This window comes from Balaenoptera physalus, assembly GCF_965194825.1.
Source record: "Balaenoptera physalus genome assembly, chromosome: 15".
Taxonomy (NCBI): Eukaryota; Metazoa; Chordata; class Mammalia; order Artiodactyla; family Balaenopteridae; genus Balaenoptera; species Balaenoptera physalus.
In genome coordinates, this window is record NC_138894.1 from 88,536,593 (window position 1) to 88,608,681 (window position 72,089).

At 35.2% G+C, this 72,089-nt stretch overlaps 1 long non-coding RNA gene across 1 annotated transcript; it reads left to right on the top strand.

Annotated features, from left to right (window-relative positions):
* Positions 1–9,136: 9,136 nt before the first annotated feature.
* Positions 9,137–22,439, top strand: LOC309644140. Its single transcript, XR_014254267.1, has 2 exons — positions 9,137–13,290; positions 13,598–22,439. It is a non-coding gene; the product is annotated as an uncharacterized lncRNA (long non-coding RNA).
* Positions 22,440–72,089: the final 49,650 nt, after the last annotated feature.

Consider the following 72,089-nt stretch of genomic DNA (forward strand, 5'->3'; position numbering starts at 1 on the left):
CTCTCAATCCTGCTGAGATTTTGCTGCAAAGGCAGAGAGCTGTTAAGGGTCACTAAGTTTCTTGTACATACTCAGCTTTTCTTGACATTTGATGAGAAGAAATGAAAAGTTTGCTGATTCCTAGGTTTCAGGATCTTTGTCAATCCTCTGCCATCCAGTAGAAGAAGAAATAAAGAATAATTCTAGAAAAAGTCAGTTTGGGCTTTTTTTTAATTTATGAAGTTTATATTTTTTGAAATAGTCCAAATAATGAATACATCATATTTTAATTAGAAAATAAGAAAAATATTACAAAGCAAGCAAATAAAAAAAGCACTATGAAGCAAAACTTCATAATGTTTTGATACTTTCATATCCAAAGTGTTTTTAGCATGAAATATGTAATTATCTCATAGAAATCAATCTATACATGCACTTTTATCTTTTTTTTAACTTTACATAAAATCATGAGTGTTTCCTATGTATTCAAAAGTTCATTTTAGTTGTTTTTTTTTTAACATCTTTATTGGAGTATAATTGCTTTACAATGGTGTGTTAGTTTCTGCTTTATAACAAAGTGAATCAGTTATACATATACATATGTTCCCATATCTCTTGCATCTCCCTCCCTCCCACCCTCCCTATTCATTTTAGTTTTTAATGTTTGTGTGCTTGTGCCATCATTTATTAATTTCTTTATATCTGGGTGTTTGTAATTATCGCTGTGTGGTAATTATTGCTAGCTTTTTGTTGTTATCACAAACTCTAAGGCGGTCTCCATAAACACCGTCTCCTGGTGTTCACAACTTTCAATATTCCCTCCTCTTAGCGTGGGCAGGACCTGTGTGTGACTCACTTCTAACTAATAGCATACAGCCTAGAAAACAGCATGTGATTATGCTACATAAGATTGTAATATTTACCTTGCTAGAAAATTCTGTGGCTGCCTCGGAAGCAGCAGGCTGCCGTACTAGGAGTTGCCCTACAGAGAGGGCCACATGGCAAGGAACTGAGGTACCTCTGGCTGACAACCAGCAGGAAATCAGGGCTCACAGACTGGCAGCCTGCAAGGAGCTGAATGCTCCCAAATGTGTGAGCTTAGAGGCAGATCTTCCCCAGTTGAGCCTCAGAGGAGAGCCCAGCCCTGGCCTAAACCTCAGCTGCAGCTTTACAAGAGGCCTTGCTAAGTCATCTGCAGACTCCTGAACCATAGAAGCTGTGAGATAATAAATGCATGCTAAGTTTTTGATAGTATTGCTATGCCACAGTAGAAAACTTGTAAAAATGTTATAAATAATGTGGAGATGAACCACATTATACAAAAATCACTGTTCTGCTCTAAGTATATTTCTGAGGACATACTTTTAGAATAGATTATTAATGGCCTAAAAGATATTAAACATTTTAATAGTGCTGACTTTAAAAACGTATCTACCATACTATCCCCAAAGAAAAAACTTTCTATTGTAAAAGTAATTTTACCCTGGAAAATTTAGGAAATATGATTACATCAGCAAATTTCGTAAGAAAAACATGAATAATCTTAAATGTCCGTTGTTACTGTATGCCAGACACTGTTCTAAGCACTTTACATGCCTTAACTTACATTGGATTTGCTCACAATCATGTGAGAACTATACTGTTGTCATACCCAATTTACAGATGAGAAATTTGAGATGAAAGGGGGGGTTTGCTAACTTGTCTAGCATAACAAAGCTCCTAAAATGTTGAGCTGGGATTCTGAGCCAGGTAAGTAGTCTCTAAAAATGTCCTCTTAAATACTTTGCTCAAATGCTTGCTAAGTAAATGGACAATGTATACCTACAAAATGCTATAAATATGTTAAAATATGAAAATATCACCAAGATAACCCTTCAGAATCACTTATTACTACTGGATCTTGTTGAAGTTCTATTGAGCTAGGGCATTTATTGACTGTGCCTCACCGTTTGTTCATTTATTCATGTGGCAAATATGAATGGGTCATCTGCTAAGTCCTGGACATGATAGTAATAAACAAATATGGGTTCAGAGCATGCTTCTAGCATGGAAGGATGGATATGATAAACTAAATTCCACAATTGTGAAGCGCTCTGAAACAAAACACATGGCTATTTAAGAGGATATAATGAGATCTGGGGAGTAAGGTCAGGCTTCTTTGAGGAAGGAGTGACATCTGAAGGATGAATAGTAATTAATTACATAGAAAAAAAGAGGTTGACATTCCACACAGAGAGGACACCATGTGTACTGGCCCTATCCATAAGGAACACGGTTATTTCATAACCTTGAAAGATGACCCATGTTGTTAAACAACACAAAGGGAGACAGAGAGTGGCATAAAATATAGCTGGTGAGATATGCAAGTGTAGAGCGTGAAAAGCTATATAGATCTACTAAATATTTTTGTCTCTATCATAAAAGCAATAGACAATAATTGAATAGATTTAAACAAGGAGGCCTCATGTTCATATTTGCATTTAACATAAGACACTTCAGGATAACTCAGCTTACAGAATTGACAGGGCACATGATATGGATCTATCCTAATAAACTGCTCAATCAGAAAAAAAGGTTGGACAAAATTCAAACTCTATCTGCTTGTGGGCTGAAGAGCTAATAACAGTGTTAAGAATTACTGGGATAAAATTCTGCAAGGACAGTCCCAGGGTGTGTCTTAATCTGCTCAGGCAGCTGTAACAAAGTACCATCGACTGCAAGGCTTATTATAACAGAAATTCCTTTCTTATGGTTCTGGAGACTGGAAGTATGAGATCAGGCTGCCAGCAGAGTCAAGTTCTGGTGAGAACCTGCTTTTTGGTTCATTGACAGCCATCTATTCCCTGTGTCCTTACAGGATAGAAGGAATGAGGGAGCTCAATGGAGTCCCTTGTATAAGGGCACTAATCCCATTCATGAAGGCTTTACCCTCATGACCTAATCACCTCCCAAAGGCCCACCTCCTAATACCATCATATTGGAGGTTAGGACTGCAATGAATGAATTTTGGGGGAAGAAAAATATTCAGTTTACAGCAGGGTGGAATCAAGTATGGGGATCTGCTTTTATCTCTGAGGCCAAGTCTAGCATGGAAACCTAAGAGTTTAGAGGCTAAGACTTGTTAAAGCCTCTCCAGGTTAAGCGCTAAGGGATCAGGGTTCAGCTCCCCCTCAAGTTTAGGAAATAGCCCTACAGAGCCTTCTTCCCATGAGAGTGAAACAGCCAAGGTTTCTTTACAAAAGGAATAATGAACCAGAAGTGGAAACATGCACAGACTTCTATGCAACTTTAAACTACCTATCTCTGAAACTGGATTAAGAAGATCCTTGAATATTAATGTCAGGCACCTGGCAACAGCATATGCAATTCCTCATTAGAATGTTATCCTAGCCTTCAAGTTACTTCTACGAAAGTTTTGCAAATTCAGTGCCTGACACATTAAAAAAAAAAAAAAAAAAGACATTATATGAGAAGAACACATGGCTAAAAACCAACAGAAACAGTAAACAACTCCAGATGTTTAGGTTGTCAGAACCAGCTTTTAAGGTAACTATAATTACTATGTTCAAAAGAATTTTTAAAATCTGACTGTGGTGGTGCAGAAGGTATTAGATTAACTCTCCCATGATTAACGACTCTGAATCTGGACAGGACACAGTAGAAAATGCATGGCTTGTTCTTAAAGGAACGTACAAGATAAATTCAACACGCACCCTAGATTTCTGCCTGGATGCATGTTCCAAACCATGGCACAGGGAAGGAGAGCCAAAACACAAAGCAGGCATCTTCTGGGTCAGAGCCATAGAGCTCAGCATTTGTGGCTACTGAGCTGGAGGGAATTTGTGGAGGCAAAGTTGAGCAAAGGAGGGAACTGAGAATCTTCAAAACTTTGCCTAGGAATTCCTTAGAGTCTTTGAACAAATACTAAGCAGTGCAAGGCCCGCCATGGTGATGTATAGTTTATTGTTATCATATCTTAAATGAGAAATATGAAGAAAACCCCTGTACTTTAAGCAAAAGGCAAGGTGCAATGAATTAATGCCCACCACAAACCCTGTTTTAACATCTTTATTGAAGTCTAATGTATAAGTAGATTACAGCATTCATTCTGCAAATTTCATGAAAAAGCCTGCAATTTCTGCTCCAAATTCCTAAAGCCAGTATTATCCGGTGAATATGACTGAAAAACAAGAACTGAAGTCAGAAGGTTGCAGCATGTTCAATTTACAGAGAATATTTGAGCTTTCTGGATATTTAAGTTCATTCACCATCCCCTAGGGGTAAGCTACATATCATGAAATTTCCTGTTACTCTCAGGACTAACTGTTAATGGCTTCCCGTAACTTATAGATATAATTTCTTAGATTTCTACTCTCCTTTGGATCTGACCCTAACCTCCTATTCAGGCCTCGGTCTCTGATGCCCTGTACCTCACACCCGATAACATTGTTGCAAAATAATTAATTCTTATATATGACTGGCCTTGCATACCTTAAATTCGAAGTGCCCTTTCTCCCCTTGCCTTCCTACAAAACGAAAAAATTACTTATCCTTCAAAGCTCATTTTGTGATAATTTCTCCAAGGTTTTTAGCTAGAATCTCCATAATATTCTATGAAATTCCTCTTCCTAAAATTACCCTCATAACATTTTAAAAAATTTCCCCATCCTTGAAATGAATAAGAGGTTTAAGGACTTTCAAAACTCATATATATATATATATATATATATATATATATATATATATACACACACACACGTATATATATATATATACACACGTATATATATATATATATATACACACACGTATATATATACATATATATATATATACACACACATATATATATCCTTTGAAAATTGCATTTTAATCTATCTCACAACTCATTTGAGATCTGATATTTATCGTATCTTGGCATCTCAGTCAAAACTCTCCACTTAACATTCTGTCACAATAATTATCTCAGAGAGAATAATCAATCGTCCTGCATGCCTGTCTTTCCCACTAGACCATAGTCTGGGACTATGTCTCAATCACCTTTTTCATTTTATACAGATTATCACTCACATACCACTGTTCCAGAAAGCCCTTTCTGAGTCATTTGCCATTCTACCCTTTTCAATACTAGATAGAGATGAAAATAGTATCTCGTTGTGGACTATACAAATCATAAAGCAGAGCTATTTTCTTTTTGTTCCTTTTGGTATTTCTAATCTCTCAAAGTTCCTAGCATAAATTACTAAATCAATAAATATGTGTTGAAAGAAAGAAGATATAGTTAGATGAATGGTTATATAAACAGAAAATAAGATGAAAGGATATATACATAAGTTTTGGTTAATATTTAATAAATGTTTGTTGAATGAATATTTTAGAATGCCCTGAGCTGCCTGCCTTTATAAGCAACAGTGTAAGAAAATGTATTATTAGAAAACAAAGAGGTAAAATTTTAAGCAGAAAAAATTAAAATTTCCAGCCTGCAATACTCTTTATTGAAACACTTCTGACCCTTACTAGTATCATAAAAATTGATTTATTTTACCAGAGTTTTACTACATACCCAATAATGTATGCTTCTCTGTTTTTCACACAACAGGATTACAAGGTAGGTGTTTAAAATGTCTTGATGGATACTAATAGTTATAATAAATATAGATAACTTTATTGATTAGTTAGCTGTATGTCAGGCTCTCTTCTCATTTTATCTTCATAGCCATCTGATGAACTAGATACAATGTCACATTTTACAGGTGCATAAACTGGAGCGCAAAGAAATTATACAACTTGATTAAATTCTAAAGATAGCAAATTCCCATTTCCCAATTTTCTCTCCTAACTACAAAGTCTCTATTCTTTCTACTATAATAGGTTGTATTTCAACCTATTATAGTAGAATAGTTGAAGTTGTACATTTGTGGGAAAAAAATGTTCCTCTGAACTTCTGAGGCTACCTCATATTCTTTCCATGCTATTTGACAAATGATTTTACTTGAAAAGGCTGAGTCAATGTAACTTGGTTAACTTGTATAGTGCTTACTCATTTCATTTGAAGTTGCCACTTAATACACATTCCCATTAGAAGTATCAAGAAACTTACCAAAATCCTAAAATAGTCAAGCATAGAAGCTTCCCATTTCACTCATAACCTTGCCATGTTCCCTGTATTCGAGCAAAGGACAGTTCCATTGATTAAAGAAAATGTGAACGTGAGAATAAGAAGCAGTGTAATACAAACAAAATGCATGACAAACTTAATCTTAAATATGTGAGAGTAGAGAGAAAGTATACAAGTTAATAAAAGTTATATAGGTTGTAAAAATAAGTTATAAAAATACTTCTCTCATCTCTTGAATTGTTGCAATGTGGGAATACTGTGTAACAGATATGAATAAAATATTCTTTTTTAAACACTCCTGAAAGGTTTTTATTCTTTAGTCTCTATCATTATGCTGTAGAGCAGGAAATAATTGGAAGAAAATATACTGCCTATTTAAATAAGTTTCTTTACATTTTAAATATGATAATATCATGAATAATATTCTCTCTACTGTACTAGTCTGAGTGAAACAAGGCCTTTTCATTTCCTGGCTTATTCCTAGTCAAAAGTCAAAATAACAGCTTTTTAAAAAATTATTTTGTACATCAACAGAAAAGTTCTGACACAACTCTTGCTCCCACCATAGACAGATTTTTATATTAAGGTGCTTTATGCATCCATAATATTATATTTTTATAATAAAATGTATTATTTATGTATTCATGTATTCACTAAGTATGAATTTAGTTCCTACTATGCACCAGGAACTCATCTAAGTGCTGATAATTCATTGATTCATAAAATAAATCAAATCTCAACACTTGAGGGATTCTTATTCTTGTTGGAGAAAAGAGAAAATAAATGCACAAATGAACATAAAAGGAAGCATTGATAACTGCAGTTAAAATAGTGAAGATAGAAGTGGTATTGCTACAGAAAGCAGCAGGTATGGGTTCTTTTAATTTCTATATGTGTATAGATATGCACACATATATATGTGCATATATATGTATGTAATACATACACACATACACATATACATATACATACACATAAATTGTCCCCTAAATGTTGTCATGCTAAAATCCAGCAGAAGTTTTGAAGAAGATGAAGAGTGAGTGTGGAGTCCCTGAGATGGGAGCAAACTTATGTGTTCAAGAGACAGAAAGTAATCCAGTGTGGCTTGATCTTAGTGAATGGGTGTATAAAAGGAACAGAATTAGGTGATCAGAGAGGACTTTATAAACCATGATAAAAAGATTTTAATTCACTGTATTTTACAAAGAGGGCTTTAAGGAAGGAAATGACGTTATCTGATTAATTTTGTTGGCTTGAACTAAGTCAATAGAAATGAAAATGGTAAAATGGCAAAAAGAAATACATATTTTGGAGACAGAGGCTTCAGTGTTTATTGATGGATTGACTCTGAGGGTTAAAGAAAGAAAGAAATAAAGGATGACTCTTAGGTTTTTGGCCTTAATATCTGTGTGGATGGTGGTTCAATTAACTGCAGGCCAAAGAATCAATAGCTTTGTTATGGTCAGAATAATCCTGAGAGGGCTAAGAGATGAGATGTCAAGTAGAGAGTTGAATATAATGGGGAAGAGAGAAAAGTCTGGGCTCTGGAGTACACTTGAGCCATAAGTATATAAATAGTACTTAAAATAAGTGAGCTGCATAAGATCATTTAGGAGAAAGAGTGTAAAAAGAAAATAAAAAGAGGAGGCGACTAAGTGCATAGCTCTAGAGCACTCCAACATTTACAGACCCGGTAGGAAGATTTCCTCTTCTGCCCATGAAGGAGTAACTGTTACAGCAATTGCCACCCACCTCACTTAACTAGAAAACTGTATAAAATATACAAAACAACTATTTTCAGACATTGCATAATAGATATTGTCTAATTGCAAGAATGTGATCCCTAAGAAAAGAGAAACCAGTGACCTGAACCCTAAAATTTCCCTAGCTTACAACCTAGAGGCAGTTTCCAGCCTCCTGAATAGGGAAGGCCACTCAAACAGAGCCCAGGAGTCCTGCTAAATTGAGGAGACAGAGATTGGATTTCAGGGAGACAGACAGCTAGAATTTGTGGAGCTGAGTACTGGAGAATGTTTCCAAAAGAGGACTCTAGAAGTCCTGGGAAGGGTCTCCTGGGTGAATGTCATGAACTGCATATGCATGAAGTGAAACTCCCTGAAAGTGGAGAAAGAACTGCCAGAATGTTAGTGAGCCACAAATTCCTAGAGCTCACAGTGGGCTGTAAATATTCATGTTCCCACCAACCAGCAGGGAAGACTTTGCCATCCACAGACATGGGAAGGCATCTCATCAGCCGTTGTCCTACCAAATCTTAAAAGAAAATCTGAAAATGATCCAACTAATTACAAATTACTTAACTACGTGACAGGTAAAGCCTTACACTATTTAAAGGAATAAACAAAATCCAGCACCCAGCAACAAAAAGTCACAATGTTTGGCATCCCATCAAAAATTACCAGCCATGCAAAGAGGTAGGGGAATATAATACACAACCCAAAAAAACCTGATCAATAGAAATAGATTCAGAAATGACAGAAATAATAAAATTAAACCACAAAACACCTGTTATAAATGAAGTGCCACATCAAGAAAGTGGAGAAAACATGAACATAATGAGAAAAGAACTGGACAGTATACAAAGATTGAAATTTAACTTATAGAGAAGAAAAATGCAATATCTGAAATTCAAAATACCCCAAATGGCATTAATGTTGAATTCGACTCTGAGGAAGAAATATTAGTGAACTTGAAAACATTACTGTAGAGCCATTCAAAATAAGGTACAAAAATAAAGGGTAAAATACTGAAAAACAAAATAAGAGGGCATAGAATACCTATGAGAAAATATAAAGTAATATGATATACATAAAATTGGAGTCTCAAACAATAGAAGCAGAAAATTATTTGAAGAAATAATGGACAGATTTTTTCCAAATGTGATGAAAAATAAACCCCCAAGTTCTAAGAAACTAAACTCTAAGAGAAGATATTTTTAAAAAATCACAACAAAGTTCACAATAATAAAATTTCTGAAAACTAGTGATTATATATATATTATATATACATATATAATATATATGTAGATATATTCCACAGAATAATATATATATAAAAAAATATAAATATATTTATAAATAAATATAAATATATTTATATTTTATTATATATATAATAAAATATATTCCACAGAATAAAAGATATGTTAAGTACAAAGGAATAAATATAAGGCTTTTTCAGAATTCTTTCAGCAGACTATTTTCATAAACAAGCAAGCCATAAGAAAATGGAGAGATACCTTTAAATACTTAAAAATAAAAACTTTCAAACTACATTCTTAGAGAAAATGTCTTCCCAAATTGAAGGAACAAATTAAATTTTTTCAGACCACTAAAAGTTAAGATAATTAATTGCCAATAGATTTCATCTACACTGAAAGTTAAAAAGGAAATTCTTTAAAAAAGAGAAAAAATTATGCCAAAGGGAAATGTGAAAATACACCAACCAAAATGAAGATTATCAGCAATGGTAAATAAATGAGTAAATGTCAAGGTGTTATTTTTCATTTTGAAGTTCTATAAAAGATAAGTGATCCTTTTAAACAAAAATTAGAAAAATGAATTGACTGTTTATAACACTTAACAAGATGGGGTCAAAATTGAAGGATACTTTTGTAAGGTTTCAATATAGGACATGAGCTATATAATATTATTCAAAAACAGATTTTCCAATTGTACATAAGTTAAATATGTATATTGGAAAGGTGTAATAGGAAAGAAGGAGCCTGCAAAAGATAAAATAAAGGACAAGACAATAAATATAAAGAAGGAAGCATACAAAAAAGTATAGGACCAAAGAAACCTTAGAGGGCTTCCCTGGTGGCGCAGTGGTTAAGAACCCGCCTGCCAATGCAGGGGACATGGGTTCGAGCTCTGGTCTGGGAAGATCCCTCATGCCACAGAGCAACTAAGCCCACGCGCCACAGCTACTGAGCTCGTGTGGCACAACTACTGAAGCCCGCGTGCCTACAGCCCGTGCTCTGCAACAAGAGAAGCCACCGCAATGAGAAGCCCGCGCACCACAACGAAGAGTAGCCCCCGCTCACCGCAACTAGAGAAAGCCCTGCATGGAGCAACGAAAACCCAACGCAGCCAAAAATAAATAAATAAATAAAATAAATTTAAAAAAAAAGAAAAAAGAAACCTTAGAAATTAAGGAAAAAGAGAATGGTCATTTATGTCCAATGTTGCTGATAACCCCTTTAACTCATTGATTAAAAAAGAAACGAAGGCTTATGATGTGACAGTCATCTCAATAAAAATTGAAAAAAACCCCACAAAATATCCTACCTTCAAGGATGTTTTATTTTATTGTAATGATGAGTAAATAGTTTGAGCAACATAACAATAGAGAATTAACCATTATGCTTTAGCATGCTGTATATAATTGGTAACTTAATCAGAGCTGCTTTTGTGGAGTGATGAGAATTGAAGGCTGATTAGACTATGTGGTAAATTAAGTTGGTTGAGGAAAAATATTCCAGACATCTAAGCACAGTTCCCTTTCTGTGTCTCTGATCAGAATTGCAGCAAATGTCAGAGTAAAATCCAACATTTGCATGAGAAATGGAAATAACAATTTGCTTGAGCTAAATGAGATTTATATGCTAGAGCTGGTGGGAAGCTTAGCCCCACCCCAGCTAGGATGAAAGCACAGTAAAAATAAACATCTTTCAAGAAAAAATTTCTGGGAAGATAACAGAAGTAAACAGCAAGAGTTCGAGGTCAAGCAAGGGAGTGTTTTAGTTTCGTTAATACTGTTTGGTTTTGTGTCTTATAGAAGATATTAAGCTTTTTTTCCCTTAAATTTATAATAAATCTAGATGCAGGGAGGTTTATAATGCAAGAAAACACAATAGACTTTTGGAGGGGATAGGGTTTCTATAGTGCAAATGGAAGGTTTGTCTTTGATCAAAGTAGAGATAGATGTCCTCTTGCAGCAAGAGGAAATGAAGGTCATGCATGTGCAGATGTGAGTAGGGCAGTGGAATTGCTGGTGGTGACAAGAGGTATTTTAAGGTGATCATGACTACTTTCTCTACAAATTAGAAGGCAAAGTCATCGACTGACTCTGAGAGTTGGGGAGTGCTTCTGAACGTTAGAGGAAAGTGGACTAAGTAAAAGGATATCTTGGGAAGTGGAATAGAAATTGTCCTAGGGAAGTACAGGAGGTTTGTCTTGTGAATGATGGTATGAAATCTTTGGTTATAAATATGAGGTGAGATTCAAACAAATGCAGCAGATAGTTTTAAGCAGAGTTGCAGGTTTTGTAGGTGAGAAAAGGCAAGAAAGTTGAGACTGTTTGAAAGGGATTGATTATAATGCTGAGCTATGGAATCCAAATCAGGAGAGGAGACGAGTGATGACATGAGAAGGGTGTGATACGTTTTTTAAAACAATGAAATAAAACTACAATAGGTAAATAAATGACTATCATAATTAAGTCAGAAACTGATAGATTAGTATAACTAGAGTAAGTGGGCTATCGATGCTGATATTCATAGTGTGATGTTTGAAACCAAGAGTTTAGAGTGTATATAGCTCTGGTTCCAAGATATGACAATGGAGGTATATGGCTGAGATGAGCTATAAGGAAAAGATAACTGGAGTTAACAGATGAAGCAACTGACATATAGGAGGTTGAATGGGTCACCCACAAAAATGACTCAATCATATCAGATCCAATGCTGTTCTTCTCATAACATTTTTTAAATTTAAAATTAAATGACAAACTGGAAGAAAATGTTTACAACCTATATCACAGATATACCCCTAATATAAAAGCACTTTTAAAAAGGAAGAGAAAGTAGATCTTGTTCTTGTTTTTGTATTGTTTTTTGGAGGAATTATTAGGAAAAGACCTAGGCATAAGCTACCATTGTCTTGAGCCTGGAAGTCCCAAATATGATTTCAGTTACATCATAATATTGAGGCTATGAGTCAGCACAAGTACTGTTGCCTAACCCCATGCTGTATAAACCAAAGTAAGATTAAATAACTTTAACATCTTAAATCACCTTAAAAACAAGTATAATTATATCATATAAAGCATAAATTGACATATTATAGGCCTACCTTCTGCTAATATGTCATAGTAGCTTTTTGATTCAAGTATATTTTTCATGGCCCACTATAAAAATGATCTTTGATAGATAAAATATCTGATGTGAAACATAGGCATTGGTCATACAAAAGTTAATATCCACGTTAAAACACCTTCATGCTTATCACAATTACAGACCTCCAAATCCAATAACGTACATCTTCCCATGAGCCTCTGCAAAGGGTAACACTACAAAAGCTGCATTATTTACAATCAAGTGTGATACACAGTAGACTCAGTGTGTTTAAACCACTATTTAGCAAAGATAGAGAATACTGGACAAGATTGTTTAGGTTGGCTTTTTGAGTATTTATTATGTAGATTCCACTGAATAAATTAATATGTGGGAAAGGTAACCTAGATGCTTTAACAATTACTCTCCAGTTAAAGTAATATTTTAAATTTGAAAGAGCTCATTATTTTAAAAACACCATCCTTCACTGAATAACGTCAGCAATCACCAAACTGAAAAATGTCAAGTTAGTTTTGAAAATTATCGAATAAATCAAGATATTATTCGCATTGTCAAAGAAATTAAAAATCACAATGAAACTCTCTGAAAAAGAAAAACTGTGAGTCATATTAAAGCACAGATTCCTTTCAACACTTAAGACTAGAGGCCGTATAAAGTCAAGGTTGCTGTAAACTTTTTTGAAAAAGGAAAGCCAGGCCAGATTAGAAGTGAGAAAAATGTAGTAAAAGTTCACAGAAAAGAGGAGACCCCAGAGATATGGGAGGGGAATATCAGCCTTTGATTTGGTAATTTAATCAAAACTGAGTGTTAATTAAATTTATTCTCTTTGGGTTTCCTGAAATATACCTGATATCCTCTTATTTTGCTGCCCAACCTTGTATAAAATATCCATTAAAGTAAATATATGTTCTACAATCACAACATTTTAAAAGGGGCTCAATCTAAGGGATATTAGCATATGTAAAATTCCAAAATTAGAATTGTTTCCTTCAAATTAATAAATGATGTGCTAGAAATAAAATAATATAGATGAACTGTTGCTGGACAGGAGTATCCTTCTCCACAAAATCCTCCTCATCTTCTTTCTTACTCTTTTTTTGTTTGTTTGTTTGTTTATTTATTTATTTATGGCTGTGTTGGGTCTTCGTTTCTGTGCGAGGGCTTTCTCTAGTTGTGGCAAGCGGGGGCCACTCTTCATCGCGGCGCGCGGGCCTCTCACTATCGTGGCCTCTCCCGTTGCGGAGCACAGGCTCCAGATGCGCAGGCTCAGTAATTGTGGCTCACGGGCCCAGTTGCTCCGCGGCATGTGGGATCTTCCCAGACCAGGGCTCGAACCCGTGTCCCCTGCATTGGCAGGCGGATTCTCAACCACTGCGCCACCAGGGAAGCCCTCTTACTCTTTAAAGGAAGATTTTTTTAAAATTTCTGATGATTACTTCCATAAATATAAATAATAAGAATTTATCTCTGTTGTATGTTGAAGATGGTGGCTCATCTATAGTTCCTGCTAATTTTAAACTCAACATTTCTCCAACAAGATAGATTTATTCTAGTTTTGTTTTCACTCACGTTGTACTCAGGTTATTTATAATACCATTCTTTTCTAATTCAATAACTGCTGTTTTTATTAGTTGTTTTCCTGTAATGTATAAGTGATAATTATTTTTAACTGGTTATTTGGAAATAATCTGAAATTTATGGAGTTTATAAGAATGAGAATATTACAAAGAGCATCCATATACCCCGTCTTAGTCCATTTGGGCTGCTATAATAAAAATGTCATAGGCAGGTTAGCTTATAAGCAACAAAATTTAATTCTCACAGTTCTGGGATGTCCAAGGTCAAGGCACCAGCATGGCTACATAGTGGGGTCAGGGCCCTTTTCCTGGTTCTTAGCCAGAGCCTTTTTGCTGTGTCCTTAGTGGTGGAAGGGGCTAAGGATCTGTGGGGATTCTCTTGTAAGAATACTAATCCCATTTATGAAGGCTCCACTCTCATGACCTAAGCACCTCCCAAAGTCCCCACCTCCACATACTATCATCTTTGGGGTTAAAATTTCAACATGTGAATTTGAGGAGGACACAAACATTCAGATAACAGCACACTCTATATCCAGAATCACATATTGATAACATTTTACCCTGTTTCCTTTACCACTTGCTATCAATCTCTCTCTCTCTCTCAACTTTCATTTATCACTTAACATTTTTTTTTCTGGACCATGTGAGAGTAACATGCATACATCAAACCCTTTACCCCTAAACACTTCAGTGTTTATTAGCTAACAACAGGGATATTTTGTATATAACAACAGTATTTTTTAATAATAACAAATTTAACATCTAAACAATACTTTCATCAAATATTCCATCTATATTCCAGTTGTAACGATTACTCTTTATTTTCATTTTCTACAAACTTAAGTGAAATATTTAATTCAATCTCTTTAAAATATTAATACAAGTGCTGGCAATGTGTGAAGAGAAGTAGATGTGTTACATTGGAAATTTGAATTGTGGTAACATTTTTGGATGTATTTTAAAACATGTCCAAAAATCTTTAAATAGGCATGCCCATGAATTCTATTTCTATTAATTTCTAAGGAAATAATAATAAATGTCTCCATGCTTTTAAGTTAGAGAAGTGCCTATCCCAATAATATTTATAAACATTTAAATTATAGAAAATATTTAAATATTCATCAGAGAAACAACCTGAAAGAACAAAGTAATAGCAATTATTATCTCTATTTGGTAAGAATACAGCAAATTTTCTTCTTTTTTAGATCTATGTTTGCCAGATTTTATATCATGAAAAAATATAACAAAAAAGTATTTATTGAGTGTTTTAAAACACGTATGCAAATTTTAAGCCCTTACATGTATTACACCATGTAATTATCAAATAAATCTATAAATTAGGGATTATTATTATTTGTTTGTTTAAATGAGGAACATTGTGCCCAGAGTTATTGAGGAAAATAGGAGGAAGTTGTAGAGCAAGGATTTTTACAAGGAAATCTAGCTCTAGACCTTGTGCTCTTAAAGCTTATTCCATAATGAATGTGCTACCTTTGCAATAGGGAAAAAAGAACATAAAAATGACTTCGAAAAATTGTAATATATTATCAGAACAGTGATTTAGAATAATTTCAATGTTACTAAACATAAACATAAAACAGTTTATTATTTAGAATGTGATTGTTACACATAACTCTGATTTATGAGCAGCAATCACATTCACTAAAACCTAATTAAAGTCAATAACTTAATTTTTCCATCTGATGGGATAGATCAATTTCAAATACATTCCAGGAATATAGGGTTTAAATGCTAACAGTCTGTTGTTTAAAAGAAAGACAAAAGAAATTAAAGTCTGTTGATCATCCAATGTAAAATGTACTAAGATACATTTGAAAAATAAGATATACTACTGAAATAGAATTAACTTTCAATTTCCCACTTCCTCTTAATGTAATATTTCAGTAGATTAACTATTATTAAGAAATTTAAATGCAGTGAAAAATTATGATCCAGAGAGAGGAAGAACCTTTTGCTGAGAAAGCAGTGCAGTGTACCACCTCCATCCAAGCATAAACATACTAGAATGACCTTAACGCCTACCTTATTTTTTATGTCTGCCTAAAGCTGTGAAGTATGCCTGCAATTAGGATGATGGAGTAAGGAGAAAATAATAAAAATGTTTGAGGGCAGAATCTTTCCAGGGAATGAATAGGAACGATTCTTGGATTTATCATACACACCTTCAACTTCAAATAATATACCACTAAACATACATTGTACGACCTTACAAGAGTATATTGCTATTTTTCCCCTCCCATCCTGTGTAGAGTTGTTTGGTTGACTCTGTTCTGGTCATGTTTCCTATATGCAAGTAGTATCCTAACCAAAAATCAGGAGGATCCTCTGCAGATCTCTGGAGCTCTCTGTGCAGTTTCCCTTTTTTCAGTACTCTGCCCTGCAAATCTAATCCACCCTCAACCTCCCCTATTGTAGGTCTCTTCCTCCTCAACTCAGAGAAACTTTGGGTTTTTCTTCCCTACTGCAGCCTGGAAATTGTCTTCAAGCACTAAGTTCCTGCAAACATAGGGTCACCTCATTTATTTCTTTCCTCTCTGGGATCACATTCCTGTGCTGCCTAAGGATCAGGATCTGAAAATAGCATTTTCATAGGTTTTGTCCTTGAGGGCAATTTCCACTGAAGTTCATTCTCCATGGGTGGAAACCTTTTGATTCCCTCTTCCACCATCTTTTTTGCTGATCCTGCTGTTTCTATGTTACTTAGTTTTGGGGCCATGGCTTCTCTAAGCTTCTAAGAGCCATCTCAGCAGTGCCTTGTAGCACAGCCTCCCTGGGGTCTAGCCAGGGTGCTAAATAATGTGTCCTCGCAGTATTTACTATGGGGAAAGTGTCCCCATATTAACAATGTCTCTGTTATCCACCTGTATGTTCCCTTTCACTTAACACTGTCAGAATCCTGTCCTATACATATTTATCTGACTCCTGTCACTACACGTTGTAGGGTAGGTCCTGCAGCTCCTGGATATGGTCCTTTTCTTCTGTGTACGGAACCTGTGCTTCCATGGTTAGGTGATGCTGTGACTAGACCCTAGAGGGATCTCTCTAAAAAATAAAGTTTATTCATCACAAAAAATTTTAGTAGTGCATTGGAGGTCTCAGAGAAGGGGAATGACTCATTCCAGAAGTAGGTGAGAGGTCCAAGAAAGCCTCACCAAACAGGTGAATACTGAATTGGATCAATCGTTTGACTTTAACCAACAAAATAAAAAATACTCTTTTGAATCCTGGATTTTAGTGCACTCATATTATACAGAAATCTTGAGCTAGTCTATCCTGACAGCAACCAGTGTCGTCACACTCAACACAGTATTACGTAAAGCATCATCAAAAAGGAGAATGAACTTAATAAATGATAGGAAATAAGGATTTCTAATAGATCTCTCAGCTCATCCTTAGCCATCATGACACTAGATTTTTTTATATTTAAGACAGGAGTTAATGGTGCAAATCCAAGGTGCAAAAGTGACCAAAATAAATTGAGCTAATCTAGCATAAACACACCTGTGATTGGTGTGTAATTGAATTCCAATGATGTATTTTTATAACAACAAAAATATATGTGCTTCTCGTAATAAGATTATATTCTATTCCGCCTGGCTGTTACATTAAATCTCATACCAGGTAGAGCATCACTTAAAATGATTGTACAGGACAAGCCTGAACAGGATTTTCAAGTTCATGGGTGGCCCTGACATACCTGCACCTAAAAAAATGTGCCTTTATGCTTCAATGGGCACCTTCATGAATAGTAGTTACATCTACAAATTCTTTGTCACTTAGCTATTATAAAGATGTGTTTTTCCTTTGAAAAATCTATTTGACGTTTTTAAGGTGACTTTAAATCTTAGATTGTTTTGAGATTCATAAGAATGGCAATATCTTCTAGTGACCCATCTGATACTTCCATCCTACTCTATTTTTTTCTTTTTTGGCTGCATGGCAGGGCTTGGAGGACCTTAGTTCTCCGACCAGGGCTCACACCAGGGACCCAGCAGTGAACGTGCCAAGCCCTAACACCTGGACCCCCAGGGGATTCCCAATTCTACTCTATTCTTGCTCACTCAGATCCTACTGAATACTTCACTGATTTCTGAGGGGGCCTAGTCCAAATATGTCCAGCTGAGATGATTAAAAATTTCTAGGTAAGTTTATGTTCTCCCAACTTCCAATATTGGTTCTGGACATTACTTAATGCTTATAGAACAAACACACATTTCTCTTCCACATAACAAGCTATCAGATATCTGAAGATAGCTTGAATGATGTAATTAACATAGATTCTATTTCCTAGGGCGGGGGGAGACTAGTTTCCTTCCTCAGTAGGCTAGACCGTGGTTGGCATAGCTAAAATAGGTGTATGTGATATTACCCAGAACCCATTTATGATTTTCTCGAAGATGTTTCTAACTAACATGAATTATATGTTTCCCCAAGACTGTAAGTTGCATAAGAAGAGATATCACAACTTACTCTATTTTTTAAAACCATAATTTAAGACAAAATATCTAGAAGAAAAGGATTTCAGATTTTACTAGGGTTTTAGGCACTTACTGAGTATCAATGATATATCAGACACTACATGCCATATTCAGGAAACAGATATAGTAAGATATATAACCTGTCCTCAAGGACCTTATGAAATGCTGAGAAAGAAATTCACACAAATAACTTCTGTATAGCAAGTACCTATATGCAAAGTGCTATCAGCGCACAAAAGATGTGATCATCTTTCCTGGGTTGCAGCGAAAGATATTTTAGTAGTGGAGACATTTAAGGTGAGATCTGATGAATGAGAATTTATAAAGCAGACAAAAGAGGGAGGGCATTCTAGAAAGAAGAAGGAGTTTTGGCAAAAAACCAAGAGACATGAAAAGTGTAACATTAGTTGTTCAGAAAACAGAGCCAGTAGGAAGTGAAGAGAGATGTGGCTAGATAGATAGGTCCGGCCAAATGTCACTTCCTTGAGTGTGCCATGCAAATGAGATTGCACATTAGTTTAGAGGCCATGGGTAACCACTGAAGGGTTTTTTAGCAAAGCAGTGACATTCTGAGTACATATTTTTACGAGAGTCTCTAATAGTTCTGTGGAAAGTAAACTGATGCTGAAGGTAATAAAGTTTAAAAAAATTTAAAAAATGTTTCAATAGTTCAACTGAAAAGTGAACCTAAGGTAGAAATTAGAGGAAGTTGGGATCTGAGAAACAGTGAAAATAGATAACTCAGTGGACTTGGTGATTGGTTGAAAGGAAATGAAAGTCTAAGTTACCTCAATGGTTTCTGCCTGTGGATTAGGTGACTGAAAGATGGTTTTATTAATTCATGTGAAGGATACAGGGAGATAAGTCCATCTGGAAAAGAAACATTAAGTTTTGCACATTTTGATTTTATGATCTCAGTGAAAATTAAAAGGTGATGAAGCTTAGTAAGCAGTTAGAGATATGTGTCTCCAATACAGCAGAGGTATCTGCATTGATGAGTAACAAAAGCAAAGGTACATATGAAAATATAAGGTGACTGGGAAAAGAGTATTTAAAAGGCATGCAGTGGAATTGGTCATGATGAAGATACTAGGAATTATAAGGAGATACCACTACACCCCCTTGGGAAGGGCCATTCTCATTGTATTCTGTGTGCTTAAGTCCTACAGAGTTGTTTAACTCAGGGTCTCAATTCATCTGATGGATACTATTTTTTTTCCAGGAATATTGAGATATAATTAACATATAATATTATATAAGTTTAAAGTATATAATGTGATGATTTGATACTATTGTTAAGTTACTATTAAGTATACGATTCTTAACTTAGTTTCATACATTTTGGTAGCAATGATGAAAATAGAAAACGTAGTGTCTGCTTAGTAGGAGCTTACAATGTTTGTTTTATATATGTGTAGTGGTGTGTGTGTGTGTGCATGTGCATATTGTAGGGTGAGTTTAGTCATAAGAAGATTGGCTCTGTTGCTGTTTTAAAATAGTTGCTGAAATCAAATGACTCACCAAATGAAGGTTTATTTTTCTCATGACAGAAACTGTGGAGTAGGAAAAGGAGATTCTGCTCCATGAAATTCTGAGATTCTGGTCTCTCATCCAGAGACCCAGCCTGATAGTGAAACTCTGTTAGCCTCAGTATGAGTCTTTCTTTAATGTATCTAAGCCAGCTTCTCCAAACAGCTCCACTTTCCAGACAAGAGGGAGAGGGAAAGAGAAGGTTTGAGAAAATGGCTTTGTTTTTAAGGAAATTAAAGTAGTTAATTTTACTTTTTCACATAAACCTTTGGTCCAAACGTAGCTGCATGGTCCAACCTAATAGCCAGTGAGGCTGAAAAAAACAAAACAAAACACATGATCATAGTGGAAGGATTTGGCAACACTGGGGAGATATCTGATCATGGGTTGTAACTGATGTGAGGATACAGTCATACATACACAGCCTTGAGGGGGAGTGGTTGGCAAGGATAAGACAAAATAGAGATGGCATTGAAGGGCCTTGAGAGCCAGGCATCTCTTCTGCCTGCCTGTAGTACATGGATTGAGTGTAAATAGGAACAGAGTGAAGTAAGTCAGAAAGAGAAAAACAAATATTATATATTAACGCATATATGTGGAATCTAGAAAAATGGTACAGATGAACCGGTTTGCAGGGCAGAAATAGAGACACAGATGTAGAGAACAAACGTATGGACACCAAGCGGGGAAAGCAGCAGGGGTGGTGGGGGTGGTGGGATGAATTGGGAGATTGGGATTGACATGTATACACTAATATGTATAAAATAGATAACTAATAAGAACCTGCTATATAAAAAAATTAATAAAATAAAATTAAAAAAAAAAAAGGAACGCCCAAATTTCACCCCAGCTCTGATTACAGCTATCAAGACAACCTGCCCTTTGGGGGCATCCAAGATTGATTCTCTGTTATCCCAATCCTCCAAGCTGGGTGATTTCCCTCTTCTTGTTTATCACACAACTAAATCATTATTTAAGTAAATACAAGTCATTGTGTAGGCTACTTGTTTCATGCCATTTCCTCTCTTCATCTACCATTCCTAAGAATACCTGAAAAACAGAAAAGTGATAATACCAAAAGATATGTTATTTCCAGTTATCATAAAACAGCATTAATTCAATGTTCAGTACTGGAGTTGCAGACTTTTTTTTCCCTAAAGGGCTAATAGTAAATAGTAAATATTTTAGGCTGTCGTATCTATTCATTTCTGATGCTATAGTATAAAAGCATCCAGAGATATATAAGTGAATGTGTGGCTGTGTTTCGAGAAAACTTTATTTAGGGCCAATGAAATTTTCATTTCATATAACTGTTGTTATTATTTTGATTGTTCTTAGGTATATAAAAATGTAAAAAATTCTTGGTTCATGGGTCATTCAAAAGCAGCCAGCAGGAGGGTATGCCCGAGGGCCATGGTTTGCTGTTCCCGGGTTTAGTATAGGGCATGAACCACCCACACCGCACCCACAGCACCATAAGTCAGCATACCACCTCACCGAATATTTGGAAAAACATACTATGGGGCTTCTCAGTGCATCTACTCATCCTCCAAAGTTGTTCTGAATCTCACCTTTATTTGAGCTCAGGACAAATTGGTAATCATAGTTGTCTGTGCCCATTACTCACTGGAGTGAGAAGGCTGAACAATTAGGAAAAGGAAATTTGCTCCTCTTGTACTTCGAGGCACTACTTTGTCTTCCTGCAGATAGTTCCCTCTTTAGGCTTTTTCAACTGGAAAGAAAACCATACTCATGTGCTTCACCCCACTCAAGACCCAAACGAAGCCATGCTGTTCATGACCATGGTATTTAATTGTATCACCAAGCGCGTGCCATGAAGTTTCTTGATAATTGTTGAAGTTATGTGGAGTACCCTGCTGGCTGTCATTCTTCCAGCTCTCAACTGAAAACGAAGTGCTGCTTCATTGTTGTTTTTGTCATTGCCTAATTCCTAATTTATGAAGGCAGACATCAATCTGCTTCTAAACACTTGCATTACACTAAAATACTCTGTTTGTATAATATCTTGCCTACTGACCTGTTAAGTGTCCAAGGAAAAATGTGAAAAAAAAAAAATATATATATATATAGTGAATATGTGCTCGAAGTGTCATGCTTTAGTGAAACTTGCAGCTTTCCCCTTCAGCTTAAGTACAAAGAATGATTGGGCAGCACTTTTGCAAAATTTCAAATAAAATCTATGTAATAAGTACAGTGGAATGAGGGCTAAATATGCTTTTAAAATTATTGGAAACTATATATCACTACTTGAACAGGTCATCTATCACACAATCAAGCTTTTATTGGAAATTCTGACACCAATCTCCTTCCCTAGAAAACCTTGAAACCCTATTTTAAAAGTAGAATCACAGCAATGATACTGCAAAAGGGAAAAAAAAAGATAAAAATGCCTTTCATTAGTGTCTCTTATAATGTGAAAATTTATAATTACATTTCAACAATTATTAGTGAAAATTTATGATTACACTTCAATAATTATTCTTTCAGTAATATAATATCTAATTTTACATTTATCTACTTTATTATCCTCTACTAACAATTCATTTTAAATACCAAAAGAAAACTCAGAGAAAGCTCAAGGATGTTAAGAGTGAAAAAGTAGAAGAGATTTAAAAGAAGAGGATTAAACCCTGACTTCTAAATTTATTAACTATATAGTTCTGGCCAAACCTGTTAATATCTGAACCTCAGTTTGCACTTTTAAAAATGAACTTATTTTCAGAATTATAGATAATATAAAAGAAGTAGGGGGCTTCCCTGGTGGCGCGGTGGTTGAGAGTCTGCCTGCCAATGCAGGGGACACGGGTTCGAGCCCTGGTCTGGGAGGATCCCACATGCCGTGGAGCAACTGGGCCCGTGAGCCACAACTGCTGAGCCTGCGCGTCTGGAGCCTGTGCTCCGCAACAAGAGAGGCCGCGACAGTGAGAGGCCCGCGCATCGTAATGAAGAGTGGCCCCCGCTTGCCGCAACTGGAGAAAGCCCTCGCACAGAAACGAAGACCCAACACAGCCAAAAATAAATAATAAAAAAAAAAAAAAAAAAAAAGAGACAATGGAACCCTTTAAAAGAAGTAATGAATGTTATGTGTGAGAGATAGTGAATATGCAATGTCAATATGAGTATTAGAGTCATATATCAGAAATAGTTAACCCCAAATTCTAAGCATCATATTTACATCTGCAGAGTGTGAGAACTGCAGAAGGACTTAGAGACCATCTCTTAACCATCTCTTAACCTACATCAGATACAGAAACTGATGCTCAGAGATAGGAAACGTTTGATCTGAGCACATCCAAAGAAATAATAGTAGTTTCTGCTTTAACAAAATGGTCTTTAAGTTTCTGATTCAATGTTCTTTCTCTCCACAAAGTATCTGCTTAGGGTTGCCATGTTTAACAAATAAATATACAGGATGCCCAGTTATATGTGATTTTCAGAATTATTTATTTATTATTTTTAGTATGTGTCCCATGCAATATTTGGGACATGCTTATACTAAAAATTATCTGAAATTCAAATTTAACTGGACAACGTGTATTTTATCTGACAGCTCAATATAGGATAAAAAAAGGCAATGGTTACAGAAACCTAGACACATGTAGTTTTAAACCTCTGAAAATCTCAGCTTTGGCCAAAGACCATCACTACCTGGGAAAATTCTGTTCATCCTTAAAAGCACAGCTCACCGTCATCCAACTTTAGAGAGTTTATTCCATAGAAATTCGTCTTTGTTCCCTCCAGTGCTCACAAGGTACTTCAAGTCCACATTTTCATAGAATTAATCATATTCTGCCATAAACTACACGTTAGAGGCATATATGTTTGTCTCCCCTACCCTTTTGGGAGCTCCCAGAGACTTGACATTGCTCTTTTTAAATTATAAATTATCTGCTCTGTGTGTAGCTGAGTGTTTTAGAAGCAGCACTGTATCCACCCAATATAATTTTAAAGAGAATTTACTTATAAATAATACCTGTGTTTCCAAGGCTATGCCAGTCTGATGTCATCTTTTTACATCATCACTGTCATTTCCATCATAATTATTATTATCAAGGGGGCCACCATTTATTATGGAATGCTTACTCTATTCCTGGAACTATGATAATTACTTAGAAGTCAATTCATATATTTATATAAACCTCACAACAACCTTAATAGCTAAATTCTCATAATTCTTACCATTTTTTCTGATGAGGAAACCAAATCCAGAAATTAAAATAGGGAAAATTATTTAGATTACCTATGATCACATTGATCACATAATAGGTAGCAGCACATTTGGGATGCAAACACAAGACCGTGTTTTTAACTACTTTTGGACATCTATAGGAGACACAAGATTGTATTTCTTTGCTTCTGATTTTAAACATTAGTTCAGGATCTACAGCTTATCTGAAATGAACCCAAAGCCCTAATTCACAAATTATTTTTACAAAATAACCATGGGTTGCTTTGTGTATGGTTGAAGACAGTCATCTCAATTATTGGGTAAAATGAACCATTTTTCTACTGATATTTTACAGTTTTGCTTTAATGGGGTATTGTCAGTTCCTCAGTCCTTTGGGTCCTATGATAGTAAAATTCTACTCCCTCTTTCCAAGGGGAGTGCTGCCTATTTCTTTTGTAACCCAAAAGCTTAAAGGCTCATTGTAGCTAATAATAACAAATAATTGTAAATGTATTGAGTGTTTACTGTGTGCCAGGTGCTGTTCTTAATGTCATGCATGTGCAAATTCATTTAACATGCACAAAAACTTTCTAAATTTGGCACTATTATCCTATTCATATTACGAATGAGGACACTGAGGCCCAGAGAGGCTAAGTCGGTTGCCCAATATAACACAGCTGGTCAGAGTCAAAGACGAAGCCACCAGAGCCCCAGTGCTCAGGCTTACAGTGTCATACAACCACTCAGCGCCCCCTAGTTGGGACACATTCTTCTCTAAGTACAAAACATTCCTCTTACCTATTTTACGTCACACTTTGTTGTACTCATCCCCGAGGGGACTATCATTGTGCTACGGATAATTAACAAACATTTTTCTGAGATTTTACTCCCTGTTTATACCTAAGACCCAGATCTCGAATATCGTGAGAAAACTCATAACAATCCCTTCATTCTGATGCTCAGTACTCAGGACAGGGCCTTCTGAGGCAAATCTCTGTTCTCAAGTTAGATTTCTTTCCCAGCACCCTCCTTAATCCTGCCATCTCCCAGAACACCCCTTATGCCATCCAGACAGAACTAGGTGAGTCTGAATCCCAGCATAAGTACGCTTGTATTCTAATCCAGACCATTGCTTGGTATACAAAACCTCAGGACTTCTCAGTGCAGATGAGAAAGGGGGAAAAACAGGAAAGTTACCGGGAGGAAGTTATCTCACAGAAGAAATGGAATAGGTTGGAGGTAATGGGTCTTTTTTCAATTATGTGTAAAATTAAAAGAACATGAACGAATCCTTGTTATTCATCATCTCAATGCTTATGAACATCCAGTTGTTTGAAAACAACTCTCCCTTCGAAAGGTTTGCAAGGACAGGTTTTAATGATCTTATGCTTAATTAAATCTTTATTGAAAACTATAAAATCACAGCACCTTAAACAGGTTTACTGAACTAAAAAAATGGCATCTGAAGAACATAACTAATATACTTTCTCATCTCAAAAGCTTAAAGAGTGATGTTTAACACATTTAATTATCTTTGAAATAATTTCCTTTAAAATTTATATATCTGAGGAGAATGTAATTACATACTTTCTTTTGTAAATAAAGTGTAATTCTATATAATTCCTAAATCCAATAATTACAAATGAGAAAATTCAAGTCTATTGGTCAATTTTTTTTAAGATCACTTGAGTCTATTTTGGCATTTCTTATCACAAGCGTAAGTCATGTATTCAACTGTTTCCCACTAAATAAGTTACTATGATGAATCATATAAAATTATTACTGTTCTATGCTAAAAGATCTACGAAATGGAAATTACACACATCTCAACCTAATATCATGTTATGATGTATGTTTATACTTACCACAGAACAAAGACTATACTGAAAACTCTTGGCAAAATTTCAGATTCAGTAAATTTTGGTCCTAGTACTTTGGTCCTAGCTGTTCAGTGATTTTTGACCGACAAAAATTATTAGGTTTTTACCCACATAATTCAAGAGATTTTTAATTTGTCTCCCTGCTTTCAATCCCTGGCCCTCCAGCCAGTCCAACCTTCAGAATACAACTAGAAGAATTTTTGGAAACACTGGAAAGATATGGCAATTGCCAGTATAAATACAGTTGGTGTTCTCTAGCATCTGGTTGATAGGAAAATCCATATATGGCAATGTTCTTCTCTAGCAATGCTCTCCAGAAGCTCATTTTGCTGCTGAAATAAAGGAAAGGACGATTCCTTTGAAGTCACATTTTTGAAGGGCATGCTAAGGCTTTTCACGTCTCTTCTTAACCTTTCTTTTTGCCTTTTCAAAGAGTTCACTATCTTTATTATTCTTGCCCCATACAAAGTTGTTCTCCATTCTCTGACATTACTCTTGCTTGTCCCATGCTTTTGCACATTTTAGAACATTTTGACCATTTTACTTCCTGGTAAATTCCCACTGATCACTTTACAACTCTTTATGTTAGCTTTTCTGAAAGTTTTTGAAAAAAGCCTTTTATATGTAACGTTAACCTTGCTCATATGGCATAATCATGTTCCAGGTACTCTTTAAAGCAATTTAGATATATTATTTAATTCAGTTCTCCCATAACCCAATTAAGCATATATTTCTAAAACCCCACTTTTACAAATAAGGATAATGGGGCACAGAGAGTTAAATTTTCCAAATTCATACAGCTAGTAGGTGGTAAAGCCAGAATTTGAACTTAGCAGTCGATTCTGGAGTCTACTCTCTTAAAATCTGTACTGAATTCCTATCCTCTGTAATCTTATGACATTTGGAACTGATTTATAAGTAAATGTTTGACTTATAAGTATTTACTTACTGATCTGTCAATTCAGATAGAAAATTTGATCTGCTAGAAAGAGCAAAGTATTTCTCATGTTTTATATTCAGCATGTAAAAGAATTCATGCTGCTTTGAAGTGCTGAATGGGTAAACAATGGATTCCTGAATGTCTCCAGCTGTTTTTGAAGAAGGAAGTTCCTTAAACAGTGAGATGGCATTTGAGATTAGCTTACATTCTTATGACATCACATCCAAGTATTTTTTGATAGTTTGTTAATCTAGAAGGTCGGAGCCTAAAGAAACATTTTGATAGTTTAATCCATGTGTTTATTTCAAGTACAATAAATCTTGTAAAACAGAGCTATGGAGACTTTGGATGGAAGGAATTTTATCTTCCCTATCTTCCCTAATCTTCTCATCTGGTAGACCTCCTTCAATCAGAATTTTAAAACTCAATTTAATAAGATGTCATTATCATAATGTTATCTTCATCAGTTTTTGCTCTCATGAAATTTAATCATGACTTTAAAACTAATTTTACAATTCTTAATATACTGCATTAATTCTCTTATTGAACGTACAATTACAAGAAAAATTTTCAGCTGCCATTAGCCTGATTCAACTTTTCATAAAACCAAGTGATACCCTCATTCCACAACCCATACTTCTGACCGTACAATCAAGAGCACAGAATTAAGAGTTCAAAGACTGGGGTGCAAGCCCAGATTTTTTTCAGTAATGATCCATGTGAGCTCAGTCAAATCACTTAAAAATAACACCTTAGATTCTTCAAGAGAAAGACCACATGTATGTCATTCTTTGTGGGTCTGGCAGAATAATGATCGATTAATTAAATGGGTTGTCTTGGCAATAAATTGAGTCCAATTGTGTCCATCTGAGATGTCTGAAAAAAAATGAAACAAAAATGTTGGGCTTCTAGAAGTTACAGGATGAAAGATCCCAAATGTATTTTTTTTTTTTTTTTGCTCTTTGAGCAAGATGTCAGGGTTATAGTCATGAATATACCTACACTCTGCAAAGTGGGTGCTTTCAAAATTTGAGTTTCCATATTCAGTAGAGATCATTTGTATTAGGAAGAGATGATTTGTAGTAATACACTGATAGATGTAAGAAAATGTCTTTCCTTCTGGTTAGAATGGCATCGTCTGTACTCTTTCTTGGAGCAAATAAAATTTGCATTAACACATGATATTAAAATGGGGCAAAATGGCATTAGCCTATGTGACAATTTCATAATCAACAATGAAAAACATTATCTAGCACGTCCTTGTTTATTATTCTGTGTTAGAATAAGGTTGGCACAGATTCTTAAATATCTCATCTTTGATTACACTTGGCAGACTGCCTTTCCCAGAATAAAGACTTAATAAATGTTGATTTATTAAATTTAAGGACCCTTTTGCACTCCAAATGAATGTCACTGCATTTTGGGGGGCCACCTTATGTTTAGTTGGGGATTATCTATGACATATTTGAGTGTTTTTCAGAATGTGACTTATTGGCCGTCTGTATCAACATCATCTGGGAAACTTGTAAAAAGTGCAGATTCCTGGGTCTACCACAAAATCAGAATGAAAGTCTAACCATCTATTAAGGGATATGGGTTAAAACCTCTAATCAATCCTCTGAACCTCCAATCATTAGAAGTTTCCTTTGTACTAGATCTTTAAGCCAAGCACAGTCTCCTGATTAGTATATGATAATTAACTCTTTGGCTTTAATACAAATAGTCTCTTCTTAGTATGACACATGTTTTTAATTGTTAAATAAATTGTTGAGTGAATTCCTATATGGCACTTTTAAACTGGCTGAAACTGATATATAATATTTTTTCAGTTAAATTCTAGTAGGAGATATTTTGACATCTATAGATATGTACTTTTTTTTTTTTTTTAACCTATTGGGATTAGATGACGGGAAGTGAAATAACATTCAGAAAATTCTCCTTGCAAAATCTTAATATCAACTATCTTACCTGATTCACATTATAATTTAAAAGGTAAGCATTTTGGGGTCTATTTTACAGATGAGAAAAAAAGCACAAAGAGGTGATATGACTTTTTCACGTTTTTACAGCCGTAAGGAGCATACCTGAGGTCCAAATCCACAGCTGGTTAATACTGAAATCCTGGCGAGGAGCTTCAAGATGGCGGAGGAGTAAGACGCGGAGATCACCTTCCTCCCCACAAATACATCAGAAATACAGCTGCATGTGGAACAACTCCTACAGAACACCTACTGAATGCTGTCAGAAGACCTCAGACCTCCCAAAAGGCAAGAAACTCCCCACATACCTGGGTAGGGCAAAAAAACCCCAAAAAAACAGAGACAAAGAATAGGGCCGGGACCTGCGCCAGTGGGAGGGAGCCGTGAAGGAGGAAAGGTTTCCACACACTAGGAGCCCCTTCGCGGGTAGAGACTGCGGGTGGCGGAGGGGGAAGCTTCGGGGCCGCGGAGGAGAGCGCAGCCACAGGGGTGCGGAGGGCAAAGCGGAGAGATTCCCGCACGGAGGCTCGGCGCCGAGCAGCACTCACCAGCCCGAGAGGCTTGTCTGCTCCCCCGCCGGGGCGGGCGGGGCTGGGAGCTGAGGCTCGGGCTGCGGTCGGATCGCAGGGAGAGGACTGGGGTTGGCGGCGTGAACACAGCCTGAAGGGGTTAGCGCACCACAGCTAGCCGGGAGGGAGTCCGGGAAAAAGTCTGGAGCTGCCGAAGAGGCAAGAGACCATTGTTTCAGGGTGCGCGAGGAGAGGGGATTAAGAGCACTGCCTAAATGAGCTCCAGAAACGGGCGCGAGCCGCGGCTGTCAGCGTGGACCCCAGAGACGGGCCTGAGACGCTAAGGCTGCTGCTGCCGCCACCAAGAAGCCTGTGTGCGAGCCCAGGTCACTCTCCACACCGCCCCTCCCGGGAGCCGGTGCAGCCCGCCACGGCCAGGCTCCCGTGATCCAGGGATAACTTTCCCGGGAGAACGCGCGGCGCGCCTCGGGCTGCTGCAACGTCACGACGCCTCTGCCACTGCAGGCTCGCCCCGCCTCCTCCGTTCCCCTCCTTCCCCCCGGCCTGAGTGAGCCAGAGCCCCCGAAGCAGCTGCTCCTTTAACCCCGTCCTGTGTGAGCGAAGGACAGACGCCCTCAGTCGACCTACATGCAGAGGCGGGGCCAAACCCAAAGCTGAACCCCGGGAGCTGTGCGAACAAAGAAGAGAAAGGGAAATCTCTCCCAGCAGCCTCAGGAGCAGCGGATTAAATCTCCACAATCAACTGATGTACCTGCATCTGTGGAATACCTGAATAGACAACAAATCATCCCAGATTGAGGAGGTGGACTTTGGGAGCAACTATATATATATATATTTTTTTCCCTTTTCCTCTTTTTGTGAGTGTGTATGTGTATGCTTCTGTGTGTGATTTTGCCTTTATAGCTTTACTTTTACCATTTGTCCTAGGGTTCTGTCTGTCCATTTTATTTTATTTTTTTTATTACTTAAAAAATTTTTTCTTAATAATTAATTTTTATTTTAATAACTTTATTTTATCTTCTTTCTTTCTTTCTTTCCATTTTTTTCCCTTTTATTCTGAGCCGTGTGGATGAAAGGCTCTTGGTGCTCCAGCCAGGCATCAGGACTGTGCCTCTGAGGTGGGAGAGCCAAGTTCAGGACACTGGTCCACAAGAGACCTCCCATCTCCACATAATATCAAACAGTGAAAATCTCCCACAGATCTCCATCTCAATGCCAAGACCCAGCTCCACTCAGCGACCAACAAGCTACAGTGCTGGACACCCTATGCCAAACAACTAGCAAGACAAGAACACAACCCCATCCATTAGTAGAGAGGCTCCCTAAAATCATAATAAGGCCACAGATACCCCAAAACACGTCACCAGACGTGGACCTGCCCACCAGAAAGACAAGATCCAGCCTCATCCACCAGAACACAGGCACTAGTCCCCTCCATCAGGAAGCCTACACAACCCAATGAACCAACCTTAGCCACTGGGGACAGACACCAAAAACAACAGGAACTGCGCACCTGCAGCCTGCGAAAAGGAGACCCCAAACACAGTAAGATAAGCAAACTGAGAAGACAGAGAAACACACAGCAGATGAAGGAGCAAGGCAAAAACCCACCAGACCTAACAAATGAAGAGGAAATAGGCAATCTACCTGAAAAAGAATTCAGAATAATGCTAGTAAAGATGATCCAAAATCTTGGATATAGAATAGAGAAAATACAAGAAATGTTTAACAAGGACCTAGAAGAACTAAAGAGCAAGCAAACAGTGATGGACAACACGATAAGTGAAATGAAAAATTCTCTAGAAGGGATCAATAGCAGAATAACTGAGGCAGAAGAACGGATAAGTGACCTGGAAGACAAAATAGTGGAAATAACTACTGCAGAGCAGAATAGAGGAAAAAGAATGAAAAGAATTGAGGACAGTCTCAGAGACCTCTGGGACAACATTAAATGCACCAACATTCGAATTATAGGGGTCCCAGAAGAAGAAAAGAAAAAGAAAGGGACTGAGAAAATATTTGAAGAGATTATAGTTGACAGTTTCCCTAATATGGGAAAGGAAACAGTTATTCAAGTCAAGGAAGCACAGAGAGTCCCATACAGGATAAATCCAAGGAGAAACACACCAAGACACATAGTAATCAAACTATCAAAAATTAAATACAAAGAAAAAATATTAAAAGCAGCAAGGGAAAAACAATAAATAACACACAAGGGAATCCCCATAAGGTTAACAGCTGATCTTTCAGCAGAAACTCTGCAAGCCAGAAGGGAGTGGCAGGACATATTTAAAGTGATGAAGGAGAAAAACCTACAACCAAGATTACTCTACCCAGCAAGGATCTCATTCAGATTTGATGGAGAAATTAAAACCTTTACAGACAAGCAAAAGCTAAGAGAATTCAGCACCACCAAACCAGCTTTACAACAAATGGTAAAGGAACTTCTCTAGGCAGGAAACTCAAGAGTAGGAAAAGACCTACAATAACAAACCCAAAACAATTAAGAAAATGGTAATAGGAGCATACATATCGATAATTACCTTAAATGTAAATGGATTAAATGCTCCAACCAAGAGACATAGACTGGCTGAATGGATACAAAAACAAGACCCATATACATGCTGTCTACAAGAGACCCACTTCAGACCTAGGGAAACATACAGACTGAAAGTGAGGGGATAGAAAAAGATATTCCATGCAAATGGAAATCAAAAGAAAGCTGGAGTAGCAATTCTCATATCAGACAAAATAGACTTTAAAACAAAGACTATTACAAGAGACAAAGAAGGACACTACATAATGATCAAGGGATCGATCCAAGAAGAAGATATAACAATTGTAAATACTTATGCACCCAACATAGGAGCACCTCAGTACATAAGGCAAATACTAACAGCCATAAAAGGGGACATCAACAGTAACACAATCATAGGAGGGGACTTTAACACCCCACTTTCACCAATGGACAGATCATCCAAAATGAAAATAAATAAGGAAAGACAAGCTTTAAATGATACATTAAACAAGATGGACTTAATTGATATTTATAGGACATTCCATCCAAAAAGAACAGAATACACATTCTTTTCAAGTGCTCATGGAACATTCTCCAGGATAGATCATATCTTGGATCACAAATCAAGCCTTGGTAAATTTAAGAAAATTGAAATCCTATCAAGTATCTTTTCTGACCACAATGCTATGAGACTAGATATCAATTACAGGAAAAAAATATGTAAAAAACACAAACACATGGAGACTAAACAATACACTACTTACTAACCAAGAGATCACTGAAGAAATCAAATAGGAAATCAAAAAATACCTAGAAACAAATGACAATGAAAACACGATGACCCAAAACCTTTGGGATGCAGCAAAAGCCGTTCTAAGAGGGAAGTTTATAGCAATACAATCCTACCTTAAGAAACAAGAAACATCTCAAATAAACAACCTAACCTTACACCTAAAGCAATTAGAGAAAGAAGAACAAAAAAAACCCCAAAGTTAGCAGAAGGAAAGAAATTATAAAGATCAGATCAGAAATAAATGAAAAAGAAATGAAGGGAACGATAGCAAAGCTCAATAAAACTAAAAGCTGGTTCTTTGAGAAGATAAACAAAATTGATAAACCATTAGCCAGACTCATCAAGAAAAAAAGGGAGAAGACTCAAATCAATAGAATTAGAAATGAAAAAAGGAGAAGTAACAACTGACACTGCAGAAATACAAAGGATCATGAGAGATTACTACAAGCAGCTATATGCCAATAAAATGGACAACCTGGAAGAAATGGACAAATTCTTAGAAATGCACAACCTTCCGAGACTGAACCAGGAAGAAATAGAAAATATGAACAGTCCAATCACAAGCACTGAAATTGAAACTGTGATTAAAAATCTTCCAACAAACAAAAGCCCAGGACCAGATGGCTTCACAGGCAAATTCTATCAAACATTTAGAGAAGAGCTAACACCTATCCTTCTCAAACTCTTCCAAAATAAAGCAGAGGGAGGAATACTCCCAAACTTATTCTACGAGGCCACCATCACCCTGATACCAAAACCAGGCAAAGATGTCACAAAAAAAGAAAACTACAGGCAATATCGCTGATGAACATAGATGCAAAAATCCTCAACAAAATACTAGCAAACAGAATCCAACAGCATAGCACAGGGAGATCAGCTCGGTGCTTTGTGACCACCTAGAGGGGTGGGATAGGGAGGGTGGGAGGGAGGGAGATGCAAGAGGGAAGAGATATGGGAACATATGTATATGTATAACGGTTTCACTTTGTTATAAAGCAGAAACTAACACACCATTGTAAAGCAATTATACTCCAATAAAGATGTTAAAAGAAAAAAAATACTGAAATCCTTCTATTTCCACCTGAATATGTGCCTAGTTTTTGAATGCCATTGTCTTAAAGACAAGTGGAAATTACAAGCATTTTGATCTTAAAACTACTTGGATTAATTTTAAAGTTGGCTTATATAAATGAATGACCTTAGTATGTACTTTAAAATTTTTTTAAAAGACCAGAAGGTAAAAGAGTCAGCAGACTATCACCGCCATTGCAGAAGGATGAAATACAACTGCTTTGAACAATAAAAATTCAACTGCTCATAAATTATAATATAGTACTTATTAACCACAAATGTGACATATGCTTAATAAAAGTTTCCATAGGAAAGCTGAAGAAACTACCAGCTTGAGTAGAAAGAGAAGGAAACCTATTAACAGTTAAGTAGCTGGTATTTGTGTATGTTTTTTTCTAAAAAGTTCTACAAAATGTTGCTGATCTCCAGTGGCTGGTATGATCATATCTGGGATAGGATGCTTTTAAATAATAACCAATTTCAAATCCTTCAAGTATATTTATTTTTAAAAAATAACTTCACAATTGGTGAAATGACTAAACATATTCTAGGAAGAATTGTAGCAATTTGCTTTAAGAAACAGAAAAAAAATCATATCTGGTAACCTCTGCAGTCAGCAATAGGAAACAAAAATGAAACAAACTTTTGATGTGTACTTTGTTTACTGTAAGTAAACAGAGTGAACATTAAAAATAGCATATTCCCGAAAACGGGCCATGAAACTGTTCCAGCTATGTTAGAGGCAAATTTTTCAAACTGTTCTCAGCGCTTCCAGGCCCAGGACATTGGTTGGTACAAGGTGCGTTTTCTTCTCAGTCTGAGCCTGTTTGAATAGGTGCAAATATAAAACCTCATTATCTTCCTCATAGGAGCTTATTGTTAGAGAATGCAAAGACAGCAATCCTTTTGAGCAGTTGATTTTCTCCACTCACATGTATTTATATTTTAGAAAGACAATTTAGGTAGCTTTATGAAAAGTGTCACTGAATATTTATGCACTAAGTTTTCATACTAAACATTTCTATAGATGGCATTGTGTAAGATAACTGAATTTTCCTATAAGCACTGTCATAAAAATTATTGTGTTGTTAATTGCAAGCCATTTATTATGGAAGCAAAAAAAGTTTTCTGTATGCCTTAAAACTGCACTCATTTAAAAAAATGTGTTTCTGTCAAATGCAGAGAAAATGTTGTAAGAGGATTGATAATGATATTGTGAATTAGTAAAATATATCACAATTCACAGAGGACTTTAAATACAGAGAATTCTTGTCTTAACAATTTTGTGATAGAAAAAATTAGTATCTGCACTGTGGAAACTGAAGGTCAGAGAGATTAAGCAAAATGTTGTAGTCACACAGCTAATAAGTGAGAGAGCTGGAATCAAAATCCAGGTTTCTGGTGTATAACCTCTACTCACTGTAGGACAAGTAAACAACCTCTCATAATTATTCTGCAATCAGAATACATAAATACATATATGTTTGTTTTCTGGCCAAGTATTACAACCTATACCTTTACTAAAGCCACATGTACATACATACATATGTATATATACTTATTTATACATATATATTTTGTTAATGTGTTATGCACTGGGGGATACTAAGGAGAATTCATCTTGGTCCCTTCCTTGTTCTAATTTCCTGCTTTCCAAGAAACCCTCTGACTCATAAATTGTTTTTCCAAACATTTGCTCTGGAAAGAGATTGTTCTTGATAGAATGTGGAAACTCTCTAGATGTTCAAAACTTATATTGGCATCTTTGAGTAAATAAACCTGTTGGGTATTTTTTTTCTTCCTCATCAATAAGTTATTCAATATCAGCCCAACAGCAAACTAAGATCTGTTTAAACTCAGACATTGAATTTTAGGTTCGTAGAAAACTAAAGCTAGACCATGGCTCCATTGACCCAAACTACAACGTTCTCTCAGGACAAAGTTATTTTCAGTGCTACATTGATCATGTGATATTACAGGAGTTGTGTGACTCCTGCCATTTCAAGGGTTTCCAGAAAGCCAAAATCCCAAACCCTGCACAAAAGTCATCTGGACAGGCATGACCTCTACAGTCATCACAGAATGGCATGTGCTTTCTGTCACGTTCATGGATGGATGTTGTGTCCCTTCCTTGGTTCCCTGCAGGATCCTCAGAGGGTGAAGACTCATTACCCAGCTCAGCCATCATTGTTAACAAGTGGAGAGGATGACAGGGGGCTAAACAAAACAAGTTGAGACATTAACTAGCTTTCAATAAACAGACCGCAGGGTAAACACATACACCTTGAAAATGCAGAGCAAGGCTGCTTCTTGGGTCTGCTGCCAAATGCAGTGTCCATTGTTCTTGATAACCAAGAAGCTAACACCTCCAGTCATTTATATTCCAGTCAACAAATAAAACATTTAGTTTCATTGTTAGGGAATGTTTTGTGAGTGGCTCAACTAGTGCCATGTTTCTCTTCTTTCTAGCATATATTTATTGCCCATCAACCACTGTGTTTGGGTTCAGTTACAGCTATGAGGTCAATTCTCATTAAATATGCTCTCACTTACTCTGGACATCTATGAAGTTACTCTGCTTTTGCACAAAAAATTCAGTTCTATTGCTCATGACTGCAATTTAAGGTTCTTTCTGTCCTCTGGTCTTTTATCTGTTTGAAAACCAAGTGGCACAGGAATATCAGCAGTTTAGTTCTCAAGTGTCTGCATTAAACATGGTAGCCTGCAAGTCAAATCTTTACTTCCATTCAACTGAGAATCCTCTCTTCAAGTTCCCAGCTTTGGAACCTCTTGTGATTTACATAAACAGTGGATGCACCAAAAAAGATACTATTATCAGCATATCCTGTATGATACTCTACTGACTTTACTTTCTAATAAGCAATACTTGGATTTTTCAAAATAGATAATAGGAAGTTTGGGACAAAAGGAAATAACTAATTTTTCTTAGGATCTATCAAGTGTCAAATATTGAACCAGGGATTGGTGTTAAACTCTGTTATCTCATTTATTCTTTCCCAAACACTTTTATACAGATCAAGAAGCTGAGCCTGGGGGTGATTCAAGCTTGTTCAAGTTTGTTGATGCAGAGCCCCTTTGAGAACCCTGGTTTTCTCACTCAAAAGCATGTTTTGTTATTATTTTAGTTTAGTTTTGTAAGCATATTATGTATCTGGTACTTACATGGATTTGAATTATTTTGAAGGAAAAATACTCAGGGTCTATTCGATGTCATCCGTCTGCCATCAGTACAGGTGCTGTAACTTTCATTACAGAACATCAGCCCTGCTAGCACATCAGAAGCTATGGATTCCTCTTCAATTGACACCATGGAATAACTATAGGAGAAGCCTTGCCAGACAGCTGAATCACACATCAGTTGTTATTCAGCTCTTGCCAAATTTATGCCTGAGAAAATTGACGTTCAAGTTGGAAATTTTACGACTCCTTTTTTTTTCTGTGTTATCAAAGTTCTAAACCTAAACCAAGTTAGATCAGCAAAGGGTAAAATACCAAACACATATACTGAAAACCCATAGAAAAATGTGCACTAAGTGACAAACCCATACTATTCCCTGGTATTTTATTGAAATCTAATATGTAAACATGTAATAAATAGTTCACCTTGAGTCAAATAATTTGTGGTTTCTTCACTGATTTTTTTTCTCCATATGATAGATTTTCCCTCAGAATGTAAGATCAGGGAAGAAATAACAACTTTGTTTGTCTGTCAAGAATTAATATTCTTTCTTTAAAAATGATACAAAGATAGAAGCTACTATCCTTTCCTTTTATATTGGATGCCTAGGAGTGTAAAGCTAAGTTTAGTTCTCATATGCTGGATTGCTAAAATTGTTTCATAATTTTCATCTATTAAGTTTCTGTCTCTTCTGTTTTGGGGTTCAAATCATGTTTTTAAAACAACTTTATACAAACTCTCATACACCTACACACCAGCTAAACTGAATAAATTATCTAATTTGGCATGTGTATACCATTAAATTGTACACTGTTACAGTCATTTTTTTTCTCAAGGTAAGAACTAGTATGCTTGAATCTATGTCAAGTACTGTGAAATATCCAAAATCCAAGACTAAGATGTTGTTCCTCTCTTTCCAGTATCTGTAACTAAATATCCATCAATAGAGCCTGTGAAAAGTACAAAATGATAAGTTCAGACAATATTCCAATAGTCCAGAGAGAAATCACAGATGATACTAATAATAGCATAGATTTATGGTGTCTAACTATGAACCAGACACTGTTTAACGTACTTTACGTCTGTAAGTTTTAATCTTCAAAACCAACCCATGAATGGTAACTAACATTATCACTCACATTTTTCAGATAGGGGAATTAAAGCACAGATAGGTTACATGGCATGCCAAAGTCACACAGCTGGTGAGAAACAGAATTGAGATTTCGCTGAGGCAGTGTGGCTCTTGAGTCCCTATTCTTAAGCAATATTCTATGCTGCCATTCAGAGATCCGAATTGCTAGGGCTAGTCCGGGAAAATGGGAGAGTTTCCTAGGGAGGTTAAGATTTAACTACATAAAATTTGAGGTTTAAAACAAAATAAATGATTACCAGTGTGTTTGTACTTTGAAAACAAATTTCATATTTTTACATGGTTTTAACTTTTCTTCCTTGTAGAAAACCCTTTATGGTATAAGGAGCAGCCGTGCGTGTATCGAGGATTGGGGTGTAAAGGAGAGAAGAAAGAAAATTTTACAGGCAAGTGAGTTGTTTTGATTGATAATGAAATGTATTTATTCAATTGCAATTTTAAAAGTCTCATTCAATTCAAATAATACAATTCAGAATTTAGCTTTCTTTTTACTTTGTCACTATGGTACAGAGGTTTTAAAAAAAATAGACCTTCGTGTTCAATTTTGAGGAGACGGGTGGAGGGCAGAATCGCGGATGGCATTTAGAGTTCATTTGCTCTTATTCAGAGAAGTTGTGTGTGACACGTCACTGGGGCAATGTCCTGGCAGCAGGGTGGCACTGGGCCCCGGTATGGGTTGCAGAAGACTGTTCTCTGGCAGCTTACTGTTCCTGAACAGGCTGACATTTTATAGGGACTATTAGAAATGCATGAATTCTGTGCACAAAATGTCAACTGATATATTAAGAAAGAGCAACTTGCTATAGTCACTAGCAGTAAAATTTCTTTAGCTTTCACCCCATTCTGCTCCATAGATATACTGTATATAAGCTTGTACCATTTCAGATGAGCTCATTTGACACCCAAAATACACAGTCAAGTGAAACTTTTGCAATAAGAGTGAAAATTTAAAGAAAAATGAAAATAGTAGTATTTCTCCATCTTCAGTTCAGAAGCCAAGGTCATGGATTATGAATTTTAAACACTCAAAAATCATTCTAGATAAAAAGATGGCATCTTTACTCCACTTGCTTATTACTTTTAAAGTATGTTCTCATTTAAGCTTCTGCTTCAGACAAGGGTAACTTTTACAAATTGGATGCTAATACAAAAAAAAAATCAACCCCATCCTAAAGCCATTGAATTTAATAACATTTTTGTATTGAATTTCATAGTCAGTGATGCTGCCTCGCATTATGTCTAGAAATCCAGAGAAAACTGAGTGCTTGAAAAATAAAATATATGCTTAATATTTATGTAACCCTTTCAGTATGATGTAGCCTAGGAAGCTATTCCTAATGGAAAATGAGATTGGCCATAAAATTTGTCCCTGGAGTACTTATTTAGACTCCCAAACACTGGACTTCAGGCACAGCAGAAGACAGCTGAGTGTTCATGGCGTTTCCTTTACCCATGGCTCAGCTCACGTGTGGCGTAACAGTTACACGGCTTCATTGCCAATTTTAGCGTATATTACCTCAACTTCCTTGTCACCCATAAGGCTGCTCGGCATACACATTTACGGCTGCTTTTCCAGCACATTGAATTCCATTTTCTCACCACAACTTCCGGGACTCCTTTTTGTTAAAAATACATGTAGATGATGTCATCTATAACTTAACCACAGCTCTGCCTAAAATGTAAGTAGCAAATGATAATTAAATTATTCAGTTAATTCTAATGCTGTTAAAATCTGTTTTATTCAGTGGTATAAACATTTAAATATGCTTTTGTGGATAAAAGTGAAACGCTTACAATTTTCCCGTATGAAAAGGTAGGAAGTTCAATGGAGAAAGCCCACAGAAAAGTTTGAAGTCACATGAGTCCGTATAGTTACACAGAAAAACATCACCTATTGGGTTTAAGTGAGAATGTTAGTCATCTCATTACTCGTGACTAGTAAAGCTGTCATTTGTGCATGATTTAGAATTTGAATAGTGGGTGTATAGGATACCTACAGTACTATTTAGTTTCTGCTTTGCTGGTGTCTTGTCAATCTGTCATTTTTTGGTTGTGGAAAATAGGGATTTAATCATGCTTTAGGGAGACTATATTGTCTGAGAAGAAAATGGAAATGAACTTAAAATGGAAAAAAAATGTAAACATATTTAGTGGTGTCCTGACTCAAAAAACTAAAAGCACAGTCTGTCCAGGGTAGTATGCAAGGAGCGGGTACTGCAGTTAGGAGGCATATCATTTCCTCTGTAGACTGAGATCATTTCTGGAATATTTTATACTCTATTAAGTTATACGAAAAACAGACAGGAGTATAAGTCAACACTTGTTCATCATTTTACTTTTTAATTTTTTAAAATTTTGGACTATGAACCGTCAGTGGTCCCACACTTATTAATTAAGCATCTACTATGTGCAGGGCTGTGTGCAAGGCACAGTGAAGAGATACAGAGCATATTAAAGAGATCATATGGTTGAATGTTTCAGAATTTGATTTCTGGAGCCACACCAGCTTGTGTTTGAATCCCGCTCTTCCACTTACTAATGGGTGATCATGGAGGAGGAACTTACTCTTTTAATCTCAGTTTCCTCATTTCCAAAATGGTGATAAAAATAGTGTCTGTGTCATATGAAAGTTTTGAAGTACAACATGACTGCATACATAAAATATTTAATGCTCTTTGTGACTAGCACATAATGAATACTCAAAATCTTAGTAGTAAATTAATACTATTATCATTGTTCATGTTCATTTTTCAAGGAATTAGAAGAGGAATTTCAAGGAATTCAGTAGAGGAAAATTGAACTAACAAAAATATAAATAAAACTGTTGCACTGGGGAATATTCTCTTAAGAGGAAAATTCCCACAATATAAATAAAAACTTAAGTTGAACTTAGATATATAGGAGAAATTACAAATATGCCATTAATTAGCCTATTTCCAACCTAAAATTAATTCCCTAATTAAAAAGAAGGAAGAGAGTCCTTCTCACCTTGGGAGAAATAAGAAATTATATTTAATAAAATATTTTGTAATATATGTCCATGACAAAATAAGTAGGCCAGATGAAAAAATTTTAAGTAAATGACCAGCATCTATAATCCCAACATTCACAGATGACCACACTCAGTAGTTTAATGTATTTTCCTCCAGTCTTTATGATGTAGTTTTTAACACAATGAATATTCTATTGTACATTAAATTTTATGTCTGCTTTTGATGTTAAACCTTATAGTATAATAATTTTCCACATCTTTAGGAACTCTTTATTAGTTTCATTATTCATATCTGAAAAATTCTGCATTTTATGAGGCTACACCATCAATACATATGGAATAGTAAACGTTTTTGTCACCAGTTTATATTTCGTAAGACAACTGGAGAATATGACTAGACACCAACTAATATACTTGAGATGTTCCAACAGTTACAGCTTTAAAAAGAGGCACATTATTAAAATTCTTAAGAAAATTTTCATTAAAATTAAGAAGCAAATGTTTTTGTGTTTATTGAAGGGTGAATAGAACATCATTAAGGAACAAAGAAGGTGTTAGGTAAATTTATTTAGGTCATGAGCAAAAAAAATTGAAGTAGAAGCATAAAATGTTAGGTGCTGGTAGCTGAAAAAATTAATAAACAGAACCTCAATCAAATAGAGCTGGGAGACCAGAGGGGGAGCTCTTATTCTCTGTGACAATAGTAGAGCCCAGAACCTCAATTAAACAGAGCTGGGAGACCAGAGGGGGAGCTCTCATTCTCTGTGACAATAGCAGAGTCCAGTAGGAAGAAGAAGCACTCCCCTTCTTTCCTGGCAAGGACTCAGCCAGTGAAAAGCCAGGGACTCTGTTTACTAGCGCCTCCCAGCTTTTTTTTCGTCTCTCTAAAGAGCTGGCCTTCTGTTGCATAGTAGGAACTTTCACTAGGCTTACCATGGTTGCAGAACCTGGGCTGCAGTTCTCTACTGATCTCTAATAGACCCATTTTTGCAGGAGAAATATCTGAGTCTATTTGTTTCAGGTCACCATAGTTTACCTGAATACCAATAGTGCATGCTTTAAATGTTGTAAGTGAAAACTGTATAATGCGGAGGAGGGAAGTTGAAGCGACAGATTTTGTTTTCTTAGGTGATTTTTTTATCTCAACCATAGTACTTGAAGCGGACTAATTCCCTAAGTACATAAGTATTGCTTAGATGTTCTAATATTTTGCAAATTATTTTCACATGCAATATATTGCAAATTGTCCGAGCAAAGTACTGAAAAAAATAATATTCTTTTCTTTGTAGTATAAGTTGGTGAAGTGTCAGAGAGGTTTTTTTTTTCATTCTCTCTGAAATAAAAATTTTGTGTTTTGTTTTCATTTCACACCGAAACAATACATTAGTTGAAATAAAATGTGTAGAGAATTTTATTTTTTTAAAATAAAGTGCCATAATTTTGACGGCACAAAATTGTGCCATCAAAATTTTGTACACATTGTTGCATTGCCTTTTACAATTTTTTCCTTATGTTATGCAGAGACAAAAGACTTTTACATAAAATGTGTGTAAGGCAATGTACCAGTTACTAAGGATGTATGGACAAATTACCCCAAAACTTAGTTGTGTAAAACAACTATTTATCATGCTCATGAATATCCTGTTTCAGAAATTCCAGCAGGGCACTGTGGGGTGGCTTGTCTCTGTTTTATAATATCTGGGACCTCAGCTGGAAAACTCAAAAGCTGGAGCTAGTGTTATCTGAAAGCTCATTTATTCACACATGTGGCTTCTAGTCTGGGATGACTCGCAAGTTTGGGGACTGAAGCAGCTGGGGGTTCTGTGCATCTCTCTGCGTGTGTTTGTTCCACATGGTCCTTCCAGCATAGTGGCTAGTGCATTTACAGTAGCCATACCTATGGTAGTCAGGGCTTCAAAGGCACAAGATGAGAGAGAGAGAGAGAAACCCTATCACCTCTTATGACCCACCCTCAGAAGTCATGTTGTGGCACTGCCATGGTCCTCTATTGACAGAAGCAGATTCAAAGTTCCATCCAGGTTCAAGGGAGCATAGACACAACATCTCAGTTGAAGGGTGTCAACATCACATGTATTTAGAGCATATGAAATGAGCTGTATATTGGTGTGTCAATCTCTGGGAAATATAATTTGCCTCAGGCATGAAAGCTAATAACAATAGCATCACACTGGAATTCCAACTACCCATTCCAAGGAATATTTCACCATTACTTTTGCAGTCCCCACATGCCTTACTTTGAATGTATCAACCCCTTTCTCTTCCTTTCGCACATCTTCACTTCCCTGTGTTTTGTACCTCTTTCTATAGGTTTACCAAATGTGCTTTCATGCCATCTCACAGTGGATTCATGTGCAGCACATGTGTATGCAGAGTTGTGTTTCATATATTATGAATAATACTAAATGCCTTCTTCTGCATCTTGATTTTTTTCCCCTTGACCTGTGTTCTTAAGATTTCTTCCATACTGTTTCATGTAGCTTAAGCACATGCATTTTACATGAGCTTTACTATTCTGTTGAATATATTTTCCACAAATTATCCATTTTATTGATGATGGGGTTTGGGCTGTTTCCAGTTTTGTTTTATTTATCTCTTATCTCCAGTGTTTCTGTTGTCATATAAGTTTCTTTGAATTTTGCTTTTATATAAAAGGTTGTTATACATATGCAACTTGCGTGTATTATGTGCCCTAAGGATAAAGTTCATTTTTTCCCCAAAGGAATTTGGAATTTATCCTAGCACTATTAAGTGAAAAAAAATTAATTGGAAATAATTTCAAGGTTATAGAGTGTTGCCAAAACTAGTACAAAGAAATTATATACCCTTTAGCAGGGTTTAGCTGTTATACATATGTCCATGTTATAAATATATATATGTGTGTGTGTATGTGTGTATGCACATATCTACACAGATATGTGTGTGTGTAAATTACATTAATCATGGTGCTTACCTCTAAATACTTTCATGTGTATTTCCTAAGAATAGGAGTATTATTAACTTATATAACAGAATCATCATCAAAATTCATAAATTTACATTGAATCAAAACTTTATCTATCATCTATATTCCAGTTTTCTAAATTGGCCTAATCTTGTCCTTTATAGCATTTTCCTACTGTAATACAGAATCCAATCTCTAGAGTCAGATATTACAGACTTGTCATGTCTCTTTAGCCTGTAATATTCCCAGAGACTTTCTATATCTTTGATAACATGGACACAATTGAAAAATATAGAGTTCATCTCCTTTTTCAAGAAAACTGTCCCTATTTTGCATTTGTTTCTTACTCATGTCTACAATGAAGTTATGCATGCATGGTGTGTTTCAGGGTTTCACATCTGGAGAAACATGATGCCCACTTGCAATATTCCTTTTGATCACCTTGAAAGTGTTCCCCCAGTTCTCCACTGTTAATCTCCTTAAAAAAAAAAGTTGTTGTTAACATTTTTCTCAACAAATAGACAATTAATTGGAGAACAGTTTAACATACAAATACGTGGATCATCAAAATTTCTCCTTAACTGTGGCATCCACTGATGATTCTTGCCTGACAATCTTTACCATCAGAGTCACAATATAATGATCTTCCAGCTCCAGAAACCATCCCACCTTTAGTATTCTACCATAAACAATAGACTTCACTTCTCCTGTATTTATATATATATTTATCTATTTATTATTGAACAGTAATAAATTCCTATGTTTAATGGTTTATCACTGATTACTAAATATAATTATTTCAATGCTCAAATCCTCCCAGATTTGGCCCATGAAAGCCTTCCCAGTAGGGTTCCTCTGTGTTTGGGACTGGCTCCCATCTGACTTTCTGGCATGACAATATATTCGGTGCTCACCTTGGACCTGCTCTACCCTAACAGTGGAATCTATTTTCCAGGGTGCTATAGTTCCTGTTTATTAGCACCATTTACTTGAGTCCAGTGTTCTCCTATTGATCAGTAATGTTAACCCTGTTACAAATCAAGTTTCCACATATGGATGGGACCTGTCTTGGCTTCTGTATTTAGTTCTATTAGCCTACTTGACTGTTACTAAATACATAGGAAAGTCTCAGTACTTTCATGTTAATGATTATACTGTCTGCTTACTTCTTATATTTGCCAGGGCATTTAAGTGGATAATTGGTATAATCTTGAAATAAATAAGGAAGTAATATTCTTAATTAAAATCATTCCAAAAAACAAACAAACTAAAACTCCAGGCACAGTTAGCTTCACCAGAAAAATTTACCAGAGTTAAGGAAGAAATGATGCCAAACTTACACATTCTTCCAGATAGATGAAAAAAAAGCAATTCTCTGCCTTTTTGAGGTCAATTAGTTTTTTGTTTGTTTGTTTTTTACATCATCATAATATTGATTTAAGAACACATGACACAGGCCTTACAAAAAAGGAAAATTTCAGACCTTAAATATGATCTTAAAGTCCTAAAGAAAATATTAGCAAGGAAGTGTCAGCAAAATATATATTATGACCTGGTTGTTTTTAGTCTCGAACATAAGCCTGGAAATATTTTAAAATCAATGTAACTGGCCACCTTAATAGAAAAATTAGAGAATTATATCAATAGATGCAGATCAATTAGTTGAAAACATTAAATATCCATTGATAATTAAAAGCAAAGAATATTTTTATTCTGATACAAGATAGCTACAACAAATGAAAAAGAGAAAGCATTGTGCTTGATGGTGGAAAGTCTAAAGCTTTTTCTTTGAGATCAAAAATAAGAAAAGGATGGCCACGGTATCTACTTTTATTCAATGTGTGTCTGAGGTCCTAGGTAGTCCATTAAAAGAAGGAAAACAAACAAATTTATAAGTAGTGAGGGCATAAAATAAAAGTGTTATACTACTGTTGACATTGTAGACTACTGTTATATATGTAAACTAACCAAGAGCATCTATGGATAATTATTAGAATAAAGCAGCAATATAAGCAAGTTTGCTGGATGTAAGATCAATTTACTCCATCCTAGTCCCTACCCACCCCCCCAAAAATCCTATTTAGATGGAGGAATATACCATATTAATTTATCAGAAGTCTCAATATCATAATGTCATTTTATCCAAATTCTACCAGATTTACCCAATCAAAACTCAAATGTGGTAGTTTGTTGATTTGCCAAGCTGATTCTGAAAATCATATGGAAATGCATATGGCAAAGAATATCCAAGATAATCTTGAAGAAGAACAACAGAATGGGGAAACTTGCCCCTACTGGATATTAAAACTTGTTGTAAAGTTACTATAATTAAGATAGTGTGATATTTGCACAGAAACAGGCAACTAGACCAATGGAACAAAATAATGACTCAGAGGGATAACCACATATATATGGGCATTTAACTTATGAAAAACATGGCCCCAGAGAGTAGACAGAAAGAAACTGTGTTTTTAATAAATGGTGCTGGGAATAATTGGTATTCATGTAGATATCCATATCCACAGCTTGTACAGAAATTCTAGTGGATTGTAGATCTGAATGTTAAGGAGAAAAATAAAAGCTGTAGTAAGGTAACAGAATTTTTAAAGACATCTGTACAGAAAAATATTTCTTAAACGGGACTTAAAAATCTTTAAGAAAGTAAATATTGATAAATTTTGATGACATTAAAATATTTCTGCTAAAGAAACAACATTAATTCAGTAAAAAGGCAAGTACGTACTGAAAGACTATATTTGTAACTCACATAATTGACAAATATTGCATCCACAATATGTAAGTAAATCTTCCAAATCATTAAGAAAAAAAAGGTAACCCAATAAAAATATGCAGAAGACAACTGAACAGCATTTCACAAATAAGGATATACAAATAATCAATAAACATATGAAAAGATACTTTAAAGATATTGGAAAATAAACATTAAAACCACAAGAAGATAACCCTATTTCCCCAACAGAAGGCCAGAAATAAAACTGCCCCAAAATTTGATAATACCAGTGGTTGGAAAGAATGTGGAACAAAAATTACTCTCATTAATTTCTGTAGGGAGTGTAAATTATTTTTTTAAAAACTAGGAAAAATTAGTATGATTTATTTATATTACAATTATATTACTATTATTAGTATTGTATTAATATTATTAGTATTACTATTTGAAGATATACATTCTTTATGATGCTATAATTTCACCCTTAGGTATAATCCAAAAGAAATTCACATATGTGTGCACAAAAGGCATTTTAAAGAATGTCCTTAGGGGCATTATTGTGATATCAGTACATCAGTTCTAGAAACAACCCACCAATGGTAGAATGAATGTACACAATTGTGTTGAATGTATCAGATGGGGCAACACACAGCTGAAAAAGAATGAACTGCGGCTAAATACGTCAACACAACTAATTCCACAGTACAATCTAGAGTGAAAGAAATAAAAAGAATATGTGATTCAGTGGTAACATAATACAGAAAGATGAGTGATGCCCAAACAAGAGAATGGTTACCTAGAAGTGGGAGAGGGTTAATGTCTGGGAGGAAAAAAGGAGACTTTTGGGGTGTAATGTTCTAGCCTGACCTGTGTTATGGCTATTTAGGTGCTCACTAGGTGATAAATGAACTGAACTTTCCATGTTTTAATATATGCTTTTCTAAATTTGTGTTCCGTGTCATAAAATCAGTTTGAAATGAAAAAAGACAAGCATGGTGAAAATCAAAAATTACTTAGAAATGTCAAATGAGCACACTTATATCAAACTTTGTATTTAGAGATAAATGTCTACATTTACAAGGTTATTAAAAATTAAAGGAAACGAAGAAAAAAAGGTTAATACTAATGAAGGAATTGATAAAATTAAAACTAAGCAGTTTAAAGAATAATTAACAAAACAAAAAAATGTTTGAAAGATTTGGAAAACAAGATGAAAAACTGGATTAAGATAGAAAAATGCAGTGAGTGGACTGAGAGGATGAAGGTGACTAGAGAGAAATGACCACGTTAGGAAAGAAAAGAGAATCACTACGGAGGATTAGTACATTTATACTTACAATTCTGTCAGTTTTTGTTTCAAAATTATGGATTGGAAAGATATAGACAAATTCATGAGACAAAAGTTTTCCTCTTTGGAGGGATAGAGTAGTGTAGTATAGAACTGGGGAGCAAAATTAAAAAGATTTAAATAGTATTTGTAATTAATTACATATTTTACTTAAAATATTTGAGACCATGTACCTTTTTTGTTAATTTGGAGGGCTGGGTACACACAGGTTAGTTATAATATTATTTATAACTTTCAGTATTTTTAAAAAAATCTAAATTTGAATTGATTCTTAAATAAATCTTTAAAGAACCACAGAATTATTCCATTTTTAAACAATTCACATAAGTCAAAAATGGTGAATTCTTCATTGTTTGATCAGGGAATTGATTATATTTACCAGTGCTTCCCAGAGTTGCAAATAGAGCCTGTAATACATTAAGGACATTTCACTTTACAGGCAGAAAGTATTGACTATTGGGTGAGCATGACAACCATTCCTGCCGTATAGGTCTAATGCATGCCCTCATTAGCGCACCTGCTTTACTGTAATGGTTTCCAAATTCTGCTCCTTACAACCCATGTCGATTTTAAAAGACGCATCCCAATCTGCCACATCTTAGCTTGAGATATTTTAACACCTGCTTATATTTCTACCATAGCCCCCAAATCGATAGCATAATATTGTAGGACCTTCATGCACTCTATTCTATATTCCTCATTTTATGCACTTCACCTCATAAGAAACATTGTAACTGACTTATTGAGAGCTTTCAATTCCAGCGTATTTTTTCATATATTAAGATAATCACATTGTTTTCTCTTTTTTTCTGATATGGTAATGAATTACCTAAATTTTTAATGTTTTAAACCAAACCAAACAGAGTACACATTACTCTGGTCAGAGAACTGCTTTGAATAACACCAGTCCTTTGAAATTTGTTCAGACTTTCTCTCTGCCCTACATATAGTCATTTTTTTGGTCCCAGTTTCATGTAAACTCGAAAAACATATGTACTCCTCAGTTGCTGAGTATAAGGTTCTATTAATGTGTCAAGTAGATCAGTTTTTAGTTGTGCATATCAAATATTTTATCTTCTTCCTCTACAGTTTACTGAGACACATGTGTTAAATCCCTCACCATGATTATGGATTTTTTTTCTTCTTTAGTTCTGTCAAATTTCATTTTACATATTTGAAGAATACATATTTTTGGTTCATACGTATTTAAAAATTTTACATCTTCCTGTTTGATTGACTTTTATCATTATAAAATGTTCCTTTTTTATCTCTGGTTTTCCCTAAAGCCTTCTTTGTTCAATATCGCTCAATCAACTTCCTTTTGATTAATGTCTACACTGTATATTTCTTGCCATTTTTTTTTACTCTCAACTCTTCTGTCTTATTATTAATGTGGTGCCTGGAAATAGACTAAGACATAGTTGCATCCAGACTTATTGGGGATTCCACTCAAAATGTATACTGATAAAGAAGGGATTAAGTCAAGACTGATAAGGAGAAGCAGACTACAGTGTGGTTGCAACCGAGGTCTCCGACAATCCTGCAAGGAGCTTCGTGGCTGGAATGACTCTTTGGAGTCGCCCAGGTTAAGGTGGCCAAGGGCCGTCCCTGGGAAGGAGGTGGCATAACCTTGGGCGAGGCAGTTCCCTGCATTCAAGGGTAAATCCTGGTGCAGGATGCAGCTGTGGGTCTGTCTTCCCAGCAGCTGCGAATGGCTGTGAAGGCCTGAAAAGGGAACATGGGTAGAGCAAAATAGTATCCACTGAAATCATTTAAGGGCCATCCTTTCCAAGGAATCTATTATTGGATTTTACCCTTTTTATTCAACCTTAAATACGTGTCTTTCAATTGGAGTAATTTCATTCATAGTTAACATAATTACTGTTACATATAGGTTTAAGCTTATAATTAACTTTGGTTAGGAAACAGAAGAAATTCAGTTCACCTATCCTATATTCTTTCTTCCTTCCTTCCTTTTTGCCTTCATTTTAAGAAATATGTTCTATGTGAGGTGATGAATGTGTTGACTAAACTTACTGTGGTAATCATTTCCTAATACATACGTGTATCAAATTGCTATATTATATACCTTAAAGTTACACAATGTTATATGTCAATTATATCTCAGTACAGCTTGAAGAAAAATACATGTCTGTGCTTTTTCCGTCTATTTGTTTTTAGCTATACATTTGTTTAGTATTCTCTTGGGTGGTTACCATAGAGATGTAAATGAATACTTTTATCACTTTGGAAATGGTACAGGAGACTTGAAAGACTTTGGGGACATTTATTCTTCTCCAACCTACAGAGCCACCACTAATGTGTACAAATTGTGTGTGATACCGTTTGCAAGGTCCTGTGTATATAGACAATTTGATTTAAATTCAATAAATAAAAAATTATGGGATCATGTGAGGTTTAGTTATTTATTAACTAGTATTTAGAATGAGAAGATGTGAGGGGTTTATGTGTTTGTCTGTTGTTCTCATCGTATATAAAGATTTGTCATGGTGTCTAGACATCATCACTTTCTGTTCAGGTCTAGAAACCATCTCTTCAGTTACTTTAGTATCAAATTTCATGTCTCTTGCTGCAAGAAAAAGAAAGCAAGACTGTTATTATTTACTATCCTATGACTTTTCAAAATATGTTTATTTTGAAACAATACAGATTTTCTTGTCTGTGCAGTTTTCTAATTTCATTTATTTAATGCAAGTTGCATAATTACTTATGATGCTGAGTCATCCATTGTGCTGCTTGTGTGAACTCTGGCTTCCAATTCAAATATTGTTACTGAACTTTGTTAATGATGACCAAAAATGTAATTCTTACCCAGAGTGTGCAGGAAAATGTACAATATACCTCTTTTTCTGGTCATGTTCAATTAACTATTCAGAATTCTATAGTCTAAATGTAGAACACCACATCTTCCAACAATGTCTTCTCTTGAACTCTTTAGGCCGTATCTCTCAATTCCTAGAATGTGAACTTTTTCTCTGTTGACCTTAACCTTGCCTTCCACACACCTGCCCCCAGCAAGAAGAATAGGCGAGGAGACTGTAGGCAGAGCAAACAGGGCTGTTCTTTTTCACATTGCTCATCCAGCATGGCTAAAACTGGCCATTGACATGTGGCTCTAGGTCTATCACCCTTAGAATGTGAACAGCAAATAGTTCTGGAGAAAGGAGACATTCTCTTATTCTATAAAACGTGCCAATGCATGTCAATTTTCTTAACTCAGCAAGTCCTAAGCGTGGAGAATCATGAAAATATTCACATTATTTTGACACTCTTTTCTCCTTATGTAAGTCAAATTACTTATGTTAGACCTTTTACCGTGTTGCATATGTGCTTTCTGTATTATATGTCATTTTATACCATTTTCTTCCCCTTGTTTGGGTCCTGATTTTTTTTAACCTATTTTTAGCTGAAAAATGTTCTTTTCATCTGTGTCTAATATTTTGTTAAACTCATTATTTAAGTTTTTAGTTTCAGTCATTGTATTATTTAGTTCTATAATATTCATTTGCTTTTAAAAAATTATTTCCAATTCTTTATTGAATTTTGGAATATTATAATTTAATTATTTAAAAATACAAATTATAGTTATTATAAAGTCTGTGTCTGATAACTGCAGTATCTGGATATTATGTAGATCTATTTCTTTTTAAAAAGTTTTTCTTAGTACTCTGACATTTTATTCCCTTCTTCTGTGAAAGCTTTTTATAATTGAGTGTCAGATATCATATATAAAAAATTATAAAAATTACTGGAAACTTTGGATAGTGCTTTGTTCTTCCAGGGTGAAATTACTACGTTTTTGTTTAGTTTAGTTTAGTTTAGTGTTTTGTTTTTTAGGCAACTTATTTAAGAGTCATTGACTTTATCCTATCACAGGTTGAAATTATTTGAAGTTAGATTTAAGTCCTTGAGAGACTGGTCAATTATTGGTTTACTTTGTCGCCTAAAGTATGTCTCTTTGGGGTTATAAGCCAAAGCCTGACTTTTTAAAAATCAGGTCATCTGTTCCTTGTAAGTCTCTGGCCTTCAATTTCTCACCCTGCCCCCAGATTTTGTGAGGCTGGAGAAGATACTGTCGACTTCTTCGTCAAAATTGTCAGCTTCCTCATGAGATTCTATGGGATTCCATTGATTTGTGAGTTGAATGGTTTGAAACAAGTAATTCAGCCATTATTAGTATACCATAACTGTCAAACTGCTCTGAACTTGATGCAAATAATTTCTATATTTTTCTAATTCAACCTGAAATAATATTATCAACTAAATCAATAATATTCAGCCATACATATAATAAACACCCTGGGAACACATTATTTACCAAATATGAAACAGTGCAATGTGACACAAAATGATGGAAATGACAGAGCCTGTCAAGAATCTTCAGCAACATATTGAGAAGGTTTAAAATTAGCATTTAGATTTAAGTAAATGTTAGTAAAGGATAAAAGCAAATATTCAAGTTTGAACTACCATCACATTCACCCGAGATGTATGGAATGACTCTTCAAATCCATTGTAGACACTTTTTAATAATATTCATAAAAATTTGTGATGCAGAATATTTTTTTCTTTTTTTACTTTACAACAGGAGGATTAAGACTCAGAGATATAAAGTTTCTTACTTAGTATCACACAGCTTGAAGGTGTCGGAGCAAGGATTTCAACCCGTATTGTATACGTGCAGTGTGTGCTCCTGAAACCCTAGTGTTCTTTCCATTCACTGACGCTGCTTCATTGAGGCACATACATTCAGAACAAGTGCATATTTAATCTCTATCTGGGTTTGAATGAAGTAATATATTTGTCACGTGGCACTATTTAGGACAGAGTATAAGTAAACATGCAGAACAAATCATTATTTTCCTCAAGTAGTCAAAATCTTTCAGTATAAATTAAAAGATTAGCTTAGGTTCGCCCATTGCTCTTAGGTCATAATGAATTTCTTCTTCTACTTCTATATTTTCATATAGGTCATGTATTAAGTGATTTCTTTCCTGTGTTGCTTCTGACTCAGTGAGCATCATGTGGCTTTTGAGTCAACTCAAACTTATGTTTAAAATCAATTTCTTTTGTTCACAGTTATCAAGTCAGAAAAAGGCTTTTTCTCTGACTTTAGGAAGAGAGACACTAGATTTTCAAAACAGAATCTAAATTTATCCTGAAGAATTTGTATAAATTGAAATTGCTTAAAAGTCTCAGTAATTTTGCAAATCAGGCAGGAAGGCATCCAAAGTCTATTACAAATGCTTGTGTATGTCTATCTAGCAAAAGTGGCAGGTGCAAAGGATCAGATTGTGAACCTATGGATTTAAATTTAGAATCTATTTTTTTAAACCATGCCTTGAAAAAAGAGGAATTAACAAGGGCTGTTATAACAATAGCTATTTGTTCTGACTATTAAGTTGTGTTTTTGGCTAGATTTTTCTCTCAACACTTAATTTTAATTCTATGGAATTAAATTGTTTTACAAATCGGAAACATATCAATTTCTTATATATTTGCACAATGCTATTCCTTACTCTTTACTTTAGCATAGTCATTTGGCAGAAATTTATAGATATTTTATTTAATTTTAATATTTTAGTTTTTTAAAAAACCCTCTTGTTTTCAGTTCAACCCAAATGATATGTAAATAAAAAGAGAAATAAAGTTAGAAATATGGATTAGATGCAGAGTCCAGAGGGCACTGAGTACTGGCTAAGGAATTCAGACATTCTTAAATAAGCAATGGTGAGTCCATGAACATAACTAAATACTGGAAGAAGATAATCCAAAATGTGCTTTATAAATAACAATCTGGCTATCACGCATTCAACCCACTGGGATGGGCCTATTAGGCACATGACCATGCCAGTAAGAAGAACTTTTAAGATTGTGCAGGTAATAATTTGTAAGTGCCTGTATTAAGGAAGTGATTATAGTAAGAATATTAAGCAGATACTTTTAAGGTATCAGAGAACCAGAATTGACAGGATCAGGACATAATGCAATGAACTGTGAATGAAGTGGGAGATTGATCATGAGACCATTTTATTTTTTTAATATCTAGGTGAGTAAGAGGATGGTAATAACATTTACAAACATAAAAATACATATATTTTCTAATTTAGACTTTGGACCTAGAAAACAATTAAGAAATGATGTGCAGATTTTGTTCATCTGAATATAGGATGGAAGTTTTAGGGAGAGGTCAGAGCTAGAGTTTTAGATCCAAGTGTTATTTACTAAATTTGGTTGACACCCATGAGCTTTAATGATCTTTCCAAATAAAAACTACTTACAGTAAGTCAATGTTTCCTAATATTTCCCCATCAATATAGTAATTATTAATAAACATGACCCAGAGAGAACTTTCTGGAGGTCATCTTAAGGAAATATAAACTAGAATATTTTATTATGTGAAAAATGGTATGTGAGGGATTGTATTAAAAGAACTATAAAACCTTATTCTTTTCAACCTATGGGAATCTAAGCTTTTATGAAAGGCAGCTTCATGTATTACACCGTACATCACTGTCCTCTCGCAGATACAGTTACCATCACCACCATCGCTTTAGTCATGTCGGTCATAGATTCAGGCAGATCCTTATTAGACTATTCTTGACCAAATAAGTGTTTTTTAACTCTGTGATTCAGCATCATCCACTTGAACTGGGGTTCCTCTGCTAGTTCAATCATGCCTACCCCAGCCCATTGACTTTGCAAGTTCTTAAACAAAATTCTCTTTGTCTCCTGGTATTCTGGTTTTTATTGGGGGGGGGGGCGGGGTTTGAAACTTATACCCTCTAAGTACATTGCATTTCTATTTATTTTTCTTCTTTATCTCTTTGCTATCTTTAAAGCTATGAGAGGAATAGCTTTTATCTAAATTACTCTTTTTTCAGTAATGCTACAAATATTATCAAAACATCGTATATTATAAAAATATTCTTGATCTTATCCAGCCAGCGAGATGGTGGAATAAGAAGTCTCAGAGCTTGTTTCCACACAGAGACACCAAATTAACAACAATATATGGTCAAAAACCCTTTATGAGAAGTCCAGAACCAGTTAGTAAGTTGCAGCACACCAAAGTAAGCTTAAAGCCAAGAACAGCCACGTTGAAACTGGCATTAAAATTTTTCTTTTCACCCACATCAGCCCCTCTTCCACGCTGGCACAGTTCATGATTGGGAGTAAAAGCCAAACTAGCAGCTTCCCTCTTGGGAGGGAAAAGAAGAGTGAAAAGTATGTCCAGTGTTCTGGCCTTTGGGGATGCTGCCTGAGTGCTTAACTTCTGTCTTACCTGATTTGGATTGCTGATTTGGGTACCTGCATTCCTTGGATGGCTGGGGAGCACAGAGAACAAAAGAGAGCTCAGTGGCTTGTTGGCAGCACCAGAAAATCTGCAGTACCACAGGCAGACATCAGCAGGAGCAAGAAACTACAGTTGTCCCTTGAACAACTTGGGTTTGAGCAGTGCAAGTCCACTTACATGTGGATTTTTTCAACAAACACATACAGTACTGTGATTGGTTGAATTCATGGCTACAGAACTTCACATACAGAGGGCCGACTATAGGGCATGAGCATCCACAAATGTTGGTATCCTCGGCTGATCCTGGAACCAATCCTCTGTGGATACCAAGAAATGACAGATGGCTGTACAGGCTTCTGAAAAAGAAACTGGCAAACCTCTCCAATTGTGGAATTACATGTATACGCCCAGAAAAGACACTTTCCCATAAAAAGGTTTGATTGGTGATCTATAGATGGACTGATTGGTGAAGGTCTTCCCCTGTATAGAGATAATCCTTCAAGACTGGGAGAAGACAGAGAGCTTATTTAAAAAATTATGGCCCCAAACTTCTTAAATCTGAGGAAGGGATTCAAATTCAAGAAACTCAAAGCATTCCACTTATGATGAATTCAGAAATATCCACACTGAGACACATTATCATGAAACTGTCAAAAATCAAAGACAAAAAGAGAATCTTGGAAATGTCAAGTGAAAAAACACTTGTCATATACAAGGGAGCTCCCATAAGATTATCAGTTGATTTCTCAGAAGAAACATTATACACAAGAAGGAATAATATAGAAGAGATGGATACATTTGTAGAAACATACATCCTATCAGGACTAAACCATGAAGAAGTTAAAAAAAAAAAAACTCTGAACAGACCTATAACTAATAAGGAGATTGAATCAATAATAAAAAAATTCTTCTAACAAAGAAAAGCCAAGGAACAGATGGCTGCATTGGAGAATGCTACCAAACATTTAATAAAGAATGACACCAATCCTTCTCAATCTCTTCCAAAGTTTTGAAGAGGAGAGAATATTTCCAAAGTATTCCAGAAAGCCAGGTTTATTCTGATACAAAAATAAGACAACACTACTACAAGTAATGAAAACTACAGACTAATATCTGTAATGATATTAATGCAAAAATCGTCAACAAAATATAGGCAAACTGAATTCAACAACACATAGCAAGGATATCATTATAACCAAGTGAGATATATTACTGGAATACAAGATGGTTCAACATATGAAAATCAGTCAATACAATACACCACTTTAACATTATGAATGACGAAAACCACATGATCATTTCAATTGATGCAGAAAAAGCATTTGGCAAAATTCAAGACACTCTTATGATAAAAACACTGAATAAACTAGGACTAGAAGAAAATTACCTCAATATAATAAAGTCCAAATAAAAAATAAAGTTTTATGTAATAAAATTATAATAAAATAATATATGAGAAGTCCAGAGCTAATATCATACTCAATGGTGAAAAGCTGTGAGATATTTTTCGAAGATCAGTAACAAGGCAAGGATACCTACACACATCACTTGTATTCAACACAGTACTGGAAGTCCTAGCCAGAACAGTCAGATCAGAAAAAGAAACAAACAAAAAATTCCAAAACAGAAAAAAATTAGGTAAAATCATCTCTGTTCACAGATGTCATTGTCTTATATGTAAAAAACAAACAAACAAAAAAACAAAAATCCTAACGATTCCACAAAAGAACTGTTAGAACTTGTAAGCATATTCAGCAACGCACAAAAATTAGTTGTGAATCTGTCATTAACAAAACTACCTCAAAAGGACATCAAGAAAACGATTCCACTTGCAATATCACCAAAAAAGAATAAAATGCTGAGGAATAAACTTAATAAAGGAGGCAAAAGACTTGTACACTGAAAACTATAAAACATTGCTGGAAGAACTAAAACAAATGAATAAATAAATGGAAAGACATCTTGCGTTCATGGATTGGAAGACTTAATATTGTTAAAATGTCCATATTACCCAAAGTGATCTACATATTTAGTGCATTCTCCACCAAAATCCCAATGGTATTTTTTTGCAAAAATATAAAATACCATCTTAGAATTCATGTGGAATCTCAAAGGATGCTGAATAGTCAAAACAATCTTGAGATAGAAAAACAAAGCTGAAGATCTCACACTCCCTGATATCAAAACATATTGCAAAGCTGCAGTAATAAAAAGAGTACTAACATAAAGACAGAAATATTGACTGAAAGAAGAGAATAGATAGCTCAGAGATAAACCCTTATGTATACAGTTAAATGATGAGAAGAGTGCCAAGGCTACATGATGGAGGAAAGATAGTCTCTTCAACAAAGGGTGTTGGAAAACTGGATGTCCACATGCAAAAGAATGAAGTTGGATCCGTACCTTACACCATATACAAAAAATAACTCAAAATGGATTAAATGTAATACCTAAATGAAAGACACAAAACTATAAAACTCCTAGAAGAAAATATAGTGGAAAAGCCTCATGACTTTGGATTTGGTAATGATTTCTTGGATATGACACCAAAAGTACAAGCAACAAAAGCAAAAATAGACAAATGATACAACACCAAACTTAAAAATTTCTGCACACAAAGAAAGAAATCAAGAGTGAAAAGGTAACCTACAGAATGGGAGAAAATATTTCCAAACCATATATCTGATAAGGAGTTAATATCCAGAATATATAAAGAACTCCTACAAGTCAACAATAACAAAATCCAATTAAAATATAGACAAGGGACTTGAATAGACATTTCTCCAAAGATGATATATAGATGGCCAACAAACATATGAAAAGATGCTCGACATCACTAATCATCAGGAATATGCAAATCTAAACAATGATATATCATCTCATATTCATTAGGATACTCAATTTCAAATAAACAGAAAATCACAAGTGTTGGCTAGAATATAAAGAAATTGGAATCCTCTGCACTGTTGGTGGGAATATAAAATGTACAGTGACTATGGAAAACATTATGGAGATTCCTCAAAAAATTAAAAATACCATGTAATCCAGCAATCCCGCTTACGGATCTATATCCAAAAATGTTGAAAACAGGATCTGGAAAAGATATTTGCATACCATGTTATTGCAGCAGTATTCCCAAGAGTCAAGAGATGGAAGCAAACTAAATGACCATTGATGGATGAATGGATAAAGAAAATGTGGTATATACATGCAATGGAATATTATTCAACCGTAAAAAGGAAATATATTCTGTCATATGCTACAACATGGCTAAACCTTTAGGACATTTGCTAAGTGAAATAAGACACTCACAAAAAGACAAATTCTGCATGATTCCACCTATAAAATGTACCTATAATATTCAAGCTCTTGAAAACTCAAAGTAGAATGGTTACCAAGGCTGTGGGGAGGAAAAAAAAGGAAGTTGTTGTTCTAAGGGCATAGAGTTCCAGTTTTGCAGGGTATAAAATTTCTAGAAATTTGTTTCACAGCAATGTGCATATAGTTAATATTACTGTTCTGTACACTTTAAAACTGTTAACCTGGTACATTTTGTGTTATGTGGTTTTGGCCACAATAAAAAATTATTTTCCATAGATATACTTTGTCACCATAATAATGTATCAGATTGCTAAAAAAAACCCTTATCTGTATTTACTCTTCTGTTTATTATATTACTGTCTGATTTCCATGGTAGCCTAATCTTAACATTTACAAATTGTTTTATTATATATTTTGTCTATCATTTTAATATTACTTGAAACTCATTTTCAGAGAGCATTTATTTTTAAAAAAGGGTAAAATAAGTAAGCCTCACCAAGATTCTACTTATCTTTTAATAACTCACAAAAATTCCTCCATAATACTCATTATTTATTTATGTTTGCCTTTTTTCCTACGAATATGAGCTTTTGATACAAATAAATCAAACATTTTGGATGATGAATTTCAATTTTCTTCTGATTCTGAATACTAATAGATAGTTATTTAGGATATTAAATGTTTTGTTTCACAGATGTTTTGAACTATCTTCTTTCTACATTCAGCAATCATTAACTACTCAGATACTTCATTTTAATTTCATTCTAAAATGTAATGAACATATATATAAACAGCTTGCTTGAAGATACATATTTATATGTTATATATATATATGTGTTTATATTTTGCATACATATGTTTTTCTTGTGACAAATGAAGTAGTTTTTTAAATTTATTTAGGTTTCATCTAACATAATTTAGATAAAAAGAAATTTTAAATGAATACTCTTCTCTCTTTTTTTTAAAGTACTTTCCTGTTTTGTAAATTAACCTATAGTTACTATAAATTGTCCCAATATAGCATTGCTCGTTTTAAGTTCTTATCTCCATGCCATTTCTTATACAAGGCATTCTTCTTGGAATTATCTTTACTCCCCTTTTCAACAAGTTTCTTCCAAAGCCTTTAAAATAGTTCTAACCAACATCCCCTGTAAAATCCTCCTTGGTGGCTAATCACCACGTTGATTTAGTTGGTTCTTGTTTGCTTTCATAGCACAATTCATCACACAAAGAAGGTAACCAAAAATGCTTTTAGAATTTCAATTAATGATTTTTGATTTACATGAATAAACTTGACAGTTTTATATTTTTTGAAAGTTTTATACATTGTTATGTCTTACATGAAGAGTAAAAGAATTTTGTCACTAATTACAAGTGGGATTTGCCAGAAGTTTCTTATGTACGGATGATTAAATCAGATGATTATATATATTAATTATTATCAATAAGCTTCAGTTGCATTTATTACATATGACTTGAGGGTCTGTTATGATTCTGAAAGGTCTGTGTAGGGATTAAAATTCTATGTTCTTTTCTGGATGCTTTGGAGTCAAATCAGTCTTAATCTGGCTTTGGAGTCAAATTGGCCTTGATGTGATTTGGGGGAAATTACTTAAACTTTTGTGGCTCAAGATTTGTAATAGAAGAATTACTGTTAAGGGACATTTTTTTATAAAAGATTACTTTTCTTTTTTTTTTTTTTTTAAAGAGATTGGAGTTTATTTATTTATTTATTTGTTTATTTTTTGGTTGTGTTGGGTCTTCGTTTCTGTGCGAGGGCTTTCTCCAGTTGCGGCAAGCAGGGGCCACTCTTCATCGTGGTGCGCGGGCCTCTCACTATCGCGGCCTCTCTTGTTGCGGAGCACAGGCTCCAGACGCGCAGTCTCAGTAGTTGTGGCTCACGGGCCCAGTTGCTCCGCGGCATGCGGGATCCTCCTGGACCAGGGCTCGAACCCGTGTCCCCCGCATCGGCAGGCAGACTCTCAACCACTGTGCCACCAGGGAAGTCCCAAGATTACTTTTCTTTAATGTCCTCTAGTCTCTGAGTTCTTACAACTCAAAGATTATGTCTTAAAATTTCAATCTGTGTCCCAATGCAGTATCTGACACCTAGCAAGCACTTATCATGTGGATGAGATGAACAGATGGGTAATGAAATTATTAATGCTTGTGAGGAGGAAGAATATAATTCTTGGGGCTGATACTATCAAGGAAGAATTCCCAGAAGAGATGAAAATTGATCTTTACATTGAAGGGCATGTGGGACAGAAAAAAAGGAAAGAATATCCGAGTTGTGCATCTAAGGCAAAAGTATATTTTCATGGTAATCACGTGAAAACATTTTCCAAATGTCAAAGCCCATAAAATATTTATTAATAAAGGTGTTTGCAACAAATTTTCCTAAACATCTCAAATCTATGCTGTATTTATGTTTGCCTAGTCTAATGATAGAAGTACTTTACATTTCTGATCAGCTTGCCTGCAATGCTGGAATTTGAAATAGTTGAAATTTAATTGCTTAAAAAATACTCTCTGCTTCTTCTCTTGCCCCTTTATTTTTCTCTCCCTTTTTCAGTCAGTTTGAAGGGGGGGAAAAAAAAAAGACACACCGTAAATCCGTTTGATAGGTTCTTGTGCCCTCTTGTGGCAAATCCATTTTGCAGCATAAATGCTGCCCAATCAGGCAGGAGTCATCAAATTGCTGACCAGCCCCTCCTGCCTCCCACTGGAAACGCTCTTGTAGGCTCCACACAGAGAGTAGGCACTAACACATCGGAAACAATGGCCACATCGTAAGTAATTTGGTGAAACTGAGAAGAGTTCAGTTGTATCTATACTTTTAAAAAAGCATTTTGTTTTCAGAAGCAGTATGACCTTGGGCTAGCCACTCAGTTGCACTGAGGTTCATTGCCCTCATTTTTAAAATGGAGATATTTCTATGTCGAAACAATTTCACAGGAATGCAGAATAAATTAATGTATATTAAAGTGTTTCATTATCTAAGTAAGCAAAATAAAAGGGTCTATATCATTATTACATTTTTATGGCATATAGTTCAAATAAGATGTATTTAAATAAATTTATTCAGTAGGATAGCTTTTTATTTTGACTAAAAATCTTGATGACTAGGTCTGACCTGGTATGAAAAATATTAAATTCAGGAAAATAAACAACTGTATTCTGTATAAAATTATCTACCTAATTACTCACTATGTATGTGTATATATATATATGTATATATATATATATATATCTCCCAAATACAAAAATATTTTTAATTCAGAGAGGACAGAGTCATCTGCAAAAAAATCAAGTCAATTATTAGATATGTATCTATTCATTCATTCATCAGATAGTTAAAAATAATCTACATTATGCTAGTATTAGCTTAAGACTAGGAAAAATATGGTGAGTTCCCACATGGAGCTAATGTTCTAGGAAATAAACACAAACTAAATAATCATATCATAAATGTAAAAATAGAACTGGGATGATACCAGAAAATGAAATATGCAGGTATGAGGATGTTTAATTGGGAAAATTATATTACCTAGGAAAATAATGCCTGGGCTGAAATCTAAAGGAATAACAAGCATTATAGAGGCAGAGGGTGAAGGGTGGGTTTGGGAGAAAGAAATATTACAAGCAAAAGCAGTGTCTGGAAGGCAGAAAGACACTGAAAAAAATGAAAATGTCAGAAAGCAAGAGAAAATACGGTTTTTGAAAAGGCAGGAAAACTGAGTAGGCATCATGAGCATTGTGGCCCTATGAAGGCCATTCATTCTTTACTTTTAGAGTTGCCCATTTTAAAACTTCAGTTGTACAGTTTTTCTACTTCCAGGAATTTTGTAACTTAAAAACAACTTTAAAAAGCAGATGGAAAACAGAGGTCACTCCAAACCTGGCACACTCCACTCCAGCACGCATACGTACAAAGGTACACGCTGACAAACACACAGATATGTTTAAAAGGAAGTTAACTGTAAAATTCCTTTGGTATTTAATGAATGATAAAATTTATTAATTGATAAACAGATAAATTTATGATACTGGTTGCATGCTCTATAACATATGTTTATCAATATCTATATGCATATGATTTTTGTATGCTTCTTCTTTTGGCTCCTTCTTTGGCCTAATTCTTCTTTTGGCTCCTTCTTTTGCCTAATTCTTTTGTGTAGGCAACTTTCGACATGGCTCCCAGTGAGTCTTAATTCTTAGTGGTCCTGCCCTTGATTATTTCCCTCCCCTTGTGGTTGAGTTGGATCTAGTTAGTGGGATGCTTTTAACAAATAGAATTCAGCAGAAATGACAGAATGACTCTTTGTGGCTAGGCTTCCAAAGACAGTGATTTCATCTTGCAGCATTCTCTACTGGCTCTTCTCACACAATGGCTCTGACGGAGAGGGTAACTGAGGGCAAGGGACTGAGGGCAGATTCTGGCCAATGGCCAGTGGTAACGGAGGCCCTCAGGCTCACAGCCCTAAAGGAATTGAATCCTGGCCACCACCGCTGAGGGAGCTTGGACGCAGATTCTGCGTGAGCTGATCCTGCACCCCTGGAAAGGTGACTTGGTCCCCAGTCAGCATCTTGATTGAAGCCTTGTGAGTGAGGTGACCATCCATCCTGGTCTGCCTGGGAACAAGAGACTTCCTGGGATGCGGAACTTTCAGTTTTAAGACCAGGAAGGTCCTGGGCAAACTGGGATGAGTTGGTCACCCTGCATGTAAGAGACTCTGAGCCAGAAGATCCACAGAAGTTGAGATAATAAATGTAACTCGTTTTAAGGCAGTCAATTTGGGGGGGTAATTTGTCATGCAGCAGTGGAAAAGTAATACACTTATATTCAGGATTCAATTCGGGTATCAATTCTCAAAGAAAATCTCTGAGTCTCGGGTGTGTACCTAGAGGCCCCTCCTCAAATCCTCTACAGTATTCTGTACTTTTCCCTATGAGAGCATCTGAAATGCTGTCTTGTCTTGGTCCACTTGGTTTTTCTTTCAGTTCTGCTAGACTACAGGCACTCTGTTAGTATGGCCCATGTTAACTTTCCAAGGAAACCTTAGTAATGTTACAGAATAGATATCACAAGCTAAAACAGTGATGTGTATGTCCCCTGGCTGGCTCTTCAGTATACTGGAAAAGATGTCATTACTTGAGGAGACAATACTTCATAAGTTTAAAAAATACTTTATTTAGTTCAATTAAATTTTCATCTTCTGTGAGCAGCATTAGATTTCTTGTATATTTTTCATATTATAAAAAAACGTTTTTTAAACTTACTCCTTTTTTTTTTGTAAAGCCAAAGCTATTTTCACAAATCTAACCCCCTCACTATATGATTAAAGATATGATTAAGAAGTAAAAAGATTTTGATTTTGTGGCCAAGATACTTTAGAATAAATTGAAGTCTGTTGAAGTAATAAGAAACATAATAGTTCTGATTACATTCACATAGAAATAACTTAAAAGTCAGTTTTTATTTCACTAAGAAGCATGGATAGCAGTCCTTGTATAACGATGATTAAGTAATGGAAACAGAAATGACAAAATGGTAAAACTTTGTAAAAAATCGACTTTGTCTATCATTAGTGAATAGACTTGCCAGACATCAGGAAAAAAAAGAGTTTGTAACAGACAATATTAAATCCTATTAATTTAATTAACTAAAACACAGAGCTATATGATTATCATTCAGTTCAGTCTCCGTGGGCCACTTTTCTTTTGTTTATTCTATGGCTGTAGTTTGAGCTCCAGGCAATTGCCCTTTAAATGTGAGCACTAGGTATGTCTTAGCACAAGACTGAAGAGCATGGCTACAAAATGCACTAGTGCAATATTTCTGCAAACCAAAAATGCATCTTAATTTTTTGATCCTTCTAAAGATGTTTTTATAATATAATATGGGTCAATTATTACAGTCCTTCTAAATGTAGTCTAATGATTTCTTATTTTTAAAGTGCACTTTCTCCAATTCCGAACCAAACATGTATCAACCAAGTTTGCTAATATAGGACTCTACCCACCCACAAATGTCACCCCCACTGTGATTGTCAGGCTTTACTTGTTCATTGGGAGCTATCTTCTGCTCTTTCTGGAGTGAACAGGTAAAAGAGAAAAGATTTTCTTTTTAATTACTAAAACACAGACTGCAAATAAAAGCGTTCCTAATGGCAGTGTCATAAGTGTTGGAGGAGACAGGTCTCACGCAGGATGCAGCAAATAAGGACAAAGAAAACGTAAATTCTTGCCTCAGAAAATTTATGGGAAGAAGCTGCTACATAAAGTGAGGTGTTGGATTCAATGATTTGTTTATATGTAAGTAGTCCAAAACTTTTGAGCTCTCTAGAACATAAAACAAAGAATATTCAACACTTACTGCTTTTTAAGGGCCAAATATTTTTGTGTTTAGCATATCAAATATGAACACTTTAGATGTTCATATTACAGTTTATTTGCAAACTTTCATTGAAAATAATTTGCTTAACAGTGTAAATACTTTTATTGGTTATTTGATACATGTTACAAGTGATGTGCAAGATAAGGATTTATTTTATTGCTTGTAAAACATTAGTATTTCTAGTTCTAATTTGAAAAGTTGAATGATGCTTCTGAAACTTCATCTGTTATTCTGGCCTTTTTTACTTTTCTATAGAATTTGCAGTCCTTACCTCATACAATCTATGAAAAATACCAGGAGATTATCCATAAATAAAGCTGTGAAATTTACTCATTTCTGAAAAGGCTATGTGCAATCTTGCTTATAGATTTATTCTTGCTTCAGAGAGAGCTATTAGTTTCCTTGTGTCAAAGTGAACTATGTTTTAGTACACAAATCAGAACATATGTTTTCTATGATATCTTCTATTTAATTAGCAGTTAATCATCAAAGATAACATGCAAGTTAGAATACACTGTATTTAGAAAGCTAGACACTTAATCTCTCTAACAGATTGTATTACATATTCCAAGTCTCATGGCCCACCATTATAAAAGAAGTTATATCTGGAATGTTTCAATAACATCTAAATTGTGCATGCTCAACCCAGGGCTAATTAGGCAGAACTAGATCTTACTTATTTTTAGTTTCCCTTCTATGTCTTGTATTTAATGAAGTTTTTACCACATATTCTTCAATTGAATCAATTAAGCCCCCTAGAAAGTATTGTCAAAAACATGAGTTAATTTTATATTCATACTTTTATTAAAGGAAGCTAGATTTTATATAATAAAAGAAGATTCTAAACACTAAAAGCAGTTATCAACATAAGATAAACACAAGAGATTGGGTTCATGCTAAGAAAAGCAAGAAATTTGAAATTGAGACACATGCATGAAATATTCACACATTATTATTAGCTCATGTTGTTAATGAGATAAATAAATATCATTCTGAAAAGAAAAGGTTAGTTGTGACAATAGAAAAGATGTGTCATGCCACTTCTCACTACGTCCCCATGATAAGGCTGAACTGTTAAGTTTGTTTTACTTCTTAAATCCCATATCAAGAAAGGTGTGTCCTTACTCCTCTCACAAAATATACAAATTCTGCCCATAGCCCAAGTTCTAGTTTAAAGGCTATTTGCATCATAGGCGTTTCTTGGTAGCTACTGTATCCTGGATGCTTATAGGACTCATTACTCTGTTATTCCTTACTGTTCATTTCAGTTACCTATTGACTTTCCCGTCTATTAAGAAGAGTAATGTTCCAATTCTGGTGTGAAGAAAATTACCTTAACAGCTTGTGTACAATGCAGATTCCTGGTCTGTATGCCTGGAAAATTTTAATTTAGCAGATTTAAGATATTAAGCAGAAGTCTCTACCTCTAAAAAGACCATGTAAACATTATATCAAATTTATCTGTACTTGATTTCATGCACATATTATTTTTCCCATTTCAAACACACTCTGAGGAATTTATTTTCCAGCCCTGGGCCAAAAATCTCATGTCTATTTTTTTCCCAACATTTTGTGATATTGCCTGGCATCTTGGAAGTCCCCCCAAAAATAGTAGTCTACAGTTATTTTATTTCAGTCATCATTTGTGCACCATGCAAACTCTTTGCTAAATATTTCATAAGCATTCTGTTTTATGACCATAATCATCTCACTGAATTAAATTTAATTCTGTAATTATGTGGGTTTAAATCTTATAACAAGTCTTTAAGTCTTTATTCCCACATGCTGTGTTCTTGACTTTCATTTGTATATTGTTTAATAGGATTATGTTTTCAAGACAGTGTTTTGGTAAAGCTACTTGTATGATAAAACTCCTGAGACCTGATAAATGTAACAATGTTTTTTTCTTGCCTTTATTCATTAAAACATGATGGAATACAGAAATTTAAGGTCACATACCTTATTCCCCTCACAATGTTCTAGATATTTATTGTCTCTGATATTGTTCTGTTAATTATGAGTAATGCCAGAAGCCAGTTATTGTTCTCCTTTTAAGTGAATTGCAACATTTCTTAGAGTATAAAATTTTGCACTTTTTTACTATGAAGTTCAATTGACTACATCTCTATATATATTTACATATATATCAACATATAGTTGTGGTTGTTAATTTCATTTTCTTGGAATACATGAGACTCCCTGTCTGCTCATCTATGGCTTCATCTCAGTAACATTTTCTTTCATATTTGATATTATCTTAATGTATCATTTGATACCTTGTCTTAAATTCACACTAATCAAGGCTCAGTAAGTATTCTATTGTCTATCATCCATTTCTCTCATTTTTCATCTAGTTATTCTGGCCTTTTCATATGCATTTCCTTTGTAACTGGTGTGGTTTTCACAAGCCTCTCTCACAGGTTATTTCTTTTACATTGTTTACAGCATCACTTTGATTCGGTTAATCAGAGTTCAGCAATAGCATTAAATTCTATCTTATTTATATACTTAGCTCCATCATCTCCTTTTTTTCTTTTTGCCTCATGTTGTTTTCTTCATTCATTCTTAATCAAATATTTTATTGTGTCCATCTCTTTAATTTTCCTGAAATGGAAAGTAGTTATATTTTAAATAATTTCTATATTACCTAAGATAAATAGATATAATTCTTAAGTGAGTTTCTCAGTATTTGGAACGCTGTGCTTTGAATCTTTAAAAAAAAATCATTCATTAATCCATGTGTTTTTTTTTTTGAGAGTGTGCTTACATGCCTTTGTGTGTCCCTGAGGTTTGTATTTTTAAAATCTGTTTTGGATGGGTACAATTCTGTGTACCTTTGGCTTTCTACTTGATAAAGCAATACATAGATTGTGGAATCTCCATGATTTTACTCCATTTTTACCTGAACAGTTTAGACATTTATTTGTTCTTTAACTTTGAGTTGCAAGGCTGAATGTAAATTTTTATGCTGTTTTTAGATCTTCAACTGTGGGAAAGGAATGTAACTCTGGACATCCACACCTGAAACTTTGAACACCTGCTTTTTTTTTTGAACCTCTCAACATGTGCTCACCCTAAACTTGCCAGGGCAATTTTTATACATAGTGGTAAAGGAGAGGTTCCTTTCTTAATTTAGTCTTATGTGCTTTGCTTTGAGGAGCTTTGGATTCCATGGTAAGAAGTCAGTGTTTTTGGCCAGCACACTATTACACATGTACAATTCATTTTTATCAGCAGCTACAAACTTGGTTCTACTGCTGCTGTAGACATATATTTGGCCTTATTCTTTCCAATTCGGAGATTGATTTTGCCAAAAGAAGAATGGCTTACAAACATGGAATGTTACCTTTTATCTTGCCTTTATTGTTTTCCCTTATGAACAAAATGAGCCTTATGTGTTGTCTCCAAATCCAAATTATCCCGTTTGCGGGTTCTTATTAAGGCCCTTATGAATTCTTCTTCTTACCTCCTGTGTACAATGGCATATAAATTTCTGTGTCGTTGTTGTCTTCCCCAAATTGTACTGTGTTTTGGGATTACTCCTTAAAATCTGCGATATGAAATTCTGCAACCTCCCACACTTTTAGTGCAGATAAAGTTTACTTGTCCAACTTATTATTTTTTGTTTGTTTGTTTAATTATTATTTATTTACTTATTTATTTATTTGGCTGTGTTGGGTCTTCATTTCTGTGCGAGGGCTTCCTCTAGTTGCGGCCAGCGGGGGCCACTCTTCATTGCGGTGCGCGGGCCTCTCACTATCGTGGCCTCTCTTGTTGCGGAGCACAGGCTCCAGACGCGCAGGCTCAGTAGTTGTGGCTCACGGGCCTAGTTGCTCTGCGGCATGTGGGATCTTCCCAGACCAGGGCTCGAACCCGTGTCCCCTGCATTAGCAGGCAGATTCTCAACCACTGCGCCACCAGGGAAGCCCTGTGCAACTTATTTTTTATTGTTGTGTATTTATGTCAGTGTATTTCAGGGGAAGAATTTGGTAAACGTGAACCTAACGCAACACCTAACACAGAAATTTTGAAAACAAAACACTAACATTCTTCACAAAATATACAAATAGACAAAAAGAAAGTTAGTTACAAAGTACTTCAATACAGTATCTTTGATTTATTTATAAAATTATTGAGTATCATATCTATGCATGTAAAACATGTCAAATACTGTGCAAATACATTTATGTTATTTATTTCACATAAATATGTGAAATATGTGTTATTCATTCTGTTTTATGTACGAATTAACTAAAGTGTCAGGACAAACAAGATAAAGAAAATTGCCCAAAGTCACGTTGTTTTAAGTAGAAAACCAAGGATTAAAGCCCAGGTGTCAAATTCATAATGTCTCTGTTTTTTCTATTTTATTGTAACTTTTTTTTTTAACATCCTTATTGGAGTATAATTGCTTTAAAATGGTATGTTAGTTTCTGCTTTATAACAAAGTGAATCAGTTATACATATACATATGTCCCCATATCTCTTCCCTCTTACGTCTCCCTCCTTCCCACCCTCCCTATCCCACCCCTCTAGATGGTCAAAAAACACCGAGCTGATCTCCCTGTGCTATGCGGCTGCTTCCCACTAGCTAACTATTTTACGTTTGGTAGTGTATATATGTCTATGCCACTCTCTCACTTTGTCCCAGCTTGCCCTTCACCCTCCCCGTATCCTCAAGTCCATTCTCTAGTAGACCTGTGTCTTTATTCCCGTCTTGCCCCTAGGTTCATCGTGACCTTTTTTTTTTTTTTCTTTTTTTTAGATTCAAGATATATGTGTTAGCATACGTATTTGTTTTGCTCTTTCTGACTTACTTCACTCTGTATGACAGACTCTAGGTCCATCCACCTCACTACAAATAACTCAATTTCCTTTCTTTTTATGGCTGAGTAATATTCCACTGTACATATATGCCACATCTTCTTTATCCATTCATCTGTCGATGGACACTTAGGTTGCTTCCATGTGCTGGCTATTGTAAACAGTGCTGCAGTGAACACTGTGGTACATGACTCTTTTTGAATTATGGTTTTCTCAGGGTGTATGCCCAGTAGTGGGATTGCTGGGTCATATAGTAGTTCTATTTTTAGTATTTTAAGGAACCTCCATACTGTTCTCCATAGTGGCTGTATCAATTTACACTCCCACCAACAGTGCAAGAGGGTTCCCTTTTCTCCACACCCTCTCCAGCATTTATTGTTTGTAGATTTTTTGATGATGGCCATTCTGACTGGTGTGAGGTGATATCTCATTGTAGTTTTGATTTGCATTTCTCTAATGATTAATGATGTTGAGCATTCTTTCATGTGTTTGTTGGCAATCTGTATATCTTCTTTGGAGAAATGACTACTTAGGTCTTCTGCCCATTTTTGGATTGGGTTTTTTGTTTTTTTGATATTGAGCTGCATGAGCTGCTTGTAAATTTTGGAGATTAATCCTTTGTCAGTTGCTTCATTTGCAAATATTTTCTCCCATTCTGAGGGTTGTCTTTTCGTCTTCTTTATGGTTTCCTTTGCTGTGCAAAAGCTTTTAAGTTTCATTAGGTCCCATTTGTTTATTTTTGTTTTTATTTCCATTTCTCTAGGAGGTGGGTCAAAAAGGATCTTGCTGTGATTTATGTCATAGAGTGTTCTGCCTATGTTTTCCTCTAAGAGTCTGATGGTGTCTGGCCTTACATTTAGGTATTTAATCCATTTTGAGCTTATTTTTGTGTATGGTGATAGGGAGTGTTCTAATTTCATTCTTTTACATGTAGCTGTCCAGTTTTCCCAGCACCACTTATTGAAGAGGCTGTCTTTTCTCCACTGTATATTCTTGCCTCCTTTATCATAGATTACTTGACCATAGGTGCATGGGTTTATCTCTGGGCTTTCTATCCTGTTCCATTGATCTATATTTCTGTTTTTGTGCCAGTACCATACTTTCTTGATTACTGTAGCTTTGTAGTATAGTCTGAAGTCAGGGAACCTGATTACTCCAGCTCTGTTCTCAAGATTGCTTTGGCTATTTGGGGTCTTTTGTGTTTCCATACAAATTGGGAAATTTTTTGTTCTAGTTCTGTGAGGAATGCCAGTGGTAGTTTGATAGGGATTGCATTGAATCTATAGATTGCTTTGTGTAGTACAGTCATTTTCACAATGTTGATTCTTCCAATCCAGGAACATGGTATATCTCTCCATCTATTTGTATCATCTTTAATTTCTTTCATCAGTGTCTTATAATTTTCTGCATACAGGTCTTTTGTCTCCTTAGGTAGGTTTATTTCTAGATATTTTATTCTTTTTGTTGCAGTGGTAAATGAGAGTGTTTTCTTAACTTCACTTTCAGATTTTTCATCATTAGTGTATAGGAACGCAAAAGATTTCTGTGCATTAATTTTGTATGCTGCTACTTTACCAAATTCATTGATTAGCTCTAGTAGTTTTTCTGATAGCATCTTTAGGATTCTCTATGAATAGTATCATGTCATCTGCAACCAGTGACAGCTTTACTTCTTCTTTTCTGATTTGGATTCCTTTTCTTTCTTTTTCTTCTCTGATTGCTGTGGCTAAAACTTCCAAAACTATGTTGAATAATAGTGGTGAAAGTGGGCAACCTTGTCTTGTTCTTGATCTTAGTGGAAATGGTTTCAGGTTTTCACCATTGAGGACGATGTTGGCTGTGGGTTTGTCATATGTGGCCTTTATTATGTTGAGGAAAGTTCCCTCTATGCCTACTTTCTGGAGGGTTTTTATCACAAATGGTGTTGAATTTTGTCGAAAGCTTTCTCTGCATCTGTTGAGATGATCATATGGTTTTTCTCCTTCAGTTTGTTAATATGGTGTATCACATTGATTGTTTTGCATATATTGAAGAATCCTTGCATTTCTGGGATAAACCCCACTTGATCATGGTGTATGATCCTTTTAATGTGCTGTTGGATTGTTTGCTAGTATTTTGTTGAGGATTTTTGCATCTATGTGCAT